The following is a 72,089-nucleotide window of genomic DNA, read 5'->3' as shown; positions in this document are numbered from 1 at the left end:
CTATGTTGTTAAGTATTTTCTCATATGCATAATTCTAACTTTGTTTTAGAATTGTAGAAGACTTCTTGAAAATGATACTACCAATTTGGAAGCATGAAAAATATAGCAAGATGAAGGTACCTCTATTCTAACAACGAATATACAAAGCAAGCATTCGTAGAACATAGGAACGCCAAAACCCTCCGTTATCCTGCCTATAGAAGATAAAAACCAAAAAGTAACTTAAGCAATAAGCAATACCTTAGTACTGGATGAAGTAGAAGGTTCGGCTACTCCAGTTGCCTGTTGAGCAAACCCATGCTTATGGATCTCTGAATGCAATTCCGGAGCCTACAAGGCACACAATCCACAAAATAAGAACAGGTCATGAATATATTATATAAAGACAGAAACAAAGTACTAACTACTAAAATCCTGTACGATAAGCATTTCGTTTTACGTTTTCTGTTCTAAACACTACATTCGCTAATTAAGTTTATAAACACTATTTTTGTTTATAATTTTCTTGTTTTACTACCAACTTTCTAAGAGTGTCTTAAAATACGATGCCAAAACTTGAAAACTAAAAGAAGTTTTCAAAATCTTGATTTTGTTTCTGAAATTTGGCTTAGAATTCAAATGTGTTTTCAAGGAAGGTGAAAACATTAAAACTATTTTTTTTTAATTAAAAAAAATTGTGAGTGCAAGCATAACTTTAAAAAATAGAAAACCAAAAAAAAATGTTATCATATGGGACCTAAGTTGTCTCATGTAGTAAATAGTGAACTTTAGTTTACTATACGAAAAAAAAATCAAACAGATTTGTTCCACAAATGTTGGTTCAGTCTTGAATTTCAAGAGAGACCATCTCTAAAGGAAAATACTTCTCCACCGACTGGCACCATGGTAGCCACCACTAAGTTTTCAACATTGTTGACTCTTTATATTAAAATAAGTAAAAAAAAAAAAAAAAAAAAATCTCTCTTCTTTCTGCCCCTCTCTCCTAGCTGTCAAAAATCTAGAGGTGGGAATCAACAGGAAAATATTCTCCCATCTCTAATGTGGTTAAAAACAAAGATCAGTAACTACTTTCTTTTTTTCAAAGCACAACTGAAACAAACAGATTATTTCATTTCAAAGCCATTCAAGGAACTTAGTATTCTTGAAAATAGAAATATATTCAAACTGCAATAAAAATCACAGTGAAATACCTTAGCAGCCACCTGCAGAGACTTTAGATAAAGTTCATTTCCAGGATCCTGAATGCAACAAATCACCATATTAATCTAAAAAAACCATCAGAAAATGCATATTGATAAGCTTGTTCCGAGGTTTTCCAGGCTTAGTACCTCATCCACAGCTTGCTTGAAGTATATTGAGGCCTTATCAAAAAATTCATTTGCCTCATCCTGGTTTGGGTTCAAAAATGCATGGGAAGTATAAGCATTTCCTAAGCACCAAAGAGCATCATGCTTCTTGGGGTTAATCATCAATGCCTCCTCCAGCTTTGATATTGAATCTGCCCCAACCCCATTACAAATTAATCCACAATATACTCAATGCTCATCACTGAAAACACTAAATCAAAGAAATAGCCGGAATTGCAAATGCATGTATTTAAAGAAAAAATGAATCATTGAAAAAAAAAAAAAAAAAAAAAACCCAGGTCATCCACAAAATAAAGTCGAACAAAAACATTCTCAATTCCCATGCTTCACCATCTGACTTTATAGAACAAAACGATACCTAGAATCATCTTCTTCGATTCTGGAACGCTCTGGAACTGAGATAGCTCTAACAAAGCTCCTGCCCATCTCGTCAAATTCTACATGAAAGTCCACCCACGTTTGATAATCAAATACAGCTCCATTGTCATAAACACAATACCCATTAGAGAAGAAAAGGCCACAGGATTGTTTTCAGTTAAGTCCCTATCGTTTCAAACATTTCATTTTACCCCTTAAAATTTAGCTCCCCATTAAATGCAAACGGAATTATAAGGTGACAGCCAAAATGGTAACTCAGATATTTATGTTTGAGGGGGAAGAAAAAAATATAGGGAGTCATTGTTTAACAATGAACAAGCAAAAATTGGGGGCTCCATCTGGCGATCAACTAACAAAAAGTAAAAATTGAAACCAACCCTAGAGTTCATAACATGTGTATACAATTTAAGCAAACCCTTGTGCAGAGAAACGAAGATCACTAAAATCTTGGACAAACGCAGCAAAAAATTAGTAGACAAATTAAGCGGAAAGCTGACCTCGGCATCGAGGGGATTGTTGGCGTAAGTAGATTCGGCGTTCTTACGAGCGTGCTCGAAGAAAAGAATGCGATCGAATTCGCTGGGCTGCAAATCCATTAGGAAGAAAAGAGGAGTATTGGGGTTCTGAAAATGCTTGTTTGAGAAGCTCGGAAATTGAGCGACAAGGCGGTTGAGCTTGGGAATGAGCGGTAATTTCTGGCGCTCACGCGCTTCCCTTTTGCGAAGATTCTGCCTTTGTAACCACGGCAATGGGGAAAACCAGCCTACACAAGTTTCAACGATGGGCCGACTCCAAATCTCGGCTGTTGGCTACACTATCATAAGCCCATCTTGACACCGACCCCAATATAAAACCACACAACTCAATCACCTCGCTCTAGAGGATTAATAGGGTCGGTTTTAAATTTTCATCAACATGTGAACATTTTCATGTGTTTATACATTTGGAATCGGCATTTCTATTAAAGTATAAAAATTATATAACATATTATAAAAACGGAAATAATTTGGACCTAATGTAAGACATGTAGGAAGTGTTTGGAGCATTTGGTCCACCAACTTCAACAATGTTTACTATGGAAGATTGTACATTCCAGGAACTTCATCTTTCCCTTTTACTTTTTCTCTCCCTCTATTGTTTTCAATGACTCCAACAGTCAGTCACTAGCTCATGTGACAATCATTCTTGGCAACAAACTCTGACAACCACCTCTCGCGGCCACATTTGACGTCCAACTTCAATCACAACTATCGTTGATGTCTACTACCACCTCCCTCCAATGACATGCTCCGACAACCATCTTTGATAGCCAAACTTCGACAACCATCTCCAACAAAGACAACCTCCCACAAAATCATCTTCAATGACCAACTTTGATGTCCAACTTTGTGTAACTATCAACTTTGATGACCAACTCCATCAATCATCACCAACGACTAATTCTTAACAACCAACTTAATTTAACTTATCCATACTAAAGAATAAAAAAAAACTTGGTCAGTGAAAGTGTTTTTAAGTACAAAATTAAAATTATTTAGTTCATGGTGCTTAAGGTCCATCTGAACTCTCCTTACTACATATATATTATGTGTCTATTTTAACCAATCAACAGTGTGATAACCCTTCACAGATCGCTCGTAAATACAACTCGGCTAATAACTGTTATGCCCCTGTATTATATCTAACTTCTTAAGTACCACTGAGTTCTCTCTTCCAAAGAGAAGTTGTGGCCACTATGTTCAAGCCCCGGAATCAGCCCTTAAGGGAGCAATCTATCTACTTACCCCTGCTTCAAGGAATGAGTGAACTCCATCTTATGAGTTCTCAATCTATCTACTTACCCCTGCTTCGAGGAATGAGTGAATTTCATCTTGTGAGTTCTCAGCTCCCAAATCAGACAAGTCCCAAAAAAAGGTAGGCTTGTTGAGTTGGCAATCTAGCCACTCTTACTCATACTAATCAAAGGACTGCCCTCAAAGGCAGGAGTTCCCAAAACACTCAGGATTGAGGTCATGTCACCTATGGTCGTTTAGGTGAGATGTAAGTCTCCAGTATCAACGACGTTATATATATAGACTAGTCATCTCGTGGTCCGATCTTATACAAACTCTTTGTATAGGACACCCCCGCTCGCATGTCTCCGCATAAATAGTCAGGATCTACCATCTGTAGTAGTTTACAATACTTGCAAACCTCTACAAAGTGGGTCATATCTGTAGTATCACCATGATCAAGTATCCCATCTTAATCCTTATATTACAGACCTATTCAGGTTATCACTTAAGACATGATCCACTGTATATCTCATATACATGCTTAAGTTTACATATGATAACCATGGAACTTTGGTTATTGGATATGAGTAAATGCTAGAATGAAATAACAATTATTTTATTGATAAACAATATGTATAATTACAAACAATGAGATTCCGTGAGAATTAGGACACCAATCCCAAAAACATTTGCTATAAATTTAATCTTTTAATTAAAACCAATTTAATCCTATTAAACTGATTAAAAGATTAAATTAATTTATAATCTCACTAGAAATGTGATCTTATGTCTATGTGAATCATATTTTTAAACTATTTTTAAAAATTATTTTAACTTAAGATTTGCATGCAATTCTGAATTATTGATTTTAATTTCTAATTTCATTTAATTATAACTTTTATAAATCAATGAAATAAATTAAAACCATAAAATTACATTCATTGACACACTTAGTAAAAATATATCTTTTATAAAATTATCTAAAGTAGTGTCATGCTTCATGCAATTCCATTTCATTAGTAAACTTATATAACACTTATATAATAAAGCAATATAATTAATAACATACAACCATCCATACATCCATACATCCATACTATATATTATAACTCTTATAATATAAATGATGCATATAAATGTTATTAATGCGTGCATGCATATATTATAACAATTATATTATATGATGCATGAGCATACTATAAATATAAAATCATGTAACTATATATTATAACATTTATAATATAAATAATGCATGAAATATGCATAATCTATGGTGGGATTTATACTATATGGCATATATTATGACATATAATAATAAAAATAAATCATACATCATATGCATAATTTAAAAAAAAAAAAAAAAAAGTTATTGGACAAGGGATTGGATGCTTAAACAATTAATTAAATTAATATAACACTTATATTAATTTAACTAATTTAAAAAAATCTAACTATTACATCTAAAAGCCAAACTGGTTCGAAACAAATGAATCGGGTCTTCAACCGCTTGAACCAAACCGTCGAGCACCCAAACCGGACCCGAACCGCTTGAACCAACCGAACCGCATGCGAACTAGTCGAGCCATGAATTGAATCGGGTGTGAACCAGTTTGTTCTTTCCGTCTTAGAGCATTGCACTACCATGGAAAAGAACAAATCGTTCTCCTCATCATAGCGTTGCAACGCTAGGGCATGGTGTTGCAATGTTGCTGTACAGTCGACACTGTGCAGACGAGATCTTCATCGAAAATTCACCAATTTGGGCCTCGTTTTCTTCAGAAACTCACCGGGAACAACATGAGCAACTTAAAAACAGTAAATTACAGACTCTATTGCAAATTTTATGTCCAAAACGCGGGCCCTTATAAACCAATTTGTCAATTGAAAGCGATAAATCTAAATGGTCAATCCCAAAAACATCCAATAATCATAAATTATCATTCAACAAAATATTCATCCCATGAAATAATTAGAATGAACCCCCACCTTTTCTGTAATTCAATTTTGGACAATAAAAAATTAGGACCAAAATCTTGCTCTAATACCAATTGCCAACCAGTGAAGGCCTTGAACGAAAACGTGAATCTTCCCAGTTTTCAATATTTCACAAAATGCAAAATTACAGAACGAAAAATTATGCAATAACATAAATTTAATATTTACAGCATGTCATCAAAAAGGGAAAAGATAATTAGGGTTTAAGAAACCTCTTACCTTCGAAGATTCAATTTTCTTCATAAAAAATCCTTTCTTCAAATTGTCACAAACAAAACAATCTCTGATGGTCACGGCCACTTTTGGAGCCTTCAGTATTCTCTAATGAGATGAAAATCTCTAAGAAGTTGAGTGGGCTCTTAGTTTTGGAAGAAAGGGAGAGCAAATTGAGAGGAAGAGAGTTTGGGAAATTTTTTGTTCTGAGAGTTCAAGAGAGAATTCTGAGAGCCCAAAAGCTTTTGTAAATTCTCTGTGAAAAAAAAGCAAAAAAACCACCTACCTCTCAACTCCACTATCACGAACGATTAATAGAGAAAAGAGGGGGACAGAGTTTTAACTCTCTCTTATATTAATTTTTAAAAATTAATATAAAAAATAATTTAATAAAAAGTTTAATATATATATTTATATGATAACTAGAGAAATCAATGAATGTCCTGTGCAAAAGTGGGGATCGACCAAAATTTCCAATTTTTCACATAACAACAAATTTACAAAAATGAAATGTCACACACCGCCCCAGACTACCCTCCGAGCCTAGGAAAGGGCGTGACTGCAACAGTTATCAACCCTTTAGTTGACACTTACTGCCTAATAACTCTTACGGAAATAACTCTAATACCAATAAATAAATTCAACAACTGATTAAGTAGGCCCATTTTATTACAACAACGTAACATTTATACAACTCCAAGACTTAACTACAAAGTTTACAAGAACAACTGCAGAACCCTCGGGAAGTGTAACTGTGGCACGTGGCAGACCTTGACCTTAGCCCTAGAACTCCTCGCCTTTCGCTACCTGTTGGGGGGGGAGGGGGGAGAACATAAAACATGGAAAACATGAGCTATAAAGCCCAATGAGTGGTGTCTTTAGATAAACAAATAACTTTGTCAACAGAAATATACTTTTGGGAAAGCAATGCATAGTCAACAAGAACATTACCACAAGTTCATTATTATTTTCCAGCCAAACCGCTGGACAATCCCCAGTTCGATCGCTGGTTAAAACAATCAACTCCAGCTTGACCGCTGATTATCACATAATATAAACATCCCCAGTACTTTCACATGTATACTAAGACAACAACAATTTCTGTGGAAACTTTCCTTGTACCCTATTATCCCGCCAATGTGCACATCGACTATTTTTCGCTAGCTATGCTTAAGTAACTTGACTATATTTCCCGTTGGTCATCACTGACTATAATTTCTCGCTGACCGAAGCCGACTATATTTTTCCGCCAAGTACCTTTCCAAGCATGCTAACTATATATCCTGGGTACAATTCCAGTTTCCAACACAAAGATACAAGCAATATCTTAACAAGCATAGTAATCAGATAAACATATATCCCTAATCATGCCAATTTAACATTATCCTCTATATATATTTACCTATATATAGAAATTATATCAACAATACAACACACAATAACCACTCACTTTGATCGTTTAGGAACCTTTCTCTTTAGAAGTTCCTTGGTCACTTCGGGTTCCCTTTTGAACCCTACTATCCATATTCAATTTAAAACTCAGATTACTCATAGTTCCAAAACTTATTTTAAGATACTTTCTTCTACAAACATGTTCTAAAATATCTCAGAAAGCTTACCATAAAATCTTAGCTCATAAATTCTCGTGATTTAGCCGGAATCTTCAAAATATCAATACTGGCCCAACTTACCTAACAGCCTGACCCTTATATCTTTTTCTTAGCTTCCAGCCCGATTCCTTGGAACTTCTTCTGCGGTAGCCCCATCATGAAAACTTGACTCTTTTAGCTTTCAGATGACTTTGAAATCACATCAAACGAACGAGTATTATGGGAGAACTCCTCGTTCCAAGTTGATGCTACTTCCTGTCTTTCCTGCCCGACAGCATCTCCCCTCTTGGAACTTCTTGACCAACGCATAGTCTTGCTACCAACGCATAGTCTTCTCCCAATTAGTCCTCACACACTCTTCTTTATGTCCTTTAAAGAGAATTTAAGATCTCATATGAAATACTTGGCCCTATTTATAGGCGTCCAAGATTGCTCCACGGCCAACACCTCTTACTTGGCTGCATGTCCAAGTGTCTTTTCTTCACATCATCAACGCATTCTTACATCAGCAAGTGTCCTCTTCTCCTTTCACCGACGCATAGTCCTCATCCTTTACATTTCTTCTTATGCACCCACCTAATTTGCTTAAGGTTTAAGAATTTCTCCTAACAAGCCACATGTCCAGATGATGTCCTCCATATGCTCGTCCTTCCTATGCGTCCATAAACCCTTGGATGTTCAACGCATAGTATGCCATCAACGCAAAGTAGGTCATCAATGTATAGCAACCCTTGGTTCTGTTTGGTTTTCAACACAGCACCATCACAACCCAACTTACTCAGTCATCGCAAGCCTAACCATCGCAAGAGCCAACCTCCATGCATCCAACCTTTGAACCTAGCCCATCGCATGGCCTATGCCTTAACAGAGTTGTCGCGTCCAACGTATCCATCGTGCATGCCATCATCAACTTCCAACGCATTGCAAGGTCGCACGCCACCAACGTATAGGACGGTTGCTTATCATCAATCGCATGGCTCGTTCGTCATCAACGCATCGCTGGCATGAGTCGATTGGCATGGGCGCTTGGCCGGCAGCTTGGCATCGAAGCATTGCTTGGCATGGTAGCTTGGCATCGACGCATCGATTGGCATGGCAGCTTGACATCGACGCATCGCTCGCCATGGCAGCTTGGCATCGATGCATCGCTTGGCATGGCAGCTTAGTATCGTTTGCAGGGCTCGCTCGGTCACTCGACGCATGGGCACTTAGCATCACTTGCAGGGCTCGCTCGACTGCTCTACGCATGGGCGTTGTGCATCGATGCATGCCACCCTCCAGCGCATGCCTTGTCCGTGTCCTCGCCTACCCTTGCATCTGTATGCCTTCTATACAGCCGACCCTTGTGCCATCTACCCTTCCAATGCATCACTTTCAACTTTCTTCCTTCAGCCGTATGGGCGTATACCACCCTTCCAACGCATCCATCGCATCCAACGCATCCATCATCCAACACATCCAAGGCATCTAAGGCATCCATCATCCACCACATCCAACGCATCCATCATATAGGTTTATATTTAGCCAATTTTCCAAGTTTTTCCCCAAAAATCAAGCTTCCAAATTCACACTTTTTCTTCCTCCTTTACCAAGTAATCTCTCCAAGGTCTTATGGCCAACGCATAGCAATACCTAGTCCAACACTTAGCCAATTTTTCATCAATTAAAGCTTAACTCAAAACTACTCAAGGAAAATCTATTCAACACCTAGAAATTTCCTTTTCTTCAACATAGGATTTAACTTTCACTTAGTTAATTTCCTTAACCACCTGCTTAAGTAGGGAAAATGGAAATCCGGGTTTCACATGAAACAAAAAAAAAAGTATGCATTAATTCTAGATTTACAACATGCATTTGAAAAGGAAAAGGGAGAAATAAATGATATCTTTGAAAATCACAAATCTTCATGAATTCCCTTCTCCAAAATGGCCACGTACTGCAACAAACTCGAAACCCTAATGGTTACCACCAATTGGAGCCTTTTTGTATTCATTGGGATGAGAAACACAGGAGTTTGTAGGCTCTATGATTTTTGGAGAGGGAAAGATATGGTGTGGAAATTGAGAGTGAAAAGGAGTCTGGGGAGTTTTTTGTGTTCTATTCCTCACAGAGATCACGCTTTGTCTTTTCTTCCCAAAAAAAAACGTGAAGAAGAAGCAAGTCCCATAACCACCATACTCACACATATAGTGAGTTAAGAAAAATTAGGGGAAGGAAGTTATTTCCCTCTCTTTAATTCAAAATTAAAATTAAAATTAATATTGTATCACATACAATATAACATATAGTTTTACTTCTCTCATCAATGATATTTAATACAAATCTCATTTATATTAAATTCAATTATATGAATCCAATTTATATAGTTAATATTTGAATCATATTCAAATATTTATTTCCTCTCAAATAAACTTTACATTATAGTAATTATATCATATATAATTTAATTTAATTAATTATATCACATATAATTAATTCCCTCAATTAATTTGAATAATTCAAATTAATCCATAATTTATTCTCATCAAATCCCTATTGAGCTACAGTGAAGACCTATGGACCTGTAGCTTGAAGCTCTAAAGGTACTTGAATAATTAATTAAACTCTTTTAATTAGATTATTCAACATTCATTAATTGCCGGGCATTCCATTAAAGACACACAGTTGCACTTTTCGCATTACAAATATATTTTTGTGTCCATTTGATATAATCAGTCAACAGTGCGATTGAAGAAACTCTTAAACAAGAGAATCCATGAGCGGAAGCAGATCTTTCCGATTTCATTGTGATAGAAGTACCACACATACAGTTAAACATACAGATAAACATTGTACACACTAATAACTGGCATGCATTAACAATTAAATACAATAGACCGAGAGAAATGTACCAGTTGAAGACTTTCTTCAATCAAACTCAGTCTAGCGGAAGCGAACTCTCTACGCTCCTTATCGTCCAACAAAAAGTCGCCTAACAACACCACGGTCGTCTACACGATCGGCAGTGCATGAACCAACAGCAATCGGGGACGACACCACCACTTGAAGCCCTCGGTATTCTTAGAGTGAGAATCCAAAGGGTGGACTTTGATGGAATTGGTAAAGAGACGGAGGGAAAACGATCGGTTGAATGAACAAGCAAGTAGGAGATAGTAAAAGACTATCGTATAGTCGGGTGCCTGTCGTTTAGAAAAAGATACACGATCATGTAGGTTTAGCTAAACGATCATCTATCAAATGGTAAGCGATCGTTTAGGTCCGCTCGATGCGCTAAGCGATCGTGTAGTAAACGTAAACGATCGTTTAGTGCGCAAGTGTGCGATCGTTTAGGAAGATGGGCACTATCGTATAGGCTTTCAATGCTATGCGATCGTATACTTTCACACCGTGAGCGATTTTTCTGCGTATCTTTTCGTGTATCGCAGAATGAAAATAATTTTCATTTTATTCTTCAGTTACAATAACTGAATTCAAATTTCCCACTTTGGCACAATTTCGGAGAAATGCTCGGTCGATTATCTCATAACCGCCTAATTAATTAATTAATGAATACAATCATATTATATTCTTAACCTATAGTTTGATATCATATATCTACTATAGTATTTTCTCCTCTACTTGATATAAATCATATTTATATCCAATTTCCTCCAAAATAGTGTATCTCATACATTTAGTCAATCATATCATATATAATTAACCAGTTAAATTATATCATATATAATCGAACTCCCTCTTGTCAATTTGAACATTTCAAACTGACCCAAAAACTAATTCTCAACTTTATCCAAGCTACTAAGGGGACCTTATGAACCTATGGCTCGAAGTTCCAACGGTACATGAATAGCTGACTAAAATCTTTAGCCATGAGATTCACCATTTGTTAACTGTCAGGCATTCCACTAAAAACCAATAGCTGAACTCTTCTTACCATAGATATATTTCTATGTCCATTGGATATAACCAATCATAAGTACGATGACCCTTCACAGATGCTCGTAAGTACAGCTGGTCCAATTTACCGTTTTGCCCCTATAGTTACATCACACTCCTTAAGTACCACTGATCCCTCTAATGAACAATACAACATAGTCCAACTATGTGTGAACACCTCTCGGGCCAAGAGAAGGTGTGTGGCGCCACATCGTTCAAGCCCTGGAATCAGCCCTTAAGGGAGCTATCTATTTACTTACCCCTACTTCGGGGAAGGAGTGAATTTCATCTTGTATAGCTGAGTTCTCAGCTCCCAAATTAGACGAATCCCTAAAGTGGTAGGTTTGAATCGACGATCTAGCCACTTGCACCCATGCAAATCAAAGGACTACCCTCAATGGCAAGAATTCTCAACTCACTTAGGATTGGGATCATGCTACCTATGGTCATCCTAGTGAAGTGAAGTCTCTGTCATGAACGGTGTTAAATAATGAGACCTGAGACGTCCCCTACACGAATGATCAGGATCAGACCATCTGTGATAAGTTACAACACTTGTAACTTCCACAAAGCGGGCCGCATCCGTAGCATTACCAGGATAAAGTTTTCCTCCTATATCTATTTTCTACAAACTATTTTGGTTATCCCTTAATACATGATCCACTTGTATATCACCATATACATGCTTAAGGTACATAAAGATAACCAGGGATTTCAGGTTTATTGGTTTGTGGTAAAACAAATAAAATATTCAACTAAGCAAAATCAAGAAGTGAAGTAAAATATCATATATTATCATAAGCGTTCATACAAACTGTTTACAAACTACAAGACACGAGACTTTAGGGTATCAACCCCAACAATCTCCACTTGTCCTAAAGCGAAGTAGGGTGTACAAAAACTAGTACAAAATAATAAACTAAGGCATAAAAGCCCAATACAAAAAAAATCTTCCACTTGCCCTAGTTCAGCTGCGGGCGATCCTGTATACCCATGCTCTGAAGGTGACCCTCAAACATTGTAACCGTGAGAGCCTTTGTAAACGGGTCAGCAATATTATACTCAGAAGAAATCTTCGTGACAATCACATCCCCTCGATGCACTATCTCGCGGATCAGGTGATACTTCCGCTCTATGTGATTGTCGCGCTTGTGACTCCTAGGCTCTTTAGAGTTCGACACAGCCCTACTATTTTCAAAATAAAGGGTAATGGGCCTATACATATTTGAACAACTTTCAGTTCTGTCAAGAACTTTTTGAGCCAGACGACCTCCTTAGTAGCTTCGCAAGCTGCTACGTACTCCGCCTCCATAGTGGAGTCAGCGATGCATGCCTGCTTAGTGCTTCGCCACACTACAACTCCTCCGTTAAGAGTAAAGACTAACCCTAAAGTGAACTTGCGGGAGTCCCTATCAGTCTGAAAGTCAGAATCTGTGTATCCAGTAAGGATCAAATTCCTATATCCATACACGAGCATGTAGTTCCTCGTTCTTCGAAGATACTTGAGGATATTCTTCACCGCTGTCCAGTGACTCTGCCTTGGGTTAGACTAATACCTACTGATTATGCGCACAGCGTAGCAGATATCTGGTTGAGTACAGAGCATCGCATAAATCAAACTGCCAACGGCAAACGCATATGGGACCCGTCTCATTTCCTCAACCTCTTGAGGCATCATAGGACACATGTTCTTAGACAAAGTGACTCCATGCCTGAACAATAGTAGACCCCTCTTGGAGTCCTGCATCGAGTACTTGAGCAATATCTAGGGTTATTTAAAAAACCCACAAACCCGACTAACTCCGACTACCCAACCCAAACCGCAAGGGTTGGGTTGGGTTAAAATTGTTAAAAAATATTAAATTCAGGTTGAGTCTCGGGTTACCCCATTTCAGAGTCAAGTCGACCCGAATATATATATATAAGTTAAAAAAAACAATCTAATTTTTTTTAAAAAAAAAAAAAAACAGAACCAGTGACCCAACCCAGCCCAACCCGAAAATTTTGGGTTGGGTTGGGTTGACCCTCCAAAAAAGAACTAATAGGGTTTATTATTAGCCAACCCGAATTTTTGGGTTGGTCCACAAAAATCTTCCAACCCGGCCCAACCCAGACTATGTACACCCCTAGCAATATCTTGTCAATGTACGATGCCTGAGACAGCACTAGGACTTTGTTCTTACGATCCCGAAAGATCTGTATACCCAGAACAAACTGAGCCTCTCCCAAATCTTTCATTTAGAATTAGGTAGCTAGCCAGTTCCTAACTATAGTCAATAGACCTACATCATTCCTAATGAGTAGTATATTGTCTATGTGCAATACTAAGAAAACTACTGAAGCGTTGAAGATCATCTTATAGACACAAGGTTCATCAAGATTCTGGTCAAAGCCATACGATTTGATCGCAGTATCAAACCGTATGTTCCAAGATCTAGACTTCTGTTTCAGCCCATAAATGGACCGATTTAGTTTGCAAACTTTTTGCTATTGACCTTGGGCTATGAATCTCTCGGGTTGCACCATGTAAATGGTCTCCTCAAAATTGCCATTCAGAAAGGCCATTTTGACATCCATTTGCAAGATCTCATAATTATAATAAGCTGCAATGGACAAGAGGATGCAAATCGACTTTAACATGGCAGCAGGTGAGAAAGTCTCCTCATAGTCGACTCTCTCTACTTGGGTATAAGCCTTTGCCACAAGTCGAGCCTTAAAGGTTTGCACCTTTCCATCAGCACCCCATTTGCGCTTGTAGATCCATTTACAACTTATAAGTCTTACCTCATCAGGCTGATCTACAAGATCCCATACTGAGTTGAAGTACACTGACTCCATCTCGAGATCCATGGCCTTAACCCATTCATCTCGGTCAACATCCTCCATTGCCTTCTGACAACGTCACCATTTGTTACCATAGCAAGGATTTCCGTGAAACCCAGATAGCGAACGAGCGGGTTTGCAAACCTCCCACTGCGTCGAGGTTCCCTTAACTCTTAAGGTGGAACCGACCTACTAGATAAACTACCATCAAGACCTCTTGCTGATGAAGCAGGCTCTTCAAAAACTCTTGTTGAAGTTTCAGTAGTTTCATTGGAAAGCTCATGCAACACAACTTTACTACGTGGACTGTGCTCCCTAATAAGATCCTCCTCCAGGAAAGTAGCGTTCATGGAAACAAACACCCTATTTTCTTACGGATCATAAAAATAATCCCCTCATGTACCTTTGGGGTAGCCTACAAAGAGGCATAACCTCGACCGTGGTTTCAACTTCTTAGGATTTGCCTCAAGCACATGTACAAGGAAACCCCAAATGCAAAAGTGAGGTAAACTAGCAACTTCTTAGGATTTGCCTCAAGCACATGTACAAGGAAACCCCAAATGCGAAAGTGAGATAAACTAGCTTTACGCCTGTTCCAAAACTCTAGAGGTGTTCTCACAACACTCTTGGAAGGAACACAATTGAGTATGTAAACCGCAGTCTCTATTGAGAAACCCCAAAACAAGTCTGGTAAGGAAGCTAACTCATCATCGAACGAACCATGTCCAACAAGGTTCTATTTCTCCTCTCCGCTACACCATTCTGCTGAGGTGTACCCGACGCTGAGAGTTGGAAAACGATTACATGTTCTATCAAATAGTCCTGGAATGACAAGTCCAAAAACTCCCCACCTCGATTCGATCCAAGTGTTTTAATTCGTCTATCCAGTGCGTTTTCAACTTCAGCCTTAAACTCTTCGAACTTTTCAAAGGATTCAGACTTCTGTTGCATAAGATAAACATACCCATACCTAGAGTAATCATTAGTAAAACTAATAAAATACTCATAGCCACCTCGAGCTCGCACATTCATAGGACCACAAAGGTCAAAATGTACTAACTCAAGAGGCTCTTTGGCTCAATAACCTTTTGCAATAAAAGATCTTTTAGTCATCTTACCCTCAAGGTAAGATTCACACTCCAGTAAAGAATTTTCTTCTAACTCACTTAGAAGTCCATTCTTCACCAATCTCTCAATTCTATTGAGATTGATGTCCCCTAACCGAAGGTGCCAAAGTTGGGCATTTTCTTTTGGAGAAATTCGTTGACGTTTAGATTGAGTTACAACAGTTTTAAACAATTTTGTGTTATGGAGGGAACTTATGGCTAACGATCTTAGCACATACAAGTTACTTTCCAGATAAGCAGTACAAATATTAACACCATCTTTATGAATAAACACTTTATCCACATTAAAAGAAAGCGTATATTTACAATGCAACAGGCACTTTATAGAAATAAGGTTCCTCTTAAGTTCATGAACAATATATACATCATTTAAAATAAGAAACTTGTTATTTAAAGATAACTGGATCGCTCCCAATGCCAAAGCTGAGACGAAGTACCTGGTGCCTAATAGTGTATCGTCATCTTGCCAGTCTCCAACTATCGCCATGATCTAATCCCCTGAAAAGAAGAACAAACGTGATTAGTGGCGCCCGAATCAATTATCCAGGCATAATCATCATTCTCTACTAAACATGTTTCAAGTACAAGTAAATAATATTTACGTTTATCTGCCTTCGCCTTAGCCTTGGTGGCCTTTCTTTCTTTCAGCCAGCAAGGACAATTCCTCTTCCAATGTCCATCCTAGTTGTGATGGAAAATTTTTTCCTTTTCAACCAGCGTTGGACGCCTTCTTGGGGCGATAGGTGGCGGGTTAGCAGGTATCTTCCCTTTCCCCTTACCACCCTTCTTCTTCTTCCCCTTTGCAGAGTTAGAAGTAGAAGATGCAGACTCCGTTCCTGAGGTCAAACCTCTATGGAACGTCCTTGAAGATGAAGCAACATTTGCCTCAGCCTTCTTCCTCTCCTTACTTTTCAATGAAGATTGGTAGGTTTGCAACTTGTTGAGGAGAGTTGTAAGGGTGTATTTCACTTTGTTAAGAATCGCATTGCTAACAAAGTGCATGAAGCTCTTTGGCAAAGAATGTAATATTATGCTAACCTGGCTGCCCTCATCAATAGTAGACCCATTCAACTTTGCCACATTGAAGTGGACCATCATGTTAAGCATATGTTCACGAACAGAGGTGTCTTCTTCCATTTTGGAGTTGAATATATACTTAAGAGTCTCGTGCTTGAGCTGTTTAGATGGTTGTCCAAGAATCCCCCGCAAGGACTCCATGATCTCACGCGCTGAGACCATGGGCTCATGCTTCTTAGCCAAGACATCATTAAAACTTGCCAAGATAAAGGCTTGGGCTTTCTCATTTTCCCGTGTCCATCGCTCGTATGCCTCCCAAACATTTCGAACGATATTCGGAGCTGGAATAGGAGGACATGCCTCCGTAAGAGCAAACATGAGATCCTTAATGATTAAAATACTCGTGAGCATGTGTTTCCATGTTGAAAAATTGTCGCCAGTTAGTTTCTCGGCGCTAAGCAATGCTAAAGTGGTTGTGGCCATTTTCAAAAAACTTGTTGCTGAAAAACGAACAAACTTTTATAAGATTTTGCTAAACCACATTTTAACCAATTAATTTTGCAAAACAATTTCAAGTACCCTAAGTGATAGACTTCTATTTTGCAATGATGCTCCAGCGAGGCAGAAGAAATGTCACCAGTGGGGTGATCAGATGCCCCTTCACTGGGATGAGACATTCTCAACCATTAGGCAGAACCAACTCTTAAAACTGAATTTTACAGCCACCATTTATTTGGTCCAAAACTATTAACCTTTAACAATTTCACGTAAGTGTGATCCCTCGCTTTCGGCGCCAAAGTTCCACCCTCATAAGCCCACCGTAGGGAAGAAGCAGATTAGGACAAGAGACTAAGTAACCTTATCCTCTTAAAGGAGATCAAATAAAGAAACGCGTAAAACTGCCATCCTATAAAGGGACACTCCCAGGGTGCATCGAGACGATGCACAGAAACTTTATTCAATCCAACGAGGGAGACCATAGGATATGTTTTCTTATTTCTCGCTCCCACTTACTATGAACACTCTCTCCATACACCTTGATATTGACCTACCCAAACACCATTATTTAGGGAAACACTCCCAGTGTGCCACGAGGCCGAGGGTAGATCTCACGGTATGGACTATAAAGGAGAAACGTGAAAGGTTTAAATGAATAATCATATGCTCCAAGTGCCTCTCATTGAATGTTCTACCTAGGGGTTCATTAACCTAGACAATCCGGCTATTGATTTTAGTTTAAGTCATCTTTTTATGTCCGCTCATAAACAACTTTTGTCTATGAAATAAACAAGTTCAAGTAGTCACATTTAAACACTTTAATGGACTGTCTTTAACTTGCATGCATGCATCAAATCTATCTAATTCACCTTTCTAGGTAAGTTCTCAGGTAGGGGTGTTACGTTTCTGTCAACTTAAATACCCCAGCCTAGCCAGAACCCGCCTTAAACAAAAGATCCTTTATAGATAGATTTGCTACGCTTTAACCTTTTATTAGTCAATTTAATCCTATTAAACTGATTAAAAGATTAAAGCCTAAGGGTTGCTAATCATATTAGAATCGTGATCTTAGGTCTATGTCATCCGAGTTTTAAACATTTTAAAACCATGAATTAAACCTAAGTGAGCATGCATGTCTTTCTTATTGCTTTTAGTTCTAATTTCTCTTTAACCTTTAAAAAGAAACAACTAAAACATTGCCACACAACAAAGTATTTATAACACTTATAAAATAACCTATGTGTCATGCTTCATGCAATGTCCGATCATTACTATACATAACTTTTATATACTTGTAATTACCAAGCAAACATGCTTTCCATACACCCTTATACTATAACAATTATAATATAAAGATGATGCATGTCAATGCTTTTTATGCATGCATAAATATAACTCTTTTATTATATGATGCATGAGCATGCTCTTACGTAATTAAATCATGTTTCTCTAAATTATTATAACATTTATAATAAAGAGATAATGCATGACCAATGCATAACCTAAGGTGGGATTTTCTATATGTGCATACCATATGACGTATAAATGAACCATACATCTCATGTAATAAACCAAAGATTAATGGACCGGAATGAAATAATTCTATCTATTACATTTTTCCTCAAGCAAACTGGTTCACAAGCGAACCGGTCTCGAACCTCCAGGTGAAGCTCCATCATTATGGGTAAACGATCACTTAGCACACACTAGACAACAACACAAAAAGCTAAACGATCGCTTAGATGACAACGAGGCTGCCAAGGTTGATCATCTAGGCGATCGCTTAATGTGGCGAAAGGTAAACGATTTACCATGTGATTTGCTCTGCGATCGTTTAGTCAGGTCTAAGCGATGAAGCTTGCTAAGCTAAACGATCGTCTAGTGCGCGCACGCGTTAAACGACTCCCGAGCATCCGATACTCAACGATCTCCTACCCCATCGTTTACACGACTTGATCAACTCTTGATCGTCTTCTTCCTCGAAAAACAGCAACCCTTGCTCCAAACTTCTTCACGAACGACTCAAGATTCAAACTAACTTTGAATTACATACTCGATAACAATTAATTATGCCCAAAAACGTATGGCCTTTAGAATTAACCGAAAACATAAAAGAATTAATCAAATCGAGGTTTCATCCTAGAAAACTCCATTAATCCGCACATCCACAAACAAATTTAACAATTAAACAGATAGTAGATATGTTGCACCCACTGCGAATGCATATGCAATTCTTTGCATGAATGAAATTGGAATATCATCAACCTGGCTTTGATACCAATGGAAGAAAATTTTAAACAAGAGAATCCATTAGCGGAAGCAGATCTTTTCGATTTCATTGTGACAGAATTACCATACATACATTCGAACATACAGATATGTATTTACATACTAATTATTGGCATGTATTAACAATTAAATACAATAGACTGAGAGAAACGTACCAATTGAAGACTTTCTTCAATCAAACACAGTCCAGCGGAAGCGAACTCCTCTACGCTTCTTATCGTCCAGCAAACAGTGGGCTAACAGCACCACGGTCATCTACACGATCGGCAGCGTACGAACCAACAGCAACCGGGGACGACACCACCACTTAAAGCCCTCGGTATTCTCAGAGTGAGAATCCAAAGAGTGGACTTTGATGGAATTGGTAGAGAGACAAAAGAAAACCGATCGTGTTGAACGAACAAGCAAATGGGAGATAGTAGAAGACTATCGTATAGTCGGGTGCTTGTCGTTTAGAAAAAGGTACACGATCATGTAGGTTTAGCTAAGTGATCGTCTATCAAATGGTAAGCGATCATTGGTCCGCTCGACACGCTAAGCGATCGTGTAGTAAACGTAAGCGATCGTTTAGAAATCGCGGGCGATCATTTAGTACATAGGTATGCGATCGTTTAGGAATATGGGCACTATCGTATAGGTTCTCAATGCTATGTGATCGTATACTTTCACACCGTGAGCAATTTTTCTACATATCTTTTCATGTATCGCAAAATGAAAACAATTTTCATTTTATTCTTCAGTTACAAGAACTGAATTCGAGTTTCCCACTTTCGCATGATTTCGGAGAAATGCTCGGTCGATTATCTTATAACCGTCTAATTAATTAATTAATTAATACAATTATATTATATTCTTAACCTATAGTTTGATATCATATATCTATTATAGTATTTTCTTCTCTACTTGATATAAATCATATTTATATCCAATTTCCTCCAAAATCATATATCTCATACATTTAATCAATCATATCATATATAATTAACCAATTAAATTATATCATATATAATCGAACTCTCTCTTGTCAATTTGAACATTTTAAACTAACCCAAAAACTAATTCTCAACTTTATCCAAGCTAATAAGGGGACCTTATGAACTTATGGCTCGAAGTTCCAACGATAAGTGAGTAGCTGACTAAACTCTTTAGCCATGAGATCCACCATCCGTTAACTGTCAGGCATTCCACTAAAGACCAACAGCTGAACTCTTCTTACCATAGATATATTTCTGTGTCCATCGGATATAACCAATCATGAGTACGATGACCCTTCATAGATGCTCGTAAGTATAGTTGGGCCAATTTACCGTTTTACCCCTATAGTTACATCTCACTCCTTAAGTACCACTGATCCCTCTAATGAACAATACAACATAGTCCAACTATGTGTGAACACCTCTCAAGCCAAGAGAAGGTGTGTGGCGCTACATCGTTCAAGCCCTGGAATCAGCCCTTAAGGGAGCTATCTATCTACTTACCCCTGCTTCGGGGAATAAGTGGATTTCATCTTCTGTAGCTGAGTTCTCATTTCCCAAATTAGACGAATTCCCAAAGTGGTAGATTTGAGTTGGTGACCTGGCCACTCGAACCCATGTAAATCAAAGGACCACCCTCAATGGCAGGAGTTCCCAACTCACTCAAGATTGAGGTCATGTTACCTATGGTCATCCTAGTGAAGTGAAGTCTCTGTCATGAACGGTGTTAAAATAACGAGACGTTAACACTTCATGGTCATGTAATATACAAACTCTTTATATAGGACGCCCCCGCTCGCATGTCCCCTACATGAATGATCAGGATCAGACCATCTGTGACAAGTTATAACACTTGTAACTATTCCACAAAGCGAGTCGCATCCGTAGCGTTACCAGGATAAAGTTTCCCTCCTATATCCATATACTACAGACCATTTTGTTATCTCTTAAGACATGATCCACTTGTATATCACCACATACATGCTTAAGGTACATAAAGATAACTAGGGATTTTAGGTTTATTGGTTTGTGGTAAAGCAAATAAAACATTCAACTGAGCAAAATCAAGAAGTGAAGTAAAATATCATATATTATACATCACAAGCATTTCATACAAACTGTTTACAAACTACAGGACACGATACTTTAGACCATCTACCCCAACAGCGATGAACCTACACAAATTGCTCGTAAGTACAGCTAGGTCAAAATTACTATTTTACCCCTATAGTTATATCTAACTCTTTAAGTACCATTGATCTCTCTAATGAACAAGTCATAGTCCAACTATGACCAAACCCCTCTCGGGTCAGGACATGTCCCAAAATCAACCCTTAAGAGACCAATTTATCTACTTATCCCAACATTGGAGAATGAGTGAATTCCGTCTTATGTAGTTGTGTTCCCAGCTCCCCAATCAGATGAATTCCCAAAATGGTAGGCTTATTGAGTCAGTGATCTGGCAACTCTCACCCATACAAATAAAAGGACCACCTTCATAGGCAGAAGTTTACAAGTCACTCAAGATTCAGGTCATGTCACCTATGGTCATCCTAGTGAATGTAAATCTTTATTATGAACAGGTTTATATAATGAGACTAGTCATTTCGTGGTCCGGTCTTATTCAAACTCATTTGCATCGAACACCTCTGCTCACATGTCTCCACATGAATAATCTAGATCAGATCATTTGTAGTACTTTACAATAATTGTAACACATACAAAGCGAGTCGTATTCGTAGTGTGTCACTATGATAAGGTATCCAACCTTATTCATCTACTAAAGACCATTTAGATTACCACTCAAACATGATCCACTTGTATATCTCTACATATATGTTTAAGTTACAGATGATAACCTTGGATGTTAGTTTATTGGTTTTTAGGTTTAATGCTACTAAATGTCAAATAAAACATCTCATATTTTATTAAATAAATGAATTATTTATACATTACAATTACAAACTACAGGACCCAACAAGATTTAGGGCATCAATCCCAACACCATTTTGCTAAGGTATACCAGAAGCTGAGAGTTGGGACTAGATTCCATCTTCTATCATATAGTCTTGGAATTTTCTAACCATATACTCTCTGCCTCAATTGGATCGAAGTGTTTTAATAGTTTTACCTAATAGGTTTTCAACCCCAACCTTAACCTTCTTCAATTTTTCAAGAGCTTCAAACTTATGCCCCATTAAGTATAAGTAACCATACCTTGAATAATCATCTATAAAAGAGATGAAATATTTATATCCTCCTCGAGCATTTATATTAATTGTACCATAGAGATCCGAATGTGTTAACTATAAGGGTTCTTTAGCCCTACAACTTTTTCCACTAAAAGACCTTTTAGTCATTTGTCCTTCAAAACACGATTCGCATGGTGGTGATGAATCATCTTCTAATTCATTCAGAAGTTCATTCTGCTTGATCCTGTTGAGGTTTATGTGACCTAGTCTTAAGTACCAAAGATAGGCGTTGTTACTTTTAGGAGAAATGTGTTGCCTTTTACTTTGAGTTTTAGTAGTTTTAAACATCTCATGATTCAAGATTGCTTTTTTTTCGTTTGGTCTTAATACATATAAGTTATCTTCTATATTAATGAGATTACCACTTTAATTAATTAATTAAAATATGTTAAGAACATAATTTACTGATGGGGTGTATGTTATTCAGTTATTAATGTCTTTACCTGATAGTTGAGAGACCATGAAAACTGTAATGTCTGATTTGATTGGGGATAACACATTAAAATGTTTAGGAATTCTTTATTTAGTTATATCTGAAGAAATTCATAAGAACGACAGTACTAAAGAATTTGTTATAGGTTCAGCTTTAGAAATGACTAAAGATAAAGGCAAGATAGACTCTGAAAATGATAGGTCGAGTAACAATAGTAAAAAGTGGAAGCATAGAAATAAGGAGATAAAGTGTTTTTACTGTCGTAAGAAATGTCACTTCAAAAATCAGTGTAAGAAATTAGAAGAGGATCAGAAAAGAAAACAAGAGGTAAATTTGGTTGAAACTGAAGGATAAACGATAAATCTGGTTGAAACTGACGGAAAAATAATTAGTGATGTTTATATCTGTGTTGAGAGTAACATAGAAAATAATAGCCACTCATCTGAATGGACAATTGATAGTGCAACTTTCAAACACATGGCTTCAGATAGAAGTCCATTCATATCTTTCACATGAGGAAATCGTGACCTAGTGAGAATGAGGAATAGAAGAGTTTTCAATATCGTTGGGATTGGGAACATTAATCTGAAGACAAAGTTAGGAGAAAAGTTAGTACTATGAGATGTCAGGTTTGTGCCTAGGATAAAAATAAATCTAATCTCCATTGGAAAGTTAGATGATGAGGATCAAAGTGGAAGGCCAAAACAGTTGATAAGGTCAAAGATAAAGTCTCCAGCTTAGCAGTAGGTTTGAAGGAAGGAGTCAAATCATTTGTAAAATATATCTTCTTCAAGAACATGTGTTTAGGATTGAAAAAGATGTCAGTTGACACCACTCAGCTGAAATGGGAGTATATGACTGTCCTTATGTTTGGACGACAGTTCCACGTAACTTGCTTATACCTAGGACAAGCACAAATGAGCTACAATCATTTTCTGATGGTTTCTTGTTTGTTACTTTGTTGATTTTACAGGTTTTATGTTGAACTTTGGAGTTTGCCAAGAAGATCAGAGTTAACCGTTGTAGTAGGAGTATAGTCTTATTGCCAAGATATTATGTTTTATTATAATGGGAGACAAGTTCGTTATTTTATCTTCAAGTGAGAGAATGTTGGAATTCTGGAGAAAAAACTCCATAAAGACCAATCAAGAAGCTACACACATATGTTATACATACAAATTGGAGAAGGAATTTTCAATGTTGCAGCTTGGCCCATGTGTGTTACGTTTAGAGCTGCATATACGCGCACGTGTGTGTGTTTAATTGAGAGAAGTTTCTTTAGAGGGCTGCAAATTAAAAACAGCGGCAAGTTTTTTTTTGAAGTGATCAAGGCAAATGCATGTGGCACCTCAAAAAATTGGCTGTGACCGTCGACAGCTTGGGGGTTTTGACTTTTAGTGTTTATTGGTGCGACGGTAATTAATTTGAGAGAATTTAGTAAGTATTCTCTTGGTTTTCAACTTTTTCTCTTTTATTGTTAATTTCCAAAATATCAAGTTGTGGGTTAGGGAATTAAATATTTCGTATTGGACTATTTGGAAGAGATTTGTATCACGAATTTGTAACTTTTTTGCAATCTTCATCATAGTAAAACCTGCAGTTATAGAAGATTAGATGTAGTCTCCAATTTGGGACAAACTAGTATATTTCTTGTGTCGTTTTATTTTTCCTTTATCTTTATTATTTGATAATTTTATGATTGATAACATTTTTTGGCACTAACTTGTGGAAGTGAAAATTTTATTATTCCACATTTAATCTATATCTCAATATAAATTCCCAATAATGAAGTCTTGATTGAGAATCATCCTTTTTGATGATCATTTATTATAATATCGTAGTTATCTTTATTTTGCTAATCTCTTTGTACTATGGAAAAAACTAATAATTTTGTTCTTATTTATGAAAGTTGAATATGACAAGGTTGTAATCGACAATTTTGAAAGTTAGGGACAGAAACATTGTAATTTACTTTTTTTTTAAAAAAAAAACAATAAGCTTTCCCAATTTCTCATAATCCAAAAGTAAGCTCAATACGAAAAAAACAAACTTCTGAGTTTAGGTTTATCTAGTCCAATACTTTGAAAGTTTCTAATCTTATCTTCTAACTTTTTTTTTAGTGGATTCTTGAATTTGAAAAAGTATCAAATAAGTAATAAACTTTTAATTTTGTGTCAAATAGATATCATTAACTTATCTAATATTTTTTAAAATACACGGATCTACTAAACATGAGATCGAAAGATTAACCTCTTATTAGACATAAATTAACTGTATTTTAGATAGATCAATTAGTTTTTAAATTTTCGATTATGTCAAAGAACCTATTAAACATAAAATTGAAAGATAAAAATATCTTTTATATATTTTTAAAATTCAATGACTCTACATACTAGATACAAATTAAAAATTATATGACTTATTATACATCTTTTAAAGTCAAAACCAAATAATTTAATCAAAAGAAATATATTCACATCCTCATCCATTCTCTACTTATCGTCGTCTTTACGGTTTCTTTTTCCTAATGATGTCCTTAGTATTGTGACTTTTATCAAAATATCCGGAAAAAAAAAAAAAACTTTATAAATTTATGTTATTTATAGATATAACCTCACTGTCATCTACATCTACTTTTCCAACTTGCAAATAACAATAAGAATTTAATAAATGTCTAATATCATCCTAACTTGATTATTTTATGCAAATATAATTTGAATCTTCCAAATCAAAACAAACAAATATTGATTATAAAAAAAACAATGAAGTAATTCATCCAGAAGAACAATACAAGAACAAAGGCAAGGCAACCAATCAAAGCATTCACCAACTCTTATTGTTTTTATGTATAAAAATAATGCAAAAAGAAAAAGCCACCCATGTGCTTAAATTAAATTAATAATTACAATAATAAGCATATATATTAATGACATGTGGCTTGATGAAAAATTGCTGGTAACTCACTAGACATAATAGAATTTTCTAAATCATAATTAAAGAGGAAAAGCAAAAGAAAGGAAAGGAATATGAATGATTGTATGTAGAGGATGATGATTTAATGCAAAATGCATTTCTTAAATACATTCTTTTTTTTTTTTTTTCTCTCCCTCTCTCTCACACATGCTCTCCATTTTATGACTTATTTAAATATATTAATAACATTAACGACTAATTAAAATATTTATCATTGATTAGAATATTAGAGGTTGGAATTCCTACTTACACATATTTATTTCAAAAACTAATCATACAAATAATTTTTTATGTGAAGTATTTTCTTTTAACAATATGGTTACAAAAATTGAGATTACATTGTAGATTTTGTATTTATAATTTTATATACACATGTTTTTACATATAGAAAAATGAATCAAAATATTTATAAATATAATAAAATTTTACTATCTATCATGATAGTCCACAATAGATTATTATTATTTGTAAAATATTTCAGCAATTTCGTCATTTAAAATAATTTTTCTTTTATTTATTACTATTTATTCATTGGACTTTAGAAAGTCAATTTTATGTTGCTCTGTCACGTGTTCAATTTGGGTCCATAAATATTTACGGTGTACATTTTAGTAATTTTGATTTCGTAATATTTAAAATGTTTTTAGTACATGGATATTCATCAAATTCTTTTTTGGATCATTTCTACCTTGTTTTTTTCTATCTAATATTCATTTGCTCAATGTGCGTCTTTAACTATTTTTTTAATACATTTTTTAAATTCTTTTATGTACTTGATGTTATTTTATATTATTTTACTAGTAATAAATTTAAGTTGATTAGTATATGCAAAATTTAGTCATAATTTAAAAAACTACATTAAAATAAATTAAAATTACTAATTTTAGAAATACTTGTTATTGATTATTGAATTAAAATGCTTAGTTGATTATTAATTAATTAAATTTTCATAATGGTAAGATGAGGAAAACTCAATTAATTGGCATTAAATTTATACTACCAACTTTGAAGTTAGAGATTTAATTTCCTCACTCCATATATTTTCAAAAGAAAAAAAAAAATCAATGCTCTGATTTTAAACTAAAGTTTAGTTAATTAATTTACTGAAATTCTATAAGAATGTCATGGTAATGGAATAAATATATAACTTTTATCCATAATGTTCTTAATCTATGGACAACTATAAAGTAAACTAAGCGACCCAAAATTCTATATTTCTAGGATTTAACTTATTAGAAATTTGTACTTAAAAAAAAAAAAAAAAACTTATTGGAAATTTAGAACGGTAAACTATTCTAAATTGTCCCTCTCAACTTTTTTTCTTTTCTTTTCTTTTTTTTTTAAATAAAATGTCTCTCTTAACATATTCAAAAATATTGTCGTCTCAAATGGGGAAAGCCGGTCTATTTCAATAATTTTCACGATGGACATTTTTCTAAAAAGAAATAATGTAAAATATTTAATTTATTTAAATTAAAAGAAAATGAAAAACCATTCCACCCAAAAAGGTTGAGTTTGTTTTCATAAGTTTTTAATTATTAATATTACGTTACCATTAGTGATATTTTTAAAATATTATTTTGGTCTTCTATTTTTCTTTTTTAAATGTGACTTTTTTTTTTCTAATCAATACTTTATGTCTTCAATATTTTTTTTTTCTAATTAACTTTTCTTTAAAAAAAAAATGGTATCTATGAGATTTTGCTCTATAAATTTTAAAACATTAAAATAACATGTTGGTCTTTACACTTTTCAATTTTAGTAGATATTTTTAATTATTCAATTTCAGTCAATAAATTTCAATAAATCATTAAATTTAGTCATTCAAAGTTGTTTTTTACCGCTAAAATAATTATAATAATTTTCATGTCATGGAATACAATATTTGAATAATTTTATAGTAAAAAGGCTATGACAAATAACAAAAGTTTTTTTCTTTTTTTTTTGGTTAAGAAAATCAACAATAAACAATGTTAAATTTATGATTTATTGAAAGTACATGAACTAAAATTGGATAAACTTAAAGTATAGGGGTTAAAGTTGTGTTAACCATTTTGAAAAGATATTCTCATTTATTGTTTTTTTAGTTAAGATTACTAGGGAAAAAATATATTTTAGTCCATAGGTCTTAGGTCTAGTTTTCATTTGATTCATAGGTTTTAGAATGTTACTCTTTTAGTCATTAAATTTTGAGTTTGATTTCATTTAATCCCTAAGGTTCAAAAAGTTACAATTTTAGTTTTAAGATTTGAATCTCTCTCTCTCTCTTTTTTTCTTTTTGATTATATTTCAAAATTTTCACTTTTAACTCTAATTTTTTACTACTCAGTTTCAGTCGTTGGGCTTAATGTCTATTAATTAACTAAAAATAATTAAAAAGTCAAATTTTAAAACAAACTTTACTAGTGTTGAAAAACTAATGACGCTTAATTAATTGTAATTCAATTCTTTTAAATTAATTAATAGACATAATCACTAAAGATTGTAACCGAGAGTATTTAGTGAAAAATCTAGGTTAAAAAGTATAAATGTTAAAACTTAGGGGCTAAATTGAAATAAAACTCAAAACTCAAGAGTAAAATTGTAACATTTTAAAACTTAGAGATGGAATTGAAATCAAACTTAAAACTTAATGACTAATGTTGCGTTTGATAACTATTTGATTTTTTTAAAATTAAACATATTTTTCCTCAAATTTTTATTATGATTTTACATATTTCTTATGTAAAAGTTTTGAATTCTTAACCAAATTTCAAAAACAAAAAACTACTTTTTTTTAGTTTCCAAAACTTGGTTTGGTTTTTGTAAATATCGTAAAAAGTATACAACAAAAACAATAAACGAATAATTATCAAATGAGACTCGAATGAATGACATTTTGAAAGTTAGAGGTCAAATAAAAACTAGACTCAAAACTTAGGAACCAAAAAAGTATTTATCTTAAGTTATTATTATAGGTTAAATTACAAGTTTTGCGTTCATGGAAGTGTCTAATAGGTCGGTTACTTTGAAAAGTACTTAATAGATTATTACTTTTAACTTTGTATTTAATAAAACATTTAAGCACCTTTTAGTAACCATTTAGTTTTTTGTTTTTTATTTTTAAAAATTAAGCTATAGACACTACTCTCACCTCTAAATTTATTCCCTTGTTATCTACTTTTTACCAATTGTTTTAAAAAAACCAAGTTAAGTTTTGAAAACTAAAAAGTTAGTTTTTTGTTTTTTTGCTTTTGGATTTGGCTAATAATTCAACCATTGTATTCTAGAAACATGCAAATCACCTAGAAACATACAAATCACCTTAAAAAGAATAGGGAGTAAATAAGCTTAATTTTCAAGAATAAAACAATAAAAAAAAAAAAACAAAAACAAAAGGATTATCAATATGGGCTTTAACTTTTAAAATGTCAAATATGTCCATAAACTTTCAAAATTGTGTATAATAGGTTGTTGATATATTTGTTTTTTTTATATATAATTATTGAATCAATTAGTGAGCACCGAACATTGAACTTTCAATTTTGTGACAATGAGTTGAAATATTTAAAAAATTCAATAAGTCGAAGTTCAATTATATATAAAATAAAAAATTCAATGGCTTATTAGACACAAGATAATAGTAAATCTATATCCATATATTAGACAAAATATTTTAGAATTCAACAATTGATTAGACATTGTTTTTTAAAGTTCAAATACCGTTGGGCACAAATTTTAATAATTTAAGAAGTAAACTTGTAATTCAGTATTATTATTTTACCAAATTTGATGTTTTTAAAGAAAAAGAAAAAAAGAGACAAAAATGATATTGCAAGGTATTTTGTAATTTAAAACTGTACCATAGATGTATGATGTATGATGTAAACACACACATGTCGTTATAGTTTGTTCGCGAAACAATGGATATGGACCTTATATCGTACCCAAGGCGATTTGCCAGCTAATTTTATATAGTTTCTCTATTTATTATTTCTTCCATTTAAATTAATTCATTTTACAATTTTGCCCTCATATTTCTCTGCAAATTACAGTCCTTAGAGAGATTTTGAAATGTTAGGCTTTGAATATAAGATAAAGACTTTTTACAAATTACAATTTAGATTTTTGTAAAAATATCCATTTATACTTATGAACTTTGAAAGTTATATTAATTTAAACGAAATTTGTATCAGATAATAGAATTAGAAAAACAATTTGAAAATATAGTACATGGTTAGAATATTTGCAAATACGGAATACTTTCACCGATCAAGTAGTAAATTTTTTGGAAATTCCAATTCTACCTTTAGTGCACGATCTTCTCGCGACTGTCTTTAATGATTCTTCTTATCACCTCTTCATCATGTCCTTCAATGGAAGATTCATCAAAGCTGTAGACTGTTTTCTGGCATAAAATCGATAAAGCAAAACTAAAAAACCTTCAACGTCCATAGACGTAGAAGAGAAAAGCTTTGAAATAATGCACTAGAAATAAATTCACCATTGTTGGAGCTCCACTACTCTCAGGTTTGCAAATTCCAATCTTCTTCAACTTCATTTTTCTTCCCAAACAAATTTGGGTGGTGCGAAGTTGGGTTAGTCATTGAACAGAGGTTGTAGATTTAAACAAGTGGGAAGTCGCTAAACTGGTAGCGAATCAGAGTTGAAACTTTCTTTTAACAGAGGAGATGGGTTTTAGGGTTTAGATTGGAGAGACTCAAGGGTTTTACTTTCGTGATATTTCGCAAATTCAAAGATATCACTGATAGTAGTTATCAATGATAGCAACTGATAGCAACTATCGTTGATAACAACTGATAGAATAGTGATAACTGCTATCAGTTCCTAACACTTATAATTGTTGTCAGCGATAACTTTCAATTTGGGAAATGTGCTATCAGTTACTATCACTAATAATTGTTATCAGTGATCCTGCTATCCGTGAATATCATTGATAGTTGTTATAAGTGAATATCACTTATAGCAACTTTCGGTGATAGCATCTAATAGCATATTTTTTAAATTGAAAGTAATCATTAATAGCAACTATCGGTGATATTCACTTATCACCTATAATAACTATCAGTAATATTCATTGATAACAATTATCAGACAGCAACATCACTGATAGCAATTGTTAGTGAAGCAACTAATAGCAAATTTCTCAAATTGAAATATAGCACTGATAGCAACTATAAGAGTTACAGTTGCTATTAATGATAACTTTCAATTTGAGAAAACTTGGAAGAAGCGCACGTTGCTAGGCATGGTTTTTTTTTTTAAATCTTTTTTCATTTTTTTGTTCTATATATGCAATTATTTTTCCCTTGTTTTATGAATTCTAATATTTATGGACTCGTGGCTATCTGTGCAAGTAGCCATAATTTAAACCATTAGAATAATATTTAAGTGCATCTCAAAATGCAACTTTATGCATCTATTCTCATTACACATATAAAAAATGAATTAAAATGTTTTTAAAAAATAACAAAAAACTGTAATATGTCAAATTATGATTGGATAATTTGGTAAGATGCACAAAGATATGTGTGGCTAGAATGCACTTAAGTATTTTATTGAAACTAATAAGGGTAGTTTTTTGGTCTAATCGTGCATCCCCTTCAAGAAAAAAAGGGAAAACAATATACAAATCGTTATTTAAAAAAAGAAAAATTGTCACATGGCAACTTATGATTGAATATTTTGGTGGCCTACAATAAAATAGATGCAACTTGGGATGCACCCAAGTATTTTTCAAGTAATAATTGTACTAATTTGAACTTTGAGCTGTCACAAGTGAATCAATTTACTCACTCCTTCATATTTAGTTTAAAAAATATCGTGTGAAACTTGTAATTTTTTCAAATCATTAATGGTCGTAAATGAATCAATTTAGATCATTGATTAACACTGCATTTAAAAGTTGTCAATGCATCAATTCTTACATGAGCGTAGACTTCTTCAAAAATTTGATAACAAAACGAACTCTTAGAATTTATGCATAGACTATTTTCGAATAAAATAATTATTGAAAGTCTAAATCTATTTATTTATAAAAATGTAGAGATTTAATTGATATAATTATATTTTTCACCAAATATTTATCTAAACAAAACATAATGGAGGATATAATATTAACTAAAGTTTATTGTTTAATTTGATATAATTATTACTTCATGACTTTTAATTGATACAACCCTTACACTGTTGATTATATTCATTTTTTTATAAGAATATTGCAAATTATATTCTAGTATTTAGGTAGATTGTTTTGTTATCATAATTAAATCAAATTTGTCATTATGAGCATAGTTGAATTAGTATAAATATGTATTTGATATCAAATAATCCAAGATAAAATCAAATCTCAAATTACAAACGATGTATATTAGTTTATTCTTAAAACGGGACAATTATAAACGATTATATTATTCTTTTAGTAAATTATAAATTAATTTAAATAATTTGTGAACATATAACATAAATTTTGCATAACTATTATTTTACAGCATTCTATCATTTACTCCTAAAAACATAATGTAATTTATCCCATAATATATATATATATATATACACACACACACAAAAGAAGTTAATGAATTTAATTATAACATGTAATTCTTATTTACTAAAACTTATCTTCATTTTTAGTAGAATTATGCATTATTCAACTTTCAAACTTCAAATCAGAAAGCACATAGAGCATAACTTAATTCTATTGTCAGTCACACAATTCAAAAATGGTATTGAAAAATAAATCTACCAAACACCTTAGGATTCAGTAAATCTTTTTTTTTTAAAAAAAATGGTTTGATTTTTTTTCTTTTTATTTTTAAATAGGTTTAAATTGCATAAAGATTTTAAAGTTGAATTTGGTCATTCTCGTTGTGGGTCCAAACAATTATTTTATTGCTTGATTTCTGTTTATCTTGGCTCATGTTGGTCCTTTCATTCCTTTTACTAAGTTTTGTTTTAAAAATTATGTTTATTTTTTCGTCATTTTTCAATTACGTTTTCATCTTTGAAATATTAAATTATTATTGAAATTCTAAAAACAAAATAAGTTTAGTTTTTAAGAATTTATTTGTGATAGTATTGATGAAAGTTGATAATAAAATATAGACAAATTTATAGATAAGAATAGTATTCATAAACTTAATTTTTGAAAACCACAAATAAAAAAATCAAATAGTAAATGAACAACAACAATTATTTAAAAACTAAAAACCATGTATAAAACCAACATCAGTGATTAAGAAACATTCAAACCTATCTACAACATATTTGTATTGAATATTCTCATCCTTTCTAGCATATTCTAAACTGCCAACAATGTTTAAGTGTTTAATAAGTATATACTCATTACTATTTCAAAGATACTTTGATCTCCCTCTCAATAATCATTGAACTAAAAAATGACATACTTAAGATAACTCTCTAATCAATTATGGCAAATATCAACAACAAATTATTGTTTGGTACAATATAATCGACAATTTAGTACCCGTATATGTAGTAGAGGGAAACTAATAATTATATAATATATTTGGAATTTAGAATGAAACTGCCACATTAAATAATCTTCCATAATAAAGTTCATCTCCAATTTCTAATTGATCTTTGTTTTGTAGAGCGTCATAAATAATTGTGTTTTAGAAGAAACTTTGCAGCAAGTTTGTTGCTTGCTTTATTCTCACCCCAACTCACCTCAACTTTTCCTTCTTCTCATATTTTTAATGGTTCTACCCATCAATAATTGTCACATTTCAAGAACTGACCTCAGATTCCGAAAACCATTTCCAATGACAACTCCGAAGACCAACTTCGAGCTCCGACAACCACCTCCGATGACAATTTTTGACGACGATATCCGAACTTCGACAACCACCTATGATGACAGTTTTGGTGACCAACTCCGAGCTTCGACAACCTTTGTACGACCAACTCTGATAATCAATTATGGCATTCGACAACCACCTCCGGTGACCCAACTCTGACGACCACCTTCACGCTACTAACTTTGATGCTCGATTGGCTCCAACAACAAACTTTGATGAACAACTCCAATGAAAATCACTTTCAATGATCACCTTTGAGCGAGCAACTCCGACGACCAACTTGGAGCTTTGACAACCACCTTTGACGACAAACTCCGACAACCAACTCTAACACCCCCTGCATGCGACTAATTTCGGACTCCGACAATCACCTTCGACTACAATCTCCAGTGAAAATCATCTTCGATGATCAATTTTGACGACCACTTTCGTCCGACCAACTTCGAGATTCGAAAACCACCTCTAGTGACAAACTTCAACAACTAACTCCAATACACATTCATGCAACCAACTTTAGGCTACGACAACTATCTCTGACTACAATCCAACAAAAATCATATTCGATAATCAACTTCAACAACCATGTCCGCTATTATAAGACTGATGACTTTTAAAGTATGTTGTACGGTTCTGTTAAAGTATGTTGTAAGGTTGTTGATTATATAAAAAATATTATTTTGTCTATATTAAGTGCAATATTTATACGTAAAAATTTGTAAAAAAATATTTTTATTTAATTGAATTCACATCTCAAATGAGTGTTAAGAATATTTAGATGAAAAGTATGTAACATATAATAAAAAATACCATAAAATGAAAAAAAAAAATGGAACATTTTCCAGCAAAAATTAATAACAAATAGAGACTTGTTTTTTTGATGATACTCCAAATTTAGAGGAAATAAAAATGAAATTGTTGAAGAAATGTGGGGACATTTCATTGGTTGTTACGATGATGAGGGAGATTTAACTAAAAAATCACGACATAGTAAAAATAGAAGAAGAAGAAAAAGAAGAAGATGATAATGAAATTCATCGGAAGAAAATTAGCTAGAATCAAAAGTTTTGATTTCGCTTTTTCATACATCTTATTTCAACTCTACGCTCCAAACAACTATTTATTATAGTTTTTGTCATCAAATGGATGGATATTCCCTTAAAAAGAGTTTTTTTTTCTTATTAAAAAAAACAAACCCTCCACTTTTCACAACCTCAATCTCTTCTTTCTACTAGCAGCGGTGGCCGGTGACATAAATGGGAGAAGAAAGAGATGCCGTAAAAACGGGATAAAGATTTTACAAAATATGAAAAAGGGAGAAAATTTCAGTAATTTTTGTGATTTGCAGCAATTAGTCAAAACGTGAACGGTGTATGCGATTTATCTACCCTATGTCTAGAATTAGTTTGGAAGCTACCCTATTTTTGTATTTTGTTTTTGAATTACATTATTTTTTTTTAAAAAAAATTCCCTCATTCACTTATTGGATACAAATTAGTAAAATTTTATGATTTCTTTCTCATACATCCAACAAAGTGTAAAAGTACTTAAACAGTTTTATGATAACATCCTGTGATCTTCGACCCATCATAAGGACTCAAAATTTAGAGGTTCTAAATTGAAAAAAAGTTCTTAACCAAAAAAAAAAAAGAAAGAAAGAAAGAAAGAAAGAAAGAAAGAAAAGAAAAGAAAACTTCTTCAATAATGTGTGCGTGCTTGTGAATGTATAGAAGTTGACCAAACTTTTCTTTCTTCGTCAATTCTTCACCTTTCATTTTTCTCTCCTCTTCAATCAAGAAAAACTCTTCCAATTCCTTCTTTTGTCAATTTCCATGACTAAACTAAATATTAAACCTTTTAATCTTCTCTCTTATCATATTAAAAAAAAAAAACTTATTTATCCCATTCTAGTTTCAACCTTTCTTCAATTATATTATACTTAACTAGTAATATGTGAACAAGTTGATTGGCCATTTTTCTTCACAAGAGTTTAAATGATGACACTTTTTAAATAAAATATCATTGTTATATAGTTATTTGGTGACATTTTTTAGTTTCATAAAAAAAAAGCCATTTTGGAGTTTTATTAACAATATTCTTGTGTAGGTAGAGAACCGGTATTTTTGGAATTCTTTCGCCCCCATATCTCCACATGGGAAGGACACGGAGACTTGAAAAAAGGGGATCCAATCAACTTGTTCTGACCTAGGATAATAAGCTCATAAGCTTATTGAGTTATTATTATTTTTCTTTTGTAAAAAACAATCGTATAATTTGATGAAATTTGATATTATAGAATTTTGTCTTTGTTATAAAATATTTTAGGACCCCATTTTGAAAAGTATCAAAAGGCTCATCTCATTTGGGATGGGCCTCACTCTATTGCTTCAATGTTTCTCATGCATGCAAAAATTTTGAAGTAAACTATTTACAAACTATGCTAAAATAAACCAACTTTACTACGTAAATAACTTTCATAGAGTGAAAATTCAATTAACTTAAAATCTTAGTTTGGGATCCCCTAAAACATAAGTTTAAAACTAGGAAAAAAAAATTAAAGACTCTAAACATTTAACTACCGACAAAATACATGAAAATATGTATGGAAGTCTGGCTAGTCCCATTGGCACAATCATATAATCTTCTTGTCATTTGTCAGTTTTTCCTTGCTCTTACCTGAAAAACCTAACAAAATAAAGGATGAGTATAAAATAATTTAGTAAGTGGCCCCATTACTGGGATCAAACTATGTAATCACATATAGTGAGTGCTTTGAGATCAGTGGGACATGCATACTCTAATTGTTTCTAGATGGCCATGTAAGTGGATAATCTGTCCCGTCCTATCACGCATGTCTAGTGGCTTAAACGCGCACTGTCATAACGTGGAAATGAACTTATCGATCCACAATATCATACATGAAAATGAATCCATTGGTTCACGACATCATAACATGGAAGTGAACTTGTAGTCTCACAATATCATAACATGGTGGTGAATCCGTCAGTCCATGGAGCTATAACATGGTAGTTAAGTTGTCGGTCCAAGGAGCTGTAACATGATGAACCTGTCAGTCCATGGGAGCTATAACATGGATGTGATAGAAGGGTAGATTATCACTACCTAATTAACATGCAACATTCATATCATCAATGGTCCCACACTATAAATCTTACATATCGACTAGTTTAGTCATTTTCATAATATTCATTCCTATCATGAATCATATTGTCGTCATAACAAATAGAAATTGCTCATAAAATTAAGCATGCTAATGACAATCTTTTTAGCCACACAAAACATAACAACATATCTCATTCATCCCTTAACATGCTTTTACAACTTAACCAACAAAATCTCATCATCTTTAACTAGGCGTCTGGCTTGAGGGTGTTCTAGTAATAGAGCCACTTGCCTTGAGAATAAGCCCAAACGTTGAAAGCAACCAAATTCCTTTTTATCTTGAATAAAAAGTCTTCTTGAATCAACCCCTGATATGAATTGGAATTAACTTAGATTTGTAGGGCTTAAACCAAATGTAAAACTCATGTCTCCAAGAGAACTTATCTAAATATAGCTTGACCCATGATTGATTTCCAACTTTTCTCAATAATTCAAACCAAATTCATCAAGAAGGAATTCAGACATCGTCGGACAACACGATAACACTTCCAAATTTTATCCATTAAATTTTAAATTGAATTATCTTAATCCAATAATCCATTATGATTACTCAGACAATTCAAATTTTTGAACAAACAACTATCCATTTACTAGAAAATGCGACTAAAGTTCTACGTTAACTAAAACAATGTAAGGTGGTGATTATGTATGTCTAAAAAATAAATTTAGGTCAATATGTAAAATTTTATTGTTCGTAACTAGTAGTATCAAAGCTATACCCTTGATTTAGTTGTGGTGGTGTGCTTCCATAAATAAGAGTTAGATTTGGTTACAAATGATTATTTTCAAAGAAAACACACAAAGAGGACTATTTGAGAAGCATACCAAATATTTTTGAAAGTTTTGAGGATAAACTTTTTAATTTAACCTTAAAAAATGGGTGGTTTTCGATTTCAAAATTTAAATTGAAATTCAAAAAAATTGAACGTAGTGGCAAAGATTGTAATTAATAAAACTGTAGGAGGTCAATTAGGTCATAGCGTTCTTTAAAAACCCAAAAGATCTTGCCTCTTTACTCCTCTGTCTTCCCTTGTCGCTCGGCTTCTCAGCCAAGCAGATATAAAGCCCCTCTTTCTCTCTCACTCACAATTCTGGATCCCTAAATCTAGGGCTTCTTTACTCTGAGGTAAGTCTTCAATTCCACGAATTTCTCGCCTTTCTTTTTGTTTCGGATTAATTTTCCAAGTTCTTTCCTTATCTGTTCTTACTCCGTGATTTTCCCTTACTCTTTAACTCCACCTGTGTTAATTTCGCATTCAATCATCTCTTAATTGTCATTTCCCGATCTCGTTTTTTTTTTTTTTTCCTTTTTGTGTGTGTGTGTTCTGGGTCTTGTTTGTTTGTTTATCTTTTGAACTCTGACGTTTGTATGTTGTGGGTTTGTCTTTGGAAGCTACGTTGTATTTGTGGTGAATTCTTAATTCCCAGATTTAGAGTTGTGTATTGCATGGAAGGGGATTTCGTATTTCTTGACTGTGTTTTTTGTTTGAAGGGAATCTGGAATTGTGTAAAGGAATGAGAAATGTTTTGATACGAGGAATGAAATGTTCCTATGTCTACTTGAGGTCATGTTTGACTTTGTTTTGAATTGTGAATTGGAGATGGGTTTTCTTTTTTTCCCTTTGGTTATTTTAGATGTTTTTTATATTTATTATTTTTATTTCGTTTGGCTGAAATAGAGTGGTTTTGATCTGGGTACCTTCAAATGGTGTTTCTAGAACTGTTTTCAGCTGCATGTTTATCATTGAAATTTCTGCCTTTTGTTGGGGATGATATTCTGTTCTGGAAATGAACTCTTGAGAGTTGTTTTCTGGTTTATACTAGGTTGTTAATTAGTGCAATGGGAGTTTTCCATGTCTCACTTGTGTTTGATGTAGCTACGAAGTTTCAGTTGGGATTCATTTTGCTTCTCAAGGATTGGTTTTGAGAAATGGATCCATTGCCTTCGTTTGTTCCCCTCTAATAACCAAACTCATCTTGTTCATCCCCCCCCCCCCAAAAAAAAAAAAAAAAAAAAAAAAAAAGAAGAAGAAGATAATTAGTGGTTCTACACCTCAGTACTGCTGCCACTAGGTTGTTGTTATAATCATTGTTTCAATATGAGTTAGTATTTAATTATTTAATCGTTCAGATATTTTTACTCATCTCTCTCTCTCTCTCTGTGGCTGATTAGATTTGACTTATTTTTGTTTTCCTCATTATGTGTAAAGGGATCTTTGTTCGTTTATCGGGATCACAATCAAGTACTGCAAGATGGATGGTTCATATAGCTTTTGGCAATTGGGCGATGAGCTGCGAGGTCAGACGAAAGTCTCTGAGGATCATAAATGGTTATGGGCTGCATCTAAACTGGCTGAGCAGACAAGATCAAAGGGGGAGCGCCTCAATAACCTTGATTTTTCAAAGAGCGCTCTTGATGCACGGCCAAGGGAAAAGTTTGGTTTTCAGGAAGATAACAAATTTGAAAGCTTCAACTTTAACATGTTGAGCTTGGATTCAAAAATGACCGACCCTGTTAACAAAAGTTCATTAAGGAATGGAATTTACAACATGAGTGCAGTTTATGGCAAAAACAATACAAATGTTGCTGGAAATCTGCCCGGTACCAAGTACAGTGGCAATGACTATGTCAACAAAGATCTTACCAATTACAGCAGTACCAACAATAACGTTGGCGAAAATGCGAACTCCATCAATGCAATTGACAAAAGATTCAAGACATTGCCAGCAACAGAGACACTGCCCAGAAATGAAGTGCTTGGTGGATACATCTTTGTCTGTAACAATGATACCATGCAGGAAGATTTAAAGAGACAACTTTTTGGTAATTGTGCTTTTCCCCTGTTTATTTTTTCTAACATTGGAAACAGAATGAAGGAGCAACTCTTATTATGCTGCATATCTCCTATTTTCATTTTGTTTACTGTGTGATTATGAAGATGAAAGGTTGGAATTTCTGAACTAATTTGCTTGGAAGAATTTTATCACGTTTCACTCATTAAATCAAAATGAATGATTAGAACTTTATATTCAAAAAATCAAACCTGTAATAGCTGTGGCTAGGTTATGGGAAATAGTTTGCGGCACAATCTCATATGCTTTATTCTTTGTGTGTTTTGCAGGTTTGCCACCAAGATATCGGGATTCAGTGCGTGCAATAACTCCGGGCTTGCCTCTGTTTCTCTATAACTACACCACCCATCAGTTACATGGCATTTTTGAGGTCTGTTATCTTTACTTTTCCAGTTTCTTACATCAAGTCAAACATCTTGTTATTGTATACTATATCTGTGTTTACAATTATGTGTGATTACTGATAAAGAACATACCAATAGCCATTATGACATGTCTGATACGATCATGTCAAAATGGCTCAGTTCGAAGTTTCTCTTTTTATTTCTTATATTTACAGTATCATTAATGCCATGCCAATAAGATAGTAGATGTTATATATTATTTGTTACTGAAGAATCTTTAATTGTTAATATTTTTGGACATTGAAACTCATACAAGGGAAAAGTGAAATATTGATTGAAGTTCGTTCTTTTTGGGAGTAGTTGTTTGGTAACTGGATTTGAATTCTGCTACTTATTTTGTTTCACGATTGGCTACTGCAGGCAGCAAGTTTTGGGGGCTCCAACATCGATCCAACTGCTTGGGAAGACAAGAAATGTAAAGGTGAATCCAGGTTTCCAGCTCAGGTAGTGTCTCATCTGCAGTATTCCATTTTCTCGACCAGCTGTTCAGGAGGCCAATAATTTGCTAATAGAAGTCTCTCTTTTTCCCAAATTAATAGGTAAGGATCCGCATTAGAAAACTCTGCAGGGCACTAGAAGAAGATTCCTTCAGGCCAGTCTTGCACCACTATGATGGTCCAAAATTCCGTCTTGAATTATCAATCCCAGAGGTACTGCAACATTCCCCCCTCCAATCGTGTCGTCTTCTCCGTTCTCTCCATTTAACTTTCTTTCCCCCTCCCCTTGTATGTTTCAAATACTTATTCTGTATAAGTTTTGTTTGGTGGTGGTGCAGACATTGGATCTTCTAGACCTGTGTGAGCAGGCGGGTTCAGCATCATAAGTTAATCAACAATGACAAGCTTATGCATCACAGAAAATGGCAAATGAAGAGGGCTCAATGGTTTCTGTCCGCTAAGGCTAAGACACAGACTTTCCAAAGAGCGCAAGCTTGGGATAGTCTGATCAAGCAGAGAGAGTAGTGAGTTTGGTGAGTGGAGGCTTAAGCCGAAATAAGTAAGGGAAAAAAAATTTGTATCTTCTTCTTGTATTGTTGTATTGTATCATCAGACAAGGTGAGTAGATAATGTAATAGTGAATGATAGAAGCCATATATATGGATGAAAAAAAATGCAGCCATATTTAAGGCTCGTGTGTTTCTTTTTATTGAAAGACTATTTTATGAATTGGTGCTACACAATAGGCACTTTTATCGTCTTATATTTGGTTTGAGGGGGGGGGGGGGAACAAAAAGAAGTTACTAATGAAAGATGAAGAGATTTGGACATTGAATTGTTGTTTTTAGTTTTTAGTTTTTATAATTTGAAGTTCGGCTTAAATTTGAAGAAAACTCGGTGCATTTAGATGGCTGAACTGATTATTATGGTTAGTGATTAATAGTCATAATAGTTGAAAATGCCTACGGGAGTCCCACACATAGGGTGGGCAAGAATGACTCTTGATTTAGATTTATTTGTGCAATATTACTAATGATTGATTCATTGACATTCAAGTTTCAATTGAATATTTTTTATAGTTAGGATTAATAAGGTATTTTCTCTGCTTACGAGTAAAATAAACAATGGTAAGGAACGTGAAAATCAGAAAAAAGAGAAGAATGCATCTGTGGTGGATGATCTACAAACCGATTTGCCGAGGACTCTAAGAGGCCAAATCATGAGTAATTGAGTTACACTTGTACATGACAACGAGAAAGTCATAAATTTATCTATAATTCAATATGTTACGGAGGGAAGCAACAAAAGTTTGAATCTAATCAGCGTATCTATCTTTTCATGTTGAGAGATTTCATGTGATGGGAAATATGCTTCAGCCAAGAGAGAAAAGACGTTAGCTTCAAAAATTGATAAGGAGTTAGACCAACGAAGGAGAGAATAGAGTTTTATACGAAGAAAATGAAGCTAAACAAGTTCAAACTAATTCAAATGAAGCTCATGCCGACAATCAATGGAAGGTTACTCAAAGTCCACCCAATCAAGAAAGATTAAATGCTTGCTTCCTAACTAAGTTTCAATCTTATGACGAAGAAATACTATCTTTGGAGCTCCAAAAGTCATTTGGACACTGAAGAGATAATGAATATTCATTCACATATTTAATGTCATTTGTATCTATTTATTTCATGTATTTACATTTATTGAAGGTTCATGTATAAACTTGGTTGGGGCTAAATTTTAAACAATATAGGGTGAAAGATTGTATCCTTTCATAGTGTCTTTTCAATTAGTATAAATATCGATGTATTTTTGTTATTTGAAGATAGAATTGAAATTTGAATGGATTTATCATAGAGTTTAATCTCTCAAATTTTTATGCTTTCTTTGTATTCTTGTGTTTAGAATTCATATTTTAGAACTTTCAATCTAAATTTGATCTATTAGATTGTGAAAAGTTTGTGATCCTAAAATTAAGAACAAATTTTTCTTTCTTCTTGATCTTTGATCATCTTTCCAAGCCAAATGTATTTAGCTTTCTTGGAGTTATTTATCAATTCATTAATAAGGATCATTCTTATTATTGCCGTAGGGGTTCACTTAAGAGGAGTTCTCAAACGTAATCGATGCAGCTTACTTATCATTTGCCTTCATAAAAAGCGATGATAGCCAACATAGTTTCAACACTAGAACTACTAACAATAACTCCAAAACCCATGTCCGCATCGACAAAAGCCGCCCATTTACCTTGAAGGGATCCAAAGGAGGAGGTGAGGATTCAAATATTAGAATATTTAATCACTTTAAGTCATATTTGATTTATACAAATAAAATCTCATACAATTAAGCCGCGTCAAATAATATTTTCTTTTAAGTATTCATGCCAACATAAGTACAATTTTAGGGTCAAGATACCAAAATCATCTCCACTCATATGTTCAAATAATCAACTAACATAATTCAAATTATAAACATATGTATTCTCGAATCTTATTCTTTGTTTGAGATTCATATATATTTTTTTAAAATTTTCATAGAGATTATTAGGGTTGGTAGACAATCTGAAAACATAAATTTGAAAACAAGCGATTCAGTGAAAAAGGATTCAATGAAAACAAAGTTGTATTTCATGTTTTCATGTATGTGTTTGGTAGCAAATTCATAAATTAAATTCTTTATTTAAACAAAATTTCAAAATGTGATGAAAATATATTTAGTTATTTACTAATTAGGTAGAATATAAACTATTACTAATTAATTTTTGAACTTGTTTTATATTAAAAATTTTGTAATATCATTTAATATATAATATATTAACAGTATAATTGTTATTGTTTTTATCATAATAAGAAGCTGTTAGATTTTAGATGAGGGAGGTGGGTTTAAAGGTTGATGGGCGATCAACGGTCAAAGGAAAACGAAATGGCGCCAAATGTTCACCATAAGTACGGTCAGTGGCCGTAAATCCAAAACGTAACCCCAAAACAAAATATCATCAGCCTCTTTTCATGCCCCAATCAAACCACTAATCTCCATTTCCCTCTCTAACCTCTTCCTATCTCTCTGCTTCCATGGCTTCAATTCCCTATTCTTCCCTCTGCCTCACCACAAATCCTGTTCCTACCCGAATCGGATCTCCATCCTCCCACAGATTCAATTTCACTACCCTCCGAATCGGATTCCGAATCCAATCGCCGGTCACTACGAGAATTAGGTCTTCCGTTTGCAGAGCTGCCTCCCTCGCCTTCCGAGACCTTGATGCCGACGATTTCCGTCATCCTCTCGATAAGCAGGTTCAAAGTTCTTCTCGTTTCTTTAACTGGCTCTATGAATACATCTTTTTTGAGATTGATGAAGTTTCTTGTTTGCTATGGAAATGAATTTCTTTTAACTGTGCCTCTGACTGATATGAGACAGGTTAGTTTTGGGTCATGTGTTAGATTCAACTTTAAATTTGGTTTTCAAAATAAGTTTTTAAAATTCTTTTCGAACTTCTTTTTTTTCTTTTTTTTCTTTTTTAATATTCCCTTTTCTTCCTTTCTCTCATTTCTCTCTCTAAATTTCCCTCCCTCTCTTCTTCCTTTTGTCAACTTTCTCTAGATCCCTTCTCTATATTTCATCTCCAGTAATGATATCACTCGGTTCCTTGTATTTGGTCTATGATGATGGCAACCGCGACAAGAAGCAGAATTTTTTTTAATTCTTCTGGCAATGCGGGATGATTCATGGCAACGAATGGAGCTTTTCTAGGTGCCAAACGAACCACATGCAGAGAGAAAGTGACTAAAAACTAAAGCAAGGATCAGAGCTAGAACAAGAACAAAACGAGATAACGAAAATAGAGCAGGAAAGTGAGCTAGAACTAGAATTAGAATGAGGAAAAAAAAAAAAAAAAAATCCGAAAAAAGGCTTGATGACCTAGCAAAAGGTTTGAATACTTTGTTTTGAAAAAGCCAGTCAAATTACATTTAAAAAAAAATTTAAGGTCATCTGTACAAAGAACCAATTAGTTTTTCTTCATATTTGTTGGGTGTGTTCCGAGAATTTATTTACAATGTTTGTTCTCTGATATTGATAATGGAAGTTTATTCTAATTCTGATACTGATTTGAAAGGTACTTTTGGTTTTCGAGGCTTGATGCGTAAGATATGAAATATAAAAATGAGAAGATACTGACATTGTAGGAATTCAAGCTTGGACCTATTGTTGTGATACCATTTATACTGCATTAGACCAAGAAGTTTAAGCTTTTGATTTAGACTAAGTGAATTAATCTTTTCAATTCGTTATTTCACTCCAAAAGAATTCCTCATAACCATTAACGGAGTCTTCTCTCTTTCTGATTTTGACTCAACATTTAATACATATTATATTCAAGTCTCTAGAAAAACAAAAGGATTGTAAAATTGTCTAATAAAAAAGAATTCTATTTCCTACAAAATTTGAAATTAAACTCAATGGTGTACTCTACGATGTTAGATGATAGAAGTAACTTATGTCGATATCCTTCTTTTTAATTAAAAAAAATAATTATGTTAGTAGTCAGATACTTTGTTGCTTAAGTCAAGCATTGTTCTTTCATGCAGAACACAATGATATTGCGGGCAATTCCAGGGTTGAGCGAGCTGGGGAAGGTTTTATTGGGTAAGACTGAGAACTGAAGAACTTCGGAATGATTATTGAGCATCCAGTTGATTTGGACATACCTATCAGAAACAATTTTCTGCTTTTTCTTTTGAGTATCCATAATTTATTGTTGGGACATGACTGAGTTGTTAGTTGTTACAAGTTGAATTAATCTTGTGAACCTGTTCCAGTTAATGAACTTACAAAAGAGCTTTAAGAAATCTGATCTGCCATCAGGTTGGTGACGTTTTCATCAAGATGATTAAATCATTAAAGACGGTATATCAACCTTTCTACAGAAACATATTATATGTATATGGTCACGTGAGCATAAATTATTTTCTTTTTATATATGTGAGTGTTTGAGCTAGCTAGCACACACCTCAACGATTTTCAAGAGAAACCTGCCTATCCTACTACATTTTATTACTAAGAAAGCGCATAGGATATTAAATTCTAGGTAGTTGTTGACCAACATGACTTGAATCCGTTTTCTCTAAGTCCTTTACAATTTACATTGGTCTTATTATCCACTATGCCAACTTATATGGGTTATACGAGCTGATCTTATTTATTTTTTTTGATATAGTATATATTTCAAATAGTTTCTTCCATACTGGTTTGCTGCTCTTTGGCTACATAGTGCTATTATTTTTTTCCTGTTTAATGGTACTGTTGTTTCATCATTGCAGGAACCGTGACTGAGCAAGTCATGCTTCTTGAGAACATAGGAACATCAATTCTTGTTTCTAAAAATCAGGTTTTTCAACCCTAAAAATCCATCCAACAATAGTACTTTTTGTAATATGGAAAATTGGATGATGAGCATTTGTTGTTCCTTATTATGTGAACGTGATGGGATTGAGCCTGGGGATTTTACTACTAGTGTTTAGCAAATGTTTCTTCCTTTTTCAGCTTTCAGATCTTCATCAATTGATGATTGAGGCTGCCAAAGTACTGAATGTTGAGGCTCCAGATCTATATGTCCGTCAAAATCCTGTTCCAAACGCTTATACTTTAGCCATAAATGGTAAAAAGCCGTTTATTGTTGTTCATACTGGCCTTGTGGAGCTTCTTACACAAAAAGAATTGCAGGTCAGCAGTTATCTTATGCTGTGATCTCATCAATAGCATCCATGCTAACCAGAATTATACATATCTGATGCAGTCTAAGTTTAGCCTCTCAAGTTACTGATTCAATTTGTATCTTCAACTTTTGTAATACCAAAAAAAAAAAAAAATAAAAAAAAATAAAAATAAAAAGAATAAAAAAACAAAGAAACAAAGGAACAAAAAACATAAAACAAAACGGAAAACAGAAAATGCTTAGCCCATACATCATTGATCAAATACATGGCCAAACCATAATGTGGAACTCACGTATATTGTTATTTATTATTTCATTTTTGCATGTTTGTTGTCCATCATTTTGTTTCTTATTGATGCTATGTGTCGCATGCCGTAATTTTCTATCACTTGAAATATTCAGGCTGTTTTGGCTCATGAATTGGGTCATCTAAAATGTGATCATGGTGTGTGGCTTACATTTGCGAATATTCTTACCCTGGGAGCTTACACTGTACCTGGTAAGCATTTAAATCACGGTTTGATTAGTATAATATAATTATTGGGGCTATTTGTTGATTGGTCCTTTTGGAGAATGAAAGAGCACTAACTATTAAGCATTAATGCAATTGTGCAACATTCTAATTCTAGAACAAGTCACTGTTCGTGTGCACACAAAAATTTTAGCATGAAAGTAAGTAATTTTGCTTCATGTTAATTCACGGCAAACATTATGATGTGATATTTAAACGGAAAAATAAAACCCAGGGATTTGTAGGCTCAGGGTAAAAGTATTTAAAAAACATGCCTAAATTTCATTTATTATGTTTTATAGGGCTTGGTGGATTTTTAGCTCAGAACTTAGAAGAACAGTTATTTCGTTGGCTTCGAGCAGCAGAGCTAACTTGTGATCGTGCTGCCCTTCTTGTTGCACAGGATTCTAAAGTACAGAATTTATTTAACTAGAAACCTCATATTCCTTCTGAATCTCTCTCTCTCTCCCCCTCCTTATCTGTAGATGAATTTTATTTTTGAAACTTCTTTTCTCATCTATTTTATTACTCATTTGCTCCAACAAGAGGTGGTCATCTCTGTTCTGATGAAATTAGCTGGGGGCTGTCCATCTATGGCCGATCAACTGAATGTGGACGCCTTTTTGGAGCAAGCTCGCTCATATGACAAAGCTTCTTCAAGCCCCATAGGATGGTATATAAGGTGAATAATTTGTGAAGCGTATAAAATATAAAGTTATTTCAGTCTATGTTCTTATCTAGCTGATTGTGTTTGCAGAAATGCTCAAACAAGACAACTCTCACATCCTCTACCTGTTTTACGAGCACGTGAGATTGATGATTGGTCAAAAAGTCAAGAATATAAAAATCTTTTGAAACGTGGAACAAAGATCAATTATGTTGAAACAGCATAGCTGCCTTGCGTACATAATCAGAAATATTGACAGTTACAGTACCTTTTATATGGTAAGTGATTCTGAGTTTCTTTTTATCCTTTTGTCCAGTGGCTGTGATGTCGATTACCTTAAACATTAATAGGATTACATTACTATGACTTATATTCTTCACATATGTTTTTTTATCTTAGTCTACGTTACCATGACCTTTATAAACTTAAACATCAATATGATCGCATAACTATGAAAATCAAATGTGATCAATAATAGGTCATCTGTTACAGTAGTAGTGTTTTGTTTGTGGAATGATGGAATCCTTATATCACATTCTATCGTGGAACTGGAAGCATGTTAATTTTCTGATTTTGTATTATATACTTGATCCTTCCTGTACATTATCTTGTCCAAGGCTAAAAGATGTGAAAAATGGCGCATGACAGAATGAACTGCTGTTTAGAGTATACTACTTTGGAATTTAGGATGGTATCGTTTGTTAGGTACATGGGAGGATATTTTTCACTATGCTGCCATCATCTTGCTAAAATGTTAAAACAATTTTTACGGTATCCATGGTTAAATTACAAGATTAGTCCTTAAACTTTTAGTTTTGTGTCTGTTTGAGGCTTGTACTTTAAAAAGTGTATAATAGGTCCCCAAAATTTTGAATTATGTTTTCAATATCCTTCAAATTAAAAAAATGTTTATTAGGTCATTGGATTTTTTATTTTGTGTTGAATAAGTCTTTGAATTTCATATTTAAAATTCAGTCTAGTTAGATAAAAAAATTGAAAGTTTAGGTTCCATTAGACACAAAATTGAAAGTTGAAGGATGGATCTATTAAACATAAAATTGGAAGTTGAAGGACTTATTAGATATATTTTAAGTCCAAGGACTAGTTAGACATACAAATGAAAGTTCAAAAACCTACTAGACACTGTTTTAAGTCTAGTGATGTCCTACATGGAAACTTAAAAGTTCAGGGACTAAACTTGTAATTTAACCGTATCCATTTTATTAGTTGGTTTAATACATCTGGTGAAGTTACAGATTTCCTTGATGGAATCATCATTTTCTAGTCCTCGCAATTGTATGGTACTGTAAGCATTTCTATCATCTCTATCTGATACGCTTAGCATTGTGTTTCGTTATTTTGCATCATTTACAGGTCATCAAAAGGCCAATACAATGGACAGTGTATGAATAGCGCTCCACCATTGACGATTATGTTCCAAACTTCCTAATTGGAGGCTTCTTAGATATTCGTGTCATATGTACAACAAAGTTCAGTGTTATCGTGACACGAAGCAGCATTTTCAGAATTTACATCGACACAGAGGTGGTATATAAATATTCATTGCTTCCAGTTCGGTAGCAAATTATACTCAATCTTAGATAAGAATTTACAACAATGTAAATGTACTGTACTGTAACAATTACTGTGGCTCCTTTTTATCTCCACAAATAAATAAAGTATACTTCGTTTGAGACAAAATACAATGTTTGCTGGTTTTTATTCTGAATTTTCCTCAAAGAAGAAAGGTACAGCAATAATACAGGTTTCCTAACTTGTCAAAATGTTGAAATTCCTCGACACTGCCCTCAGAGAAAACAGATGATTATAATCAAACACAGAAGAATCACACTCTTCCACGGCACAGAAATTCTGAGCCCGTGAGAAACACTCAAAATGACATCATCTATGACTGGACCACAGAGGTCTCCATCTTTTGTTTGGGATGTAGTGTAGCTAAGGAATGTGATTGTATTAACATCAGGAGCTGCTGCATTGAATGTCATGGAGAATTTTACAGCTGAACCTGTTCCATTACTCTCCAGTGTGAAATTCCGAGATGTAGATCCAGCTTGAACACCAACAAGAAATGTAGCTTTGCACGAATCATTGGCATCACCCAGTGTGAAATTCAAGGTATAAGAAGAACCTGCCTGGAGTTTCGGTGCTGCTTGAACTCCAGATGAAACTCCTGATACCAACTCTACAGCAGCATTGCCTTGTGGTACAAAGAAGTGTTTTGAATTTATGTATCTGACTTTCCCCAGGATTGCCCACTGTATTAGTGGTGAAAAGAAAGGAGTAGGAGCTGAATCCAGCAGAACTCCTCCCTCTGAGCTCTCAAGAAAATCTGGTCCGTATTCAAATCTTCCATTGACTACTAAGTTGTCTGCGCCAATCAAGAGCACCAAATATATCTTAAGTGAAAGCTTTTTGAGATTTACAATATTATTTTCGAGTTTTCGTTTTATAAGGATTACCAGAAAGCTTGTGTTGATATTAGCTGACCTTGTTACTCAAATTAAGTTTTTCTAACACTTTGCTTTTTTTGTATTATTTTGTTATTCTCTTCCTCTCACCCATCTTTCTCTCTAGAACCAATGATGGAAGATGGTGAGCAAGACCAAGGAGTGAGATCAAGAAGAGAGAGTGAGAGGAAGAATCCAGCCGCGAAGGGGAAAGAGTTGCAGAAGGGAAAAAAAATCAAAGAAGCGAAAGGAAGGAGCGATATGTGATAGGAAGAAATGAGATCCATGTTCGCCGCTCAGTCCATAGAGCATGTTTGTGGGTTGAATCGGTAATTTCACAATGCGCTTGCTGAAGACCAAATTTGATTTCAAGCAGTGGGTCAAATTTCATTTGTTCTCTTGGAAATGGACATCCATACGAAAATCCCAACGACTTGGTTAGAAATCGCCACCAGAAAAGCAGGGAGAGCGAGAGCACTAGTTTACTGATACAGGTTAGAAAAAATTATTTTGAGAAACTAGCTCTCATTGAGCTAGTGCGATATTTTTAGATGTGTCAGGCAAAATATTGATGGTTTTTGAGCACATTATGAGGATCTTAGAAATCATGTACTTACCACTGTCTGGCATCACTATACCCATTGTCTTGATATGAAGCGAGTCAATTGCAGGCCAACAGGTTGGTGTGGAATCGTTTGCTTGGCTTAGAATTTCAAGGTTTACAGGCTCTTCATCTCCCCAGCTGCCCAGATAAACGCCATGGACCTCCCATGGCTCCTTTCCATAATGCTGGCTAAAGCTAAACACCGAATCAGTATCCGGTGCAGAGATCTGTAATGGAGCTGTAACCGAACAGTTCTGACCACCTGGTGCAAACGCAAAGGTCAGCAAGTAACTCAAAAAATCCACATCGGCTTTGAAGGTCTGGTTGATTTTTCCATCTTCACCCAATAATATGGCATGTCCTTTGTCTGGCAACGAAATGTTTTTTATTTGGTCAACTGTTATGTACTCAACCGCCCCCTGAAATGTCCATCCTGGAATTGTGTTGTTTTTGTTCAGTGTTACTGATGTTTTGTTTGAATTCTTCGGCAGGTTTGACGGCGGAGATTCGAAATCTGCATTCTTCAGAAGTTCTGAAAATGAACAGAGACAATGTAAGAGAAGGAGATAAAATGGGGTTTTCTTCTTATTATTTTTTTCAGTTTCTGAAATTGTTAAAGCAGTGGCTGAGCTTTACCTCTGGATGTTACTCCGGTGGAAACAAGGAGGAGGAGGAGAATTTCCAGCAGTCGCGTTGATTGGTTGGAGGAAGAAGGGAGCCAGAATGCCATTGTCACGTGGAGAAATGGGTAGACTTTGACTTGGAGTTTGCAAGACAAGCAGGTACAGCTAGCTAGTTGAGTGGGTTTTATCATTAAGTAATGTGTCGTGGACAACCCAGAATATACTTCTAAAGAGGGAGCGTTTGATCGACTAAGTGAGGTTAATAAGTATGAGGTTAATATAGTTAATATATCGAAGTTAATAAGTTTTTGTTTGGAGTTTAGTATAAGGATAGAAGAAGAAGTTCTTTTGGTAAAAAAAAATAAAAATAAAAATAGAAACATTTAATAAATAAATGAAAGTAGCATATGGTCAAATGTTAAAGAAAAGATAACATTGCTACAATATTAGAAAATTTTCTGAGATGGACATTAATGAATTTGAAAGTACGACCAATCATGTGGTTTCCACTTGGCCTTGGCCATCCAATTGCCAGAAGATTCTAAGGGATGAGAACTGAAAGGAAACTTCCTTCCGCATAACATAAAATAATCATCGAGACTAATGTGATTTTTATTTTTGTTTCGAATTGGTCGGAGGCTCTTGACTTTGAAAAATCATACAGAGAGTTATCTGCACCCACAAATGATATAAGTACTAATGTTGCTTTAGCTTTACTCACATCGATAACACATTTCTATGTGGGTCTTAGCAAAAAAAAAAAAAAGGATTAAGTTTTGAATTCTCTCCTTTCAAATTATATTAAAAAAATTAATTCGGTAGTATTTCTTTAGTTGTACATAAGATTTTATTAGCTATAATTTTTTTTTGGATAGTAATAAATGTAACCATTAAATTTAAAGTACTAATAGATATAACACAATGAAAAAAAAGATTACAAGCAAAACTTTTAGATTCGACTCCCAGTATCTATCATTTCGTTAGTAGGAGTTTATCGAGAATATATTTGATTAATTTTGAAATTCTTTAAAAATATAACTTATACACATTTTCAATTATCATTTCATTTTTTTTTGTGCAAGTACATATTAACTTCAAATATTGTTCCGTTTCTTTTATAAGAAGTTTGTAAATCGTCGTACTTGTTTGGTAGAAATTTCTTATAATGATGTATTTGATTCCAATAGTATTTTTACTTTTCTTCATAATAATTTATATATTAATTCAATATAATTTACATTTATATAATATTTTTGTCTTTAATAAATTAATATTTTATTATCATGCATTCTGTTTAGATTAATTCTACATGTTATTTTGTAATACATATTAGTTTAAATTGTTTAAAATTTTATCTACAACATCACTAATAACTAAAATTTCATAAAATTTAAATATTAATTATTAAATATCCATGATTTCCATTATAATCTTTAAACAAAGATAAACATCATAATAATACTAAAAGAAAAACATTTCACAATATATTAATATGTATGTAATTTGGGGTGGATTGAGTCAGAAAAAAGTTATTGAACCTGAGGCCCAAATGACAAATTTGAAATTTTTTAGAGGAATTGGAGCAAATGACAAGAATTTCGTTTTGAAAAATAGCAAAATCAGTCAATAATAAGATGTATGGTAACTCATGTGACATGCACATGACCACAAATTTTTAAATACATGATTTGCCTTTGTCTGGTTTGTAGTTGTTACTGATGAAACTACAAATAATGGTAAGTATATAATCATAAACAAGGTTGAGTGTTGTATAGAGGGTAATTGCTTATTTTAATTGCCATTTCCCTCATGTAGTTAATGTAATTTACATATTTTATTATTAATTTAGGTTCTATTTAACTACTTTTCGAATCAATCTCATTTTAATTAAATATCCAGATTTTTCTATCAAATTTTCTATTTTAAATTTTCATAAATTATCAAATTTCATTTTAACTAATCAAAATTTAAATTTATTCTAACCTCTGAATTGTTTTTCATAATTTTATACATATTCTTAATAAATTAGTTGGATCTTTCTCATATTTAAATTTTTTTATATTATTAGATGTTTATATTATTTTGACATTTTGGAAAAAAAAAAATATCCATCACTATCATAAAAAAAATATCCATCACTTTTGTTATTCACATAAAGTGTTTATTTTCTTATGGTTTTTTTCACAAGGTATTGTTTTTGCTATGACTTTATAACGGATTAGATTTCTCTTTTCCTCTTTTCATTGATTTATTGATTTTCCTCTTTTCCTCTACATTTGTTCTTGTATGACGATTCAATCTTCTTTTATTTTATTATTATAATCAACTTTCTTTGTTTTTCGGCCAAAGAAGATGAAAACTTGTTCATCAGAGAGAATAAGAATTAGACACTACAATAAATTGGAACATCCACGGTTGCAGGGAATGTTGGAGAATTGCAATTATGATTTTTGTGTGGTAGTTGACTATTTTCTGATGTAGTATAGATATAAATTTAAACATATTTCCAGTTTGTCCTTAATGGGCTCTGAAAATTAATGATTCATGTTTCCAAATTTAAATGATATATTCTTCTAATTTTTCTCCAACAATATTTATTTGAATCTATCTTTTGTTATCAGATTCTGTTTTTTTTTTTAATGATTTGTTTATACATTTTGTTATTATATTAATTTTTTGTGTGTATATTATTACTCTTTATATACCTATTTATTATTTCGATAAGATTTGTTTTATATTGTTTCATTTTTTTAATAAAAAACCTAACCCTTATTTCCAAAGTTTCAATATATTTATAATTTTTGTGAAATTAAGCACTTTCTTCCCTACATGTTTAAAAATATATATTTTTTTTAAAAAAATCATAATTCTACTTTACCTCCCTCTTATCCTATCCTTTTATTTCTATATTTTCTATTTCTCATTTGCAACAAGCTTGTAGCCATAACATTTCCACAAACTCTCCCAGCATACCCTCATCACCACAGTTGCATCTTGGGTCACCTTCTTTAGAATCTTCCATTCTTTTTTTTTCTCACCGTCACCCTCTCTGCTACATTTTGGTTTGCAGTCAAATCTTCTTTTGCTCATTATCGACTTGTTCTCTAAGTAGCCGTATGCCACCAGTGGTGAGCATCAAACCACATATACACCATCGCCAATTGTTTCTCAGTGAGGTCCATATTGGCGAGTTTTTAGATTTTCAAACCCTTTCTAAGATTTTGACAATGCTATGTTTTTTTTTTTTTTTTTTTTGCTTTTAGAAGTTTAGGTAGAGTGTATTCGCAGTTTTTGAGTTGTTTTTTGAAGCATTGTTTTTTTATACTCAATTTGTTAGTCTTTGGGGTAGTTTGATCATTTACCAATTTGTATTTTCTATTATTTAAATTCGCTTTGTCATTTTTACAAATTTGAAATATTTTTGCCATTTTTCCAAATGAAATTTTAAATTTTGCTATTTCTCAAATTTTTAACCCAACCTAACTCAAGAATAAAACTAATCCAACCCAACTCTATTTGTATTGGATTGGGTAATCCAGGTTGTCGGATCATTTGAACACCTTTATTTATAAATAATAGGTTCATGGATTTAAGAAAATGTCAATAAATTTAAGGCTGTCAAGACAAATATCAAATTTCAAGGTTTATTTTGGAAAAATAAAAAATTGTTTCAAAATTGTGAAAATAGTAAAACAAAATTAAATATTAAAAAATAATAACTAAAAATTGTCAAAATTGCCCCTAACTAACCCTAAACCCATAACATTCGGAATTTGAAGGAAGTAGGTTCCAAAAATATCCAAAAAATAACGAATACGTTATATGTAAACAATGATCATGCTAAATAACGAATCTGACAAATTTCAAATCTACACCTACAATGAATTGTTATCACACTAAATAAGGCATGCATTTAAAACAATAAAAATAAAAACAAAACCCTAAAATCTAATCCCGATCCTTCCCAAATCAAAAGATAAACGACATTCCACATCCTTCTCATCCAGCAACCCAACTAATCATCAAAGGGAGGAAAAAAATCCATCTTTCCAGCGACCGCAACACAAAATCAAGGTTAAAAAGCCTTCCTTCTATTCCGACATCCCCAAAATCTAACAGAAATAGTAGAGAAATGCCTTGTCGACAGGTAATCTAACCCAATTTTTTTGCATTCTCAACTATAATCTTCTCCAAATCTCATTTCCCCATTCAAGACACTTCTTTATTGATAACTTGTAGAAATACAAGTTATTTAGACTGCCTTATCTAGATATTGCAGCCAAAAGTTAGTGAATATGCGTTAATTGTATGAAAATTAGCTCAGAATTACAATAATTATAAATTATCGCAATTACACCCACTAACATTTTTAAGCTGGAAGAAAAGGAGATTTTACTCTGTTTTGCAGGAAACCAAGTCACCGCTTGCGCTTAAGGCTCAAGAAGAACTGATCAACGCATCTCTGTCACATTGCGCCCGCCAATCAACAATGAAGAGACGATTAACGCAATGACGGCGCAATGCGATAGTCGATCCATAGCTGACTTTCAACTGCATGCGGTAATAAAAACAAACACCGCATGTGAACTCATGATCAAAAGATGCAGATGAGCAACGCAAAAGCGGAGGATTAAGACACGTGTACAACTAACGGTTGTGCAGAATTGACGGTCTGATTGCATAAGAGAAAGAATAATATCTCTCCATCTTCGGAATTTCCATAACAACAAGTGGGGACCACAAGGCCCGAGTCAAAGATCCTCACCTATAAATACCCCATAGATTTCAAAGAAAACTTATGCTACTGGATACGGGGCTAATTGCTGCCAAAGTGTTGAGAGAAAAGGCTGAGCTGAGTGCTTAATTAAAGAAATTCAAGAAGAAGACTAGACAAAGCCGAGAGGTGAGTCTCAGTTCTATTCTGCCGAATACCCGCCGAGAAGCTCTGTGTTGAGAACCTTGCTACTGGTTGAGCAAGCCTAAGAGGGAAGCTCATCCATCCATCTGATCCATCCAATCCGGCAAGCAGATCTCCACCAGAATCGGTGGCAAGACGTTGACGCTTGTTTGTATCTACTCTATCTCTTTTCATCATTGTATTTCACTTTCTTTATCTCTTCATTCACACACCATGTATCAAACGCTTAATAGACATATTAAAGGTTTCGATTGCTTTCATATTCCATTTTTTGTCTACTTCCATTCCTCCGTGAATCATTTTCTTCTTCTCTTTCTTCTCTCGCAAATTCTTCTTCAAATTGCTCAGAGGCCAGCAATAGACACTGTTCCTCCTTGTGCTTCTGTATCCCTTCAAGTATGGCAAGCTCATTGTTGCGTCACATTTCTTCAAACTCCAATCTTCTTCTTCTATTCCCCTCTGCGATGATGAGCTTGCCCCTCTCCATTTTTTCTTGTTTCTCCTCCTCTTCTTTTCTTTTTCTCTCTTTCTCTTCCAATGCCAAAATTAATCTCTGAGGGTCAATAGTGGACCCTTGCGGTGCATTCTCCTTGCGACGCCGCATTAGGGGGGTTCCCTCTGCTTCTTCTCCTTCATCGATCGCAACCATTTGCATTATTTCGGGTTGCGTTGGGTTCATCAACTGTGCCTTTTCCCTCTTATCCTCCCTTACGGAGGTTGATTCTCCATCTATCTCCGGGCTCGTAGCCCTTTGCCTCGCTTCCTCTTCTTTTCTCAGGCGCCTCATTCATGCCGGCGCATTTTCTTTTCTTCTTTCTCCTTCTTCTTTCTTTCCTTCCTGGCCTTCATATCTTCATCATCATCCTTTTTCTCTTTATTCTTATCTTCTTTGCGATGATGGGAAGATTCAGCCTCCCCAGCATTTTTTCCCTTGTTGTTGTTGTTCTTCTTCTTTTTCTCTTCAGCCACCTCTGGTTGCGCCTCTCCTACAACCTCCTCCAACGCAACTTCAGCCTCCTTGGCCTCTTCCATCGCAATCTCTTCTTCTTCTCTTCTTGGCGGTCCATCATAGGCTTCTACGTTGGCAATTTCTTCAGGAATCTCTAGGGCCAGAACATCTTTTCCCATTTCTTCTTCAGTCGCCACTGCCTCCGCCACCATTACTCTATCCGCTACCACTACAGTCTCCTCCTCCGTAGGTAGTGGTTGATTTACAACCCCAGCCTCGGGCAGTCCATCTCCTAGCTCCAAGGTACTAAGAATATTGCCAAACACTTCCGTATCGTCATGTCTCTTCCTTTCACTTTCAGTCGAGATGGCAGGTGTTGGTGATGGAAGACTACCATGGTGAATCTTAATCGAAAAGTTAATGAATTTGAAGGAAAACAAAAGGTTGTTTGAAGGTTCGGGAAAAATTGAACAAGGTGAAATGTTGAGCTAATTTTAGGTTGTTGAAAAGGATTTAGGAGCTAAAAAACAAAGGTTAGTTAGTTTAAAGGTTGTTTAAGAAATCTATTTAAGAAACTTGTGTTCAATTTGGTTAGAAATGGTGAAATTTGTACTAGCGAAACAGGGGTGTTAAGTAGAGCTTGTCGGCTAGAAATTGAAGAAGATAAACTCAGTAGGCACATCACTCAACACTCTATGCCTGCGTTCGCACGCCTTATATGTTGCCTTGTGCCCGCGCTAGTCGCGTACACTCCACGCCTACTGTGTGTCTAGCAGTGCCCACCCATGCATCCAACATCACATACACCTACATGCCCAACGCCTAGCAACGCACACCTCACTTGCTAAGTTCGACACCTAGCACACCTTGCATCCAACGCCTAACACACATCTCATAGCGCTTAATGCATAGCTTGTGCGTGTGCTCAGTATCACGGTCATGCTTGTCCAGGGCCTGTTGCCCATGGCCGCATGCCCGATCCAACCCCCTTCTAGCATACTTTCATATCTTGTATTGTATTAGCTTAGTTAGCTTGCTTTCTTTATATTTTCATTGTAAGTGACCACTCGCCCTTTTGCATATGCAAGGGCGCCAGTTGGCTTTTTGTTCAGAATGTACTATATAGGGATAAGACTAATCATCACTTTCCCATACCCGGAGTAGTACTCTATAAAGCTGTTGTAACTTCCATTTAAAAAACAATAAACAAAAAGTTACTTTACCCCTTTTTACTTTTCATGAGAAATTGGCTAAACTAAGGAAAAAGAAAAAAGAAATAGCATTAAAACATATTTTTATTGACCAATCAGAATTGCCTCCTAGGATCTATAATTGCCTCAAAAGGTCCAATATACATACATTATTTGACCTTTTGAATAATAGTCCAGACGAACTTATGAAAATAAAACATTTTCGCATAGAAGACGTAAAACATATATTAGACATTCTCGAAATGGAAAAGAATTTTGCATAAATTGGAAATCCATTGGATTTTTTTGTAGAAAAACTTTATAAAAAAAACGGAATCCGTATACTCATACTCAAAATAAATAAAAAATTTCATTAAATAAATATGTGTATCTAGGGGTATGCAGCAAGATTCAAATTGAATGGACATAGAGGGAACAGGGTCTAGTTCCGTTTTCAGGGTGAAAGCCTCGTAATCGAAAAAGGTTGCTTATTGCTTTCTAGCCTACTACAATCTTTCTTTCTTTATTCACACTCACAAAAACTTCTTACGAAAACCTTTTCTCCAAACCCGTTTTCTAAAACCATTTTCCCTAAACAGGGGTGGAGATTGCGAGAGGCACTCGGTGTGCCACCGACAGTCCGTATTCGAGTCGGCTGACTTGTTTGTGAGTGGGAACAAGTGCCGCACAATCGCTAAGAGAAGCTTCCGAAAGAGCGATTGTGACATTCAACGTGGGTGTACGTGAATGGCTGCTCATCCACCTACCTTTGTGCGGGCGCTTAATGCCTATGTGCGTGAGTTGTCGACAATCAACCTAATTGTGTGTGTGTTCTAACGCCCACACTCTGCCTTGTTGTGTGTCATGGTTATGCTTGTCCAGGGCGTGTTGCTCATGGCTGCATGTCCACCCCACCCCTTTTTTATCATGCTTTCATCCTATGTATTTCCTTTTGCTAGGTAGTTTACTTTCTATGTAGTTTTCTTAGTGTGTGACAGCTCGCCCATTTCCATATACAAGGGCGGCAGATGTGTTTTTGTTCAAAATGCACTATATGGGGATAAGACTAATCATCATATCCTCATACTAGTGAGTTGTATGCTATAAAGTCGTGTTGTTGCTTATTACTTTCTAACTGTATGACTAATGTTCATTGCTTAATCATGCTTTCAAATGTTTGCGAAAACCTTTTCCTCTAAACCTGTTTTCTAAAACATTTTCTCAAGAATGGGGGTGGAGGTTGTGAGAAACGCCCATTGTGCCATTGGCTATTCGGATTTGGATTGGCTGGTTCGAGGATGAGAACAAGTGTCGCACAATCGCCTTGAGACCTTTACGAAACTACGGTTGTGACAGTTAGTATCAGAGCCAAGTCGGCTCGTGGAGTTGAGAAGTTGTGATCATGTCTGCTACGAAACAGTTGGACAAGTCCCATGTTGACCAGTTGGTCAAGATAGAAGAGCAAATGCTCTATCTAATAGAAGTCCCTAATCAGGCTTGGTTCCTAGAAATTCAGTTACAAAAAGTCTCTGACAAGGCTGAGAAATTGACGTGGTGGCTGGCCACTTAGACGGGTGCTCGTTAGGGAGTTGTTGACAAGGGTTGAGACTCTAGAGGCGAAAACTACGAGAACTAACACTTTTGAGCGTGGGGATGGCTCGTCAAATCCTACTACCCTGTGGAAAAGTGTGTCGAAGAACTAGACAACTCGTAGAAAGTGATAATTCAGATGGAGACTGAGTTATCCAAAGACTTTCGAGCCACTCTCGATTTCGTCCGGGTAGAGATTTCGGATATCAGTGCAAGAGTAAACCTCACCATGAGAGCGATGGGAAATCAAGCCCTAGATGGGGGTGCAGTCCAATTCAATAGGGTAAAAATACCCGAGCCTAAGCCCTTTTATGGGGCTTGTGACACGAAAACACTAGAAAATTTTATCTTTGATATGATGCAAAAGAGCTACGAACACAGTGATTGAAGAGACAAAGATCTCCTTAGCGATGATGAATCTAGCAGAGGATGCCAAGTTATGGTGGAGGTCCCGCTTCATGGACATCTAAGAGGGTCGGTGCACCATCGACACGTGGGAGAGACTGAAGCAAGAGTTATATTCTCAGTTCTTCCTCGAGAATGTTGAAATTTTTGCAAGACGTAAGCTACGAGAATTGAAACATACTTGCACTATTAGAGACTATGTGAAACAATTTTTCGGGTTGATGTTGGACATAAGAGATATGTTCGAAAAGGACAGTTTTTTGTTTTGTCGAAAGTCTGAAACCACGGGCAAAAACAAAATTGTATGAACAGAGAATACAGGATATCCTAACTGCGTATGCAGTGGCTGGACGATTGTTTGACTTAACTGATGAACCTCAAGAGATGAGGCAACACTAGAGATCCCCTAATAGAGGAAGAAAGAGAAATGGTTCGAGCCCATCGAGAAATAGTGGGGAAGACTGGGTAGATAGTTGGGGACATAAGGTGCAATAAGAAATTCACTCCTACCCTCTTTTAGGGATAGTAGAGAGGTTGTTCCCTTAAGTGCTAACTTTGGGTCTTGAACAAGGGGCCTCACCCTCTCATTGGCCGAGAGGACTCGGTTTGTTGATTGGATCACAAATCAATTGTTTATTAGAGGATCAGTGGACTTAAGGAACACGAGGTAATCTCGAGGGTAAAACAGACATTTGACCCAATCGTTATTACGAACAACCTGTGAAGGGTTAACTTACTAATCATAGTTATATCGAATGGGGGTTAATTCAAATATGGGCTTTAGTGGAGTGACCCATTAGTTAACGAATGGGGATTAATTCAGGCTAATGAGTTTAACCAATTAGCGATAACTCTACTGATAGATGTTGAGAGAGTCCCCCGTAATGCTTTTCAATCTCCGCGAAAAAATCTATGGAAACACTCTCCCATGGTCTTTGTGATGGATCGTTGGAGCCCATGATCTGTAGGTCCGCAAGGTCCTCCTACTAGCTCGTAAATGGATTAGCTTTAGAGTAGCGTGATAAGTTAATTTGAAACGTTCAAATTAGAATTAAAGTAATTAGTAATTATATGAGATATAATTACACATTTAATTTTAATAATTAAACAAAATAAGAGAATTAATATTTAAATATGATTTGAATATATGAAGGTGGATTTGTGTAAAATTAATTTAATATTTGATATTAAATTAATTATAATTATTTAAATTGTTTAAATAATTATTTATTAATTTTATTGAAGAAAATTAATTTTGTAAAATTAATAACATTTTCAATTTTAGAAATCAAATTGATTTTTGAAATCATTTTGGAAAATTGAAAAAGTTTGAAAAACACAAAAATTAGATTTTGGTTTTTTCCATTACACCTTCAAAGTTGCTCACACAAAACCCACTTCATTTTGGCTTCAATAACTCCAAGCATGAGCTGCATCTCATGCAACCATCTTTTTTGCATAATAGTTTGCAATATATTGAGAAGATTGGAGTGGAATTGAGGTATGCAATCTATAGAATTTTTGTTGAGAAATTCATGTTGAAGAAGGTATTCTTCAAGTGGGTTGCTGCTGTGAGCTATTCTCTAAGTTTCCTTCATTCAAGCTTATTTTGAGTTCCACAACTCAATCTAAAGCTCCAAGAGAATAGTGAGGAAGATCTTGAGGTGATCTATAAAATATTTGGAGAAGTTAGCAGCTGAAAATCGAGTTTTGAAGAAGTTCTACAAAGGTATGACTTGAAACTCACTTGTTACTGTGTAAGCATGCTTTAGTTATTGCAAAAATTAAGGAATTAGAGTGCTTATTGATCCTTGTTGCTTCTGCTGCATGCTGATACATTCCAACAATTAGTATCAGAGCATCATTTAAGCATTCAGTTTAGTTTAATTTTGGTGTGATGGGTGTTTTTCATGAGTTATATGAAACTTGTGCATTGATATGGTTTTCTGAGTTCTGGCATTTTATTTCTATTTGATTTCTTGATTAAATTTGTAATTGGCTCTTGTTTGATGAGCTTTTATGTGTTCTCAAGAGTCTGTAATTTATTTGGAGTCATTAGAGTTGAATTTAAGATGTAATTGAAGAAACAAGTGAAGAAGGCCGAGTTGCAGATTCCAGTTTTTCTAGCCTCTGCTCAAATATCATCATTGAGGTTTAAATGCTAGACGATCATCTAGCTACGAGCGCTAAATGATGTGAAGAAAAGCTAGACGATCGTGTAGCTACGAGCGCTGGTCGTTGTAATGTTGTGCGCTAGACAATTGTGTAGTAGCGCATGCTGAACGATGTGTTGAAGTGCTATACGATGACATTACATGATCGTGTAGCTTTGCGTAGGCACTGAACGATGAGTTGAAGTGTTATACGATAGCACTACACGATTGTGTAGCTTTGTGTGGGCGCTGAACTTTGCGTTGAGGCACTATATGATAACATTACACGATCGTGTAGCTTTGTCCAGCGCTAGACGATGGCGATACATGATAGTTAGAAGACGCAAGATGATTCCGCTACACGATCAAGCAGACACTAGATGATCGCACTAGATGATAGTCGTCAGCGCTACACGATGAGCCTTAGCGAGATTTCGAGCATGGAGCGAGAGCAGCCGGTTCAACCGGTTTTCTTGAGGTCCTATCCGATTCAGCCTCAAAAGGTTTTTGGTAGGTCTGATTCAGATTGTTTTGGTTCAGTTCAAGCGGTTCGAGCAGTCCAGAAGCGATTTTGAAGCTGTTTTGTAATAATTGTTTATGCCAAAACTAAAACCATATCACTTTGTGTTTAATTATTTATGCATTTGATGTATGTTATAATTAAATAAATCTTGTATGTGCATACAGTATGCCATGTAGATTTAAAACCCCACTATAGGAAGCATGTTACGGTTTCTTGTATTTAATATAATTGTTATATTAAATATTGAATGCCTTTGATGTATATTGTGGATGTTTAACATGTCTAAAATTTTGTAAGCTGTTATAAAATTGGGTTAGACGATTAAAATCCACAACAAAGTACAGCTGCATGCTCACGTAGGTTAACCACTCGTTTTAAAAGTTAAAATAGTTTAACAAACTTGTAAAACTCGATTACAAACTCAACGGATATATAATCCTGTCGAAGGCTAGGAGTACTTAAGTTCGTCTATGGAACACCTCCTACCTGGGGATTATGGCCGAACTATTGAGCGGCGTTAACCGGTTTTATGAGAATATGTGAGCGATGTGAGGTAATAAAACGGTTTATTACCTAGACATCGTAGGTTTAAATGCATTTATAAGTGTTATACTTGGATAAACCACTGAGACTTAAGGCTGTTTTTATTAGCCGAAAAGAACCTAAGTATAAATTCACCCAATTAATAGAACACTTTAGTGGGAGTTCAATAACTTCTATATGATAAAGTTATTAGAACACTTAAGTAGGAGATTAATAACATATATGATATGTTCAACCATCTTCTTTGCATGATAGTCTGCAATATATTGAGAGATTGAAGTGGAATTGAGGCATGCAATCTATAGAATTTTTGCTGAAAAATTCATGTTGAAGAAGGTATTCTTCAAGTGGGTTGCTGCTGTGAGCCCTTTTCTAAGTTCCCTTCATTCAAGCTTATTTTGAGTCCCACAACTCAATCTAAAGCTCCAAGAGAATAGTGAGGAAGATCTTGAGGAGGTGGTCTACAACAAGATTTGGAGAAGTTAGCAACTAAAAATCGAGCTTTGAAGAAGTTCTACAAAGGTATGACTTGAAACCCACTTGTTACTGTGTAAGCATGCTTTAGTTACTGCCATAATTAATGAATTAGAGCGCTTATTGATCCTTGCTGCTTCCGCTGCTTGCTAATATACTTCAACACTCCAAAAGAATATGAGAGAAACAAAGGAATCCCAAAAAGGTGGACTGATGTATGTAGATGCTTGGGTCAACCATAGATCAGCCAAAAGTACCATGGTTGACTCGGGAGCCACTTAATCTGAAATAGAAGCTAGACGGTTGAACCTCCATTTGGAAGGAGGCACAGGTAAAATGAAAGCAGTGCACTCAGTGGCCTTACCTATTACAAGAATGGTAAAGAGAACAGTCGTAAAGTTGGGAGATTGAAGTGGCCTTATCGACTTCTTGATCGTCAAAATGGATGACTTTGACGTAGTGTTAGGGATGGAATTCTTTCTTGAACACAAGGTAATACCGATACCCCTCGCCAAGTGTCTAGTGATCACAGGGTCTCCGCCTACCGCTATATATATCGGGATCAAACAACCGAATGGGATAAAGATGATCTTGGCCCTCCAGTTGGAGAAAGACCTTACCCACGAGTCAATTAAAACCACCGAAGAGAAGACCCCTCAAGACATTCTGTGTGTCTTGGGAAAATGTCGCGTTGTCGAGCCAGACAGTTTACGCAAGTCTCTGCCTCCAAAGAGAAGGAGAAGAAAGTCCAGATGCTGAGAGTTCCTACCAGGGGGACAAATTTCGAGTAAGATTGTGCCTAAGACAGTTTCAATATCGAGGTCAAAGAGAACGTCGCCTCGTGAGCAGCTATAGAGGACCGGTGGAAGTCATCGAAAAGGTTGGGGAAACCTCTTACCTGCAATTACCATCATGGATGGAGATTCATCCTATCATCCATGTAAGTAGATTGAAACCCTATCACTCCGCCCATGCTGATGAGTGATGTAAAGTGGTGACTCGTCCGCCTGCCACGCCAAAGGGAACGACAGAGGAAGAAGTCAATGGGAGACTTGATGGAAGAAACAATAGAATTGGAAGACGTGGACCATGTTTGGAAGAGTTTCTGGAGAGGTGGAAAAGTTTCCAAGACAAAAAAGTTCGTTAGGAGCACGTAGAAGACCTTAAGGCAACTGCTCAACAATTTGCTGAGTTCGAGCAGAGTCGGTTAACAGGGACGTCAGCCAATTGGGTGGGAGAGAATGTCAGGGTCATGCTCTTCTAGGGCGTGTTGCCCATGGCCGCAGTCTGCCTTCACGTCTTTTTACCATACTTTTATTCTATGTATGTCTTTTTTGCTAGGTAGTTTACTTTTTATGTACTTTTCTTGTGTGTGACCACTCCTCCATTTCCATATACAAGGGCAACAAATATGTTTTTTTTAAGAATACAGTATATGAAGGGTAAGACTAATCATCATATCCTCGTATTAGTGAGTTATATGTTTTAAAGCCGTGTTATTGCTTATTGATTTATAGCTGTACGACTAATGTTCATTGCTTAATCATGCTTTCAAACATTTGTGAAAACCTTTTCCTCTAAATCCATTTTCTAAAATCTTTTCTAAAAAATAGGGGTGGAGGTTGTGTAAACATGTTGGGATTGGTGTCTTAATTCTCCCGGAGTCTCGTTTTGTAAAGATACACATTGTTTAATGAATAAAATTAGTGTTATTTAATTATGGCATTTACTCATATCCAATAAACAAAGCTTCTTGGTTAACTTATGTGAACTTAAGCATGTATATGTGATATATAAGTGGATCACGCCTTAAATATTAACCAAAATAGGTCTGTAGTATAAGGATTAATGTGGGATACCTGATCCTGGTGACTCTACGGATACGACCCGCTTTGTAGAGTTTGCAAGTGTTGTAAACTACTACAGATGGTAGATCCTGACCATTCATGTGGAGACGTGGAATGGGGGTGTCCTATACAAAGAGTTTGTATAAGACCTAGACCACGAGATGACTAGACTCTATATATAACGCCGTTGATACTAGAGATTTGCATCTCACCTAAACGACCATAGGTGACACGACCTCAATCCTGAGTGTTTTAGGAACTCCTGCCTTTGAGGGCGATCCTTTGATTAGTATGGGTGAGAGTGGCCAGATTGCCAACTCAACATGCCTACCTTTTTTAGGACTCGTCTGATCTGGGAGCTGGGAACTCAATCCACAATATGGAATTCACTCATTTCCCAAAGCAGGAATAAGTAGAGAGATTGCTCCCTTAAGGGCTGATTCTGGGGCTTGAACATAGTGGTCATAGTTTCTCTTTGGAAGAGAAGACTCAATCATATTAGGACTATGACTTATGTTCATTAGAGGGATCAGTGGTACTTAAAGAAACAGATGTAATTACAAGGGCATAACGGTTATTGGCCCAACTGTACTTACGAGCGATCTGTGAAGGATTGTCGCACTACTGATTGGTTAAGATGAACACATAATATATCTGTGGTAAGGAAAGTTCAACTGTCGGTCTTTAGTGGAATTCCTGACAGTTAACAGATGGTGGATCCCGTGACTAAAGAGTTTAATCAGTTATTCACTTGCCGTTGGAGCTTCGAGCTACAGGTCAATGTGGTCGCATTGGTAGCTCAATGGGTTCAGTTGAGGATCAGTTCTTGGTGTTGATTTGAAATGTTCAAATTGACAAGAAGTATTTTGATTATATGTGATATAATCGGTTTGATGTATGAGATACGTCTAGTGGAGAATTGATGTAAATGAAATTTACATTAAGTACCATGGAATAGGAAAAGAACTATGGCTTATATGTTTCATAAGATAAAATATTAAAACTATAGGTTATAAATATAGTATGATAAGTTGGTTATCATTTATATTTATAATAATATTAATTATTGGATAATTAATTCTTTTTCTTTTAAATAACCAAAGTATTGGGTGGTTATTGAATCATGGTAACCGTAAGTTTAAAAGGAAAATGGTTTTCCTATTTTGAAAATAAGTTTTACAAAAGAGTTTTTACAAAAGATTTGAAAAAGGTTTTGAGTTTTTTCTCTCGGCAAAAAGAAACTTACGAAGTCATGAAGTAAATACGGATTTACTAAACAACGGCTGGACGAGCTAAACGATCGTGCAATATTTACTAAACGATCGTATAGCTTTGCTCTACGATCGCTGGCCCAAAGTAAACGACTGTGTAGAGTCTGTAGGCGACAGACCGAGCTAAACGATGAGCTAAACGATCGCATAGCTTTTGCTAGACAATCGCTTAGCTTTATTTAAACGATTGGGCATCGACCTATATGATAGGTCTTCACCATCTCCCACTTGCCCAGTCATGTACGCGATCGATGTTTCCTTTGTTCGTCTGCTTCATACCAAGTTCGAACAGAGCCTACCCTCTGGATTCTCACACTGAGAATACCAAGGTAGCCTTGTTGGTGCTGTCAGACTCAACTTGACACCGTCGAGGTTTTCTGGAGGCCTTTCGTGGTGCTACGGAGGAGTTCATGACTGAGGAGATCGTTGAGGATGAGCGCGAAGTGTTTGTGCTGTGTTCATTGCTGTGTTATGGTCGTGTAGATCGAGCGTTCGAAGCTGCTGTTGTTCGAGCGGTCGTACACAAGGAGCGTGGAGACGCTTTTGCCTATGTTCGTACAGAGTTTGCTCTCTATACATTACAAGTGGATCTACAATAGAAAAAGAAGTGTAGATGGAAAGGTGCAAACATTTAAGGCGAGATTAGTAGCGAAAGGTTCTAGCCAGGTTGAGGGAGTGGATTATGAGGAAACTTTCTCGCCTGTTGTTATGCTAAAATTTATCCAAATTCTCTCGTTCATTGCCACATATTATGACTATGAAATATGGAAAATGGATGTCAAGATTACCTTTTTGAATGGTAATCTTGATGGGATAATCTACATGTCTTGGCCACATTTGAGTTTGTTCATGCTGTAATTTCTGCATTTGAATTGTATAACCGCTTGTTAGAAGTCGACTGTAAATATATGTTCATTCATTTGAGTTTGTTCATGTTGTAATTTCTGCATTTGAATTGTATAACCGCTTGTTAGAAGTCGACTGTAAATATATGTTCATTCATGATTGTAATTTGGAATAGTCTTGTTTTGCTGCTCATGGAAATCTCGAGTCCAATTTCCTTAAAAACACTCATTGTGCCATCGGCTTTTCGAATTTGGATTCACTGGCTTGTTCGAGGGTGAGAACAAGTGTTGCACAATCGCCTCGAGACCCTTACGAAAGTGCGGTTGTGACACCGTGCGCCCAGCTACCCATTAGCCTACCCATTTACTTGTCTTGATCATTTGATGCTTGGTAAACTAGTTTGAGTCCATTTAAGATTTTCGTGGGTTTTTGGCCATAAAATGAATAAATATGAACTCTAGGATGATTTAAGGGTATTTGAAGATAATTTAGGAATTACTGGAGTTATAGAATTGCTTAGGGAATAACCAAGAGTTATGGTCTAATTTTCAGGCCAAACAGAGATTGGATTGACTTATAAACCACTAGGAGCCAATCACTGACCGTTAGTGACAATTGTTTGAAAAATAAATTCTTTTATGGTTTATGAAATGATTTATTATGAAAATGAGTTTATGAACTTAGAATGATATGGTTTTGAGCATGATTTACCTAGTAAGAGTTTTATGATCTAATCTTAAAATGCTATGTTTTGAACACAATTTACTTGAATTGAGCTTTGATAGCCAATTATGAAATATTGTGTTTACAAAGGAAAAGAACTTGCTCTTCATGACATTATATCTTCTATGGAATGTTTATGAAATTGCCAAAGAGTGTTGTTAACCGTTTCTATTAAAGAAGAACAGTTTCAAACCATTAGGCTTTGTATCCTAGATATGATTGTCAGGCTTTCAGATACTCAAAAATAGAAGAAGGTATCTAGAAAGTTCAATATTTGAGTATGATATACATCTTTGGGACCCACCCTAGCACATATACAGGCTTTGGGCCGTATGAAAGGGTGCTAAGCCCTTTGGGAGCCTTCTATGTGCATGTATGAGAGCCATCGATATTGAATGTATTGAGTTTACTCTACATCAGCTAAGGCTAACGATCTTGAGAGTATTGAGCTTGCTCTACCTCAACTAAGGTTATTAATACAGGTTTAATGTGAGCTTTATAGATGCTGATGATATAAACCCGATTTACTATATTTTCATGGTTTCCTATTCTTAATGATTTTATACATGATTTATGAACTCTAAGTTTATGAGATGTTCTTCCAGATCATGGAAAGTTATCTTAAATCTTATATTGTTTATAAATGATTATACATTTAGCTCTTTTCAAAACCATCACTCACTAGGCTTTCTAACTCATCCTTTGCTATGTTTTCTTCTCCTAGGTAGGGAAAGAGTTCCTGGTGCTTAGCCTACACAAATCCAATTGCTACTGCATCAAGTTGTCAGATAGCTCAAGTTTTCTTAGGTTTTTGTATGTATATAATTTTGGTCTGGTTTGGCATGTATTTATAATCATCTAGAGTGGAGAGATGAGCTATTTGTTTGTACTTGTTGATATGTTTTATGGGATGTGAGAGGAGTTGGTTTTGTTTATATATATATATATTTGTAAATATCCATGTATGTATGGACCCATATGTAGATTATATGAAGTCCTTGATTGCATATGAGACTACGGGTTATGACGTGAATGCATATGCATATGTTGAATATCATGTTAAATAGGAAGTAGATGGACAATAAATGTCATAAGATGGTTGATGTTTACTATCTTCACAATCTTTCTAGGTTAATAAGGTAATTGGGAGGAGGTGTGACAGTTCTTGCTTTCTCATTATTCAAATATAGTATATTGTGCTCAGAAGGTTGGGGAGAAAAATATGTTCCTACTAACTCACTATTCAAATACAGTGTATTTTCAGAACTTGAACCAATAATAGAGACATGCTCAACAACTACACATATATCATTTTGGGGGCAGTCCGATAAAATAGACATCAACCACAAAATATCCTTATTTTCAACAATCTTAATGGAACTAAAATTGTTGGAACCATCCCGATACATTGTCAACCGAGATATAGTTTGCCAGAGGGAAAAAGCTTACCTTGGATAAAATGTTCCACAAATTATTGAAAGGATGAGTTTGATGAAATTTACGCCTCAATAACCCCAAAATCATGATAATGAGAATTTTCATCCCATGTACCATCAAACAAAGCCTACTTCTATAGTAACATTAACTAGAGAAGAAAGCACGTCAAACCAAAATTAAATTCTAAACTTATGTGTCGATAACAAACACTTTTTTTTTTTCAAAATATTGATTAAGAAAGATTTAGATTAATTTAAATTCGAAAAGAATAGGTATAAAATGTGAAGTTAGTAACAACCAAATTGAAAATTCGAAAATATGAAAAAGATAAAATTAATTTTGACAAAAAATATATAGAAAATAATGAAAAAATATTTAAATAAATCATATATGGTAATAAACATTTAAAAATATTAAAAAAATATTTTTGAAAAAGTAAAATTGAAAATTAGTTTGGACAAATCAGACACGATATTAGAATTTAAATTTATATTTTGGAGAAAAAATCAATAAATTTTTGTTAATCATTATTAATTCAAAAAGTAGCTATATAGAATTTAATTTACTAATATAAAATAAATTTCGAATTTAAATTTGGTGAAAAAAAATCAAGAAGGAATTATTAATTGTTATTTATTGAATCAGCTAGACTGCAATTTGATAACTAAAGCCTTAATAATTACAACAAATTTTTAAGAACACGAACCACAAAACCAACAATTCTATTAGGGACAAAACAGGAATTCAAAAAATATCCCACCCGTGATCTACACTTACTTTTTCAAAAATCTTATTATTTTTCAAACGAAACTTAAATCGTGTCTACATCATTCAATTTCTCCAAATTTTTAAAATCTAACCAACACACAATTAATAGTCGAGATCATGGTTAGGTTGCAACCACATCCAATAATAATTTCTCATATTTATTGCCAATGTCTTTATTTGATCCTTGGGCCGGGAAAAAGACAAGTGGAATAATGTGATCCTAGCCGTTGGATCAAGCAGTGGAGCTAAATTTTAGGGTTATGTTATAATTGATCGGACGGTGATTAGTAGTTGGATTGTGTTGAACATCATGGTCATAGCAGGCATGCCAGAGAACCACATATCCATATCCACTCCAACCAATCAACGTTCTTCATACCCCAAAAAAGAAATTATTTTTTTGTTATTGTTATTTATTATTAATTTATCTTCCTTTTTTTTCAATATAAAATATATATAATATTCATTAGGTCTTGCCAGCTTGACCGAAACATAATTTAAATCATTGGCTCTATATCATATTAGAAAAATGTAAAGTTTCATCTCAAAATTATTTGAGAAAATTTATAGTACTATGATAATATAAAAAAATTCAATTCACCGTTTGCCACAAAAGTAACATTGAAGAATTATGTGAGATTGATGAAATAAATGAACAATAAAATATTAAATCATTTAATGACATGTCAAAAAATGAATGGAATAAGTAGTTAGCATTATGATAGTACTAGATATTTTTCTGAATTGGTAATTATTATGAACTTTATTATTATTGTTATTATTATAAATTTATCAATTGAAATAGCTCATGTATCTTATAAAAGATGTGAGGTCGATTAATATAATTAAATTTATCATAACCTATCAATTTAAACTTTTGAGTTAATTAGTAATTTAATAAGATCTTCAATACCTACTTTTATTTAATGATATTATTATTTAATGTCATTTGATTGAATACCAATGCATCCTTTGTTTAGAAAGGATGTCACGAAGGGTTGCTGCCCTCCAAATTCAGGCATATGGTGGTACATGTATAGTGAAAGGGTTATACTTCCATTACCAACACACTTTGGACTCTCATCTAGAATACCTTGGTATTTATACCTTCTAGGCAATTCTCAATCTATTCATGTGAGACAAAACTTCTCACTCGAACTTTTCCTATCGGCCTAAGCCCAAAAGTCATTTCCAACATCCTTGTCATCCTAATCATCTAATAACATTGAGGATTTGATTTTGCATAATCACTTGCCCTGGAAAAAAAGGAAAAAGGAGGAAAAAAAAAACCCTAGTAGTCCATGGACTATATTTGTTGATGGAAAAATATGGACTATCACTTGACCTTCATGTGCCACCATGTTGAATTTGCATTTTGGGAAAGAGGTCACTTGCAAAATAATAATCAGAATAACACATAAGTGTGTTGTTTGCCATAGACACTTTGATGCTTAAGTTGATTTTTAACATAACGGTCAAAGCAAGCAATTTAGAAAAGAACCTGAACTTAATTATCTC

The 72,089-nt window shown here is 34.5% G+C and overlaps 4 protein-coding genes and 1 long non-coding RNA gene across 7 annotated transcripts in view; 3 read left to right on the top strand and 2 right to left on the bottom strand.

Moving 5' to 3' along the window:
• Positions 1-2,589, bottom strand: part of TOM20-3 (translocase of outer membrane 20 kDa subunit 3) — a 4,413-nt gene extending 1,824 nt beyond the window's left edge. The window contains exons 1-5 of the mRNA XM_039023324.2: positions 2,243-2,589; positions 1,726-1,804; positions 1,329-1,498; positions 1,191-1,238; positions 241-330 (exon numbers count right to left, since the gene is read on the bottom strand). Of these exons, the coding sequence (XP_038879252.1) occupies positions 241-330; positions 1,191-1,238; positions 1,329-1,498; positions 1,726-1,804; positions 2,243-2,341 (486 nt within the window). The 5' untranslated portion in view covers positions 2,342-2,589. The remainder of the gene's footprint in view (positions 1-240; positions 331-1,190; positions 1,239-1,328; positions 1,499-1,725; positions 1,805-2,242) is intronic.
• Positions 2,590-37,653: 35,064 nt separating this feature from the next.
• LOC120085211 (DCD (Development and Cell Death) domain protein) lies at positions 37,654-41,114 on the top strand. The gene is made up of 6 exons (XM_039041106.2): positions 37,654-37,783; positions 38,868-39,481; positions 39,780-39,880; positions 40,275-40,358; positions 40,454-40,564; positions 40,690-41,114. The coding sequence occupies exons 2-6, from the start codon at positions 38,911-38,913 to the stop codon at positions 40,735-40,737; spliced, it is 915 nt and encodes a 304-aa protein (XP_038897034.1). The 5' UTR covers positions 37,654-37,783; positions 38,868-38,910; the 3' UTR covers positions 40,738-41,114.
• A 2,205-nt stretch (positions 41,115-43,319) lies between these two features.
• Positions 43,320-48,940, top strand: LOC120082524 (Peptidase family M48 family protein). The gene is made up of 9 exons (XM_039037729.2): positions 43,320-43,641; positions 44,935-44,992; positions 45,667-45,734; positions 45,890-46,069; positions 46,464-46,560; positions 46,875-46,984; positions 47,121-47,254; positions 47,330-47,517; positions 48,614-48,940. Exons 1-8 carry the CDS (start codon positions 43,420-43,422, stop codon positions 47,463-47,465), a joined length of 1,005 nt encoding a protein of 334 aa, XP_038893657.1. The 5' UTR covers positions 43,320-43,419; the 3' UTR covers positions 47,466-47,517; positions 48,614-48,940.
• On the bottom strand, positions 48,895-51,125 carry LOC120082514 (Emb:.1 protein, putative (Protein of unknown function, DUF642)). The gene is made up of 3 exons (XM_039037720.2): positions 50,948-51,125; positions 50,325-50,843; positions 48,895-49,628 (listed from the first exon to the last, which is right to left on the bottom strand). Exons 1-3 carry the CDS (start codon positions 51,123-51,125, stop codon positions 49,048-49,050), a joined length of 1,278 nt encoding a protein of 425 aa, XP_038893648.2. The 3' UTR covers positions 48,895-49,047.
• Positions 49,453-51,247, top strand: LOC120082532 (uncharacterized). Of its 3 annotated transcripts, XR_016530434.1 has the most exons (5): positions 49,453-49,592; positions 49,835-50,201; positions 50,379-50,629; positions 50,803-50,864; positions 50,934-51,247. It is a non-coding gene; the product is annotated as an uncharacterized LOC120082532 (long non-coding RNA). The 3 variants fall into 3 exon arrangements; XR_016530435.1 differs by lacking the exon at positions 49,453-49,592 and having other exon boundaries at positions 49,680-50,201; positions 50,976-51,247; XR_016530433.1 differs by lacking the exon at positions 49,453-49,592 and having other exon boundaries at positions 49,680-50,201.
• Positions 51,248-72,089: the final 20,842 nt, after the last annotated feature.

The sequence above is a fragment of the Benincasa hispida genome, chromosome 1, assembly GCF_027475165.1.
Source record: "Benincasa hispida cultivar pf3 chromosome 1, pf3_genome.v1.1, whole genome shotgun sequence".
Taxonomy (NCBI): domain Eukaryota; kingdom Viridiplantae; phylum Streptophyta; class Magnoliopsida; order Cucurbitales; family Cucurbitaceae; genus Benincasa; species Benincasa hispida.
The sequence above is the reverse complement of the archived record's forward strand: the minus strand, read 5'-3'. Positions and strand labels throughout refer to the sequence as shown.

Coding starts and splice junctions, on each gene's coding strand:
- LOC120085211 (XM_039041106.2), top strand. CDS start 38,911: ATGGATGGTTCATATAGCTTTTGGCAATTGGGCGATGAGCTGCGAGGT. Junction 40,359..40,453: donor AATCCAGGTTTCCAGCTCAG/GTAGTGTCTCAT, acceptor CCAAATTAATAG/GTAAGGATCCGCATTAGAAA. Junction 40,565..40,689: donor TTGAATTATCAATCCCAGAG/GTACTGCAACAT, acceptor GTGGTGGTGCAG/ACATTGGATCTTCTAGACCT.
- LOC120082524 (XM_039037729.2), top strand. CDS start 43,420: ATGGCTTCAATTCCCTATTCTTCCCTCTGCCTCACCACAAATCCTGTT. Junction 46,070..46,463: donor TTACACAAAAAGAATTGCAG/GTCAGCAGTTAT, acceptor TGAAATATTCAG/GCTGTTTTGGCTCATGAATT. Junction 46,985..47,120: donor TTGTTGCACAGGATTCTAAA/GTACAGAATTTA, acceptor CTCCAACAAGAG/GTGGTCATCTCTGTTCTGAT.
- LOC120082514 (XM_039037720.2), bottom strand. CDS start 51,125: ATGATAAAACCCACTCAACTAGCTAGCTGTACCTGCTTGTCTTGCAAA. Junction 50,844..50,947: donor CACCGGAGTAACATCCAGAG/GTAAAGCTCAGC, acceptor GTTCATTTTCAG/AACTTCTGAAGAATGCAGAT. Junction 49,629..50,324: donor TATAGTGATGCCAGACAGTG/GTAAGTACATGA, acceptor TGATTGGCGCAG/ACAACTTAGTAGTCAATGGA.